Source organism: Arachis stenosperma, chromosome 4, assembly GCF_014773155.1.
Source record: "Arachis stenosperma cultivar V10309 chromosome 4, arast.V10309.gnm1.PFL2, whole genome shotgun sequence".
Classification (NCBI taxonomy): domain Eukaryota; kingdom Viridiplantae; phylum Streptophyta; class Magnoliopsida; order Fabales; family Fabaceae; genus Arachis; species Arachis stenosperma.
The window spans coordinates 127739225-127811313 of NC_080380.1; the positions used below are offsets into that span (position 1 = coordinate 127739225).

At 30.8% G+C, this 72089-nt stretch overlaps 3 protein-coding genes and 1 non-coding gene across 4 annotated transcripts; 3 read left to right on the forward strand and 1 right to left on the reverse strand.

Moving 5' to 3' along the window:
- Nucleotides 1-23987: 23987 nt before the first annotated feature.
- LOC130973547 (CBL-interacting protein kinase 2-like) lies at nt 23988-27363 on the forward strand. Its single transcript, XM_057898129.1, has 2 exons — nt 23988-24204; nt 25321-27363. Exon 2 carries the CDS (start codon nt 25755-25757, stop codon nt 27132-27134), a length of 1380 nt encoding a protein of 459 aa, XP_057754112.1. The 5' UTR covers nt 23988-24204; nt 25321-25754; the 3' UTR covers nt 27135-27363.
- Nucleotides 27364-29150: 1787 nt separating this feature from the next.
- Nucleotides 29151-31129, forward strand: LOC130976136 (40S ribosomal protein S25-3-like). The gene is made up of 4 exons (XM_057900903.1): nt 29151-29263; nt 29337-29411; nt 29632-29766; nt 30712-31129. Exons 1-4 carry the CDS (start codon nt 29261-29263, stop codon nt 30823-30825), a joined length of 327 nt encoding a protein of 108 aa, XP_057756886.1. The 5' UTR covers nt 29151-29260; the 3' UTR covers nt 30826-31129.
- Nucleotides 31130-49901: 18772 nt separating this feature from the next.
- Nucleotides 49902-49989, forward strand: TRNAY-GUA (transfer RNA tyrosine (anticodon GUA)). The gene is given in 2 exon segments: nt 49902-49938; nt 49954-49989. It is a non-coding gene; the product is annotated as a tRNA-Tyr (tRNA).
- A 4973-nt stretch (nt 49990-54962) lies between these two features.
- Nucleotides 54963-59948, reverse strand: LOC130974225 (stress response protein nst1-like). The gene is made up of 4 exons (XM_057899011.1): nt 59729-59948; nt 57817-59479; nt 56498-57585; nt 54963-55221 (listed from the first exon to the last, which is right to left on the reverse strand). The coding sequence occupies exons 2-4, from the start codon at nt 59299-59301 to the stop codon at nt 55113-55115; spliced, it is 2682 nt and encodes an 893-aa protein (XP_057754994.1). The 5' UTR covers nt 59302-59479; nt 59729-59948; the 3' UTR covers nt 54963-55112.
- Nucleotides 59949-72089: the final 12141 nt, after the last annotated feature.

Genomic DNA, 72089 nt, shown 5'->3' on the forward strand with positions numbered 1-72089 from the left:
CTTGTTCGTATTTGTGAATTTCTTGATCTAATGCGTTGTAGACGAACTCCATTCTCTTGTTAATGTATCTGCAATAACATTTTTGTCACCCTTAATATATTCAATTTTTATTGGATATTGTAACAAAAATAATTGCCATCTTACCAATCGTCCATGATTATAATCAACTTTTAAATTATATCGTATAAAACCTGTTAGGTAACTTGAATCTGTCCTTAATGTAAATTCTTTGGGTAGTAAATCAATTTTCCATTTCTTAAGAGATTTAATTGCTGCCAGAGTTTCCTTTTCATGAGTGGTATATCTCTGTTCTGTTGGAGTAAAAGTTCCTGAAATATACCTGCAAAGTATAGATTTAAATAACATGTTTCTAATATAGAAAATATTTTAAATTTTAAGATCTTATCTATAGTAGTAGTTGGTATTTTTATGCGTTTTGATTTTTGATTTATTGAAGAATCGTGTGGAGCTTTTAAAACTATGTATGTTAATTCTTAAATGAATGGATGATATAGCTTTAAAAAGTTATTTCCTATGATAAAATCCATTCCAGAATCTAACATATATATAGATGGAACAATGAACCTATAATTTTGAATAAAAATTTCAACCATCTCTGCTTTTTGGTCAATTTTATGTATTGATTTGTCAGCTATTCTAACTCTTAATGGTTTCTTTAATTTTTTCCAATCAAGTTTTATATTTGAACTAGCAAAGCATTGTGTTGCTCCAGAATCTATGAAAGCATTTATAAACTTTTCTGTTATTTTTATAGTAATAAATGTAGCATTATTACTCAGTCTCTGAGTCTGTTTCTGAGACATATTCAAAAATATAGTCTAAGTTATCATCAGATTCTTCTAATGGTTCCATGAAACAAGACTTAGCAATTTCTATTTGTTTAGTAAGATCCTTTTTATTCTTCTTTTTCGGGCATTCATTTGCGTAGTGTCCTTCTTCTTGGCAATACCAACATTTACAATTTTCTTTTTTATTCGGGCAATAGTTATTTCTTTGTCTTTTGTTTTTATTGTTATTTTCTTTTCTAAAATATCTCTTTTTTCTCCAGTTTGGATAGTATTTTCTTTTTCTAAATTGATATTTTCTTTTTCTTTGAAAATTTTTATTAAGACCATATTTTTTAGGTATCTCTTCATTATCCTGACAGCAAATTCTGATTATATTTGCAAATCTTTTTTGAGTTGCTTCTTGCATACAACGTTCTTTTATTTCCTCTCTTATTGCAGAGGTTGCTCCGCCAAAATTATTTTCAATTATTCCTCTATTTATTTCTCTTATAAATCTTCCCATTATAAATTCATTAGCAGGATATGGAAGTTTTGTTATGTACATACTAAGATAATGATTTTTATCTTCTTCTTTTAATTTGTAATAATGTATTTTATATTCACATATATAAGATTCTACATTACATAAATCATATATCTGAATATTAGCTAAATGGTTTTTTTGCTTCTTGATATTCTTTATTATAGACTTCTTGTCTATGATCTATAATATTTTTTCCAAAAAATTCTTTATATAGAATCATCATTATATATAATATCTTATCATAAGCTGTTGTTTTTGTTTCTAATTCTTCTATTATTTGGTTTTCTATTGATGTCATATAATCTTTTATAGTTCCTTTAGTATGGAATCCTATGTAATTCCAAATGTCTCTTCCAGATAATTCACTAAGTTTTGGATTAGTAAAGGCTTCTAATAAGAAGGAATTTAACCAGTTTTCAAAAATTTCTTTTTCGTTCTTTTTGCAGTCTAAATCGAGCATTCTTTCTCCTTCCATTTCCTAGATTTTAGGAACGTATTTTGATGGTATTTTTGTATATCTTGAATCTTTATTTATAAACCCCTTTTTAAAAGCATAATTATCAAAACATGTTTCCCATTTAAATTGAGATTGATTTTCCTTAGATGTTCCAGCTTCATTTTTTACTTGTATTGGAATTGCTGGTTCTTCGTCACTTGAATAATCTAGAATGTGTTCTTCATTTTCTATATTTTCAGAATTAACTAACTCTTCTTCTATTTGAAAACCATGTTCCATAATATTATTTTCTTGAGCCATTTTTAATTGTTTAAAAAGCATTGTAACTTCTTCTAATTTTTCTTCAATATTCATAATTTCAATGGTGATTTTACTTTTAGATCTGTTATGTTGATTATATTTTGAAGTTTTTCTTCTTTGGGATTCTCTTTTTCCTTATCTCTTTGAAATTTTATACATACTAATATTTCTTCGAGCATATCTACTATAGAATTTAATTGTGGATTGAAGGTATGATAAAGATGTGGAGAATCATTTCCATGGTAATATTTTTTAGAAATTCCGTGTGAAAAATAAGTTTTTTCAGGTTTTTGAAGTCCTTCAATAAAACTTATAGTAAAATAAAGATTTTGAGAAAAATCATTTTGTATTGATTTTAAAAATTCGGTGTCATTACAATTAACATTAGTTAAAATCATTAATTTTTGATCTATTAATTTTGATAACTTAATTATTTCTTCTCTTAAATCTTCTAATTTACTTTTTTCCATTAGGTGACATTTTTCTTTGTGAAGAGTTACAGTTTTGAATGAAAAGTGTGGCTTTAGGATGGGTGGTTTAGATTTTGCCACATAATCAAATCTTTAAATCTGTACAGATTTAAATCTGTACCATATAATTTCCTTTTAACTTATCATATCAACATTTAACTTGTCATGTCAGCCCTCAATAGAACAAATTACAAAAAAAATGAACTAAAACATCGATATTTTGAATTTTATTGGACCCAAAAAAATGTAAAATAACCAAAAAAAATTATAGAGACTAAAAGCTTATTTGAACCTAAAATTATGCATAGTATTTAAATTTATATTAAATTGATTCTAGTAGCTTAATACATATTAGGGTTCAATTATATATATATATATATATATATATATATATATATATATATATATGTGTGTGTGTGTAATAATGATTACTAACATAAATTGAATAATGATTATTATTTAAGTAGTGAATTAGAAAATTAATCAATGTAACTAATCTTGCAAACCTGTGGGACATAATTAATTATACAAAATCTTTAAAAAATATTAGGTGATCAATATTTTTTTTATTTTGTCTTGTATTTGAGTCACACATATATATTATGTTATCATTTAATTAAAATAAATAATCTCTTACGTATTATATTTGCGGTCTCCTAGAGACATTAATAAATTATATTATAATAAATATTTAAATTAAATCGTATATTTTAATTTTTAAATTATTTTTCATTCAAAGACTATTATATAATATGCATGGATTCCACTATTGTAGTCTCTTAGAGATATTTTCGGAGATTAACTATATTTTATTAATTAATCTTCATCAGCATGTGATTGAAATTGCCATTTATAACAAAAGAATAAAAGATTGATGCTCCAAATGATTCATGATAGTGAAAGATACGAGTGTTTTCTTTTCACAATGTGCCAAAGTTAGGTTAATTTAATAATTTAATTTATTAAGAAACGCTCCTAACAACAGCTGCAAAATAAAGATTGATAAGATCAAAATATTTTCTTTTAAAAGATAGCCAACGTTGGACGTGAGGGGATAAGCTCTACTTTAATTTGTTGTGGTTATTTTAAGTAAAATAGAATATTTTATAATATATTTAGATAATCGTCTATCCCACTTTAATTGGTTGAGATAATTACTAACAAATTAAAATAAACCAATTGACACCTAAGTAAACATATCACATGACAATATATTATTAAGTTATGATATCTCTTTAAATCTCAATGATGATTCATTTCCCATTTGATCATCTTATTATACTTAGCCTTAATTACAAGAAAAAGAATCCATCACTATTAAAATTTGATGATAAGATTTCTCTCACTTGTATATAATTGATCTTTCATCTCACTTGACTTTATTTTTCCTTCACACATGTAATAAATAACTATTAAATAAAATAAATTTAAATTATTTAAAAAGATTATTTGTTGTCTTCATAATATTAACGATATAATTTATTAACTTTAAAATTAGATGTAAAAATAGGTTAAACTTCTTAAAGATTGGGGTTCATATTAGCTTAAAATAAAATTAACCTGAGCTTATCTATAAGAAGAGAGACTAATTTTTAATTCAAAATCTAGCTTATCATCAAGCTTGCGTCAAACAAATGTAATAGATCAAGTTATTAGATAGAAATTTAAGTAATTTTTAAAGCTTAATAGGTTAAGCATGTTTAATTAGTCGTATGAACATATGGCTCAAGTTTAATTTGAATGTTTAATATACAAGCTCATCAAACTTTTTTTTCAAACTTTGATTTTGTACCCTACGTCCCTACCTATATAGGATTAAGCATCGGTCAACAACATTCTAAGATCAATCTCTTAAATAAACTTCATTATAATTTTCTTTCTCACAAATAATGCTATGAGACGATTAAAAAATGAATTTAGATATAAATATATGAGACTTGTTATCTATACAAGTTTTTTTTGACATACAAGTCTATATAAATTAGCTCAAACCCAACAAACAACTTTTAATTTAAAGAGCATAATTTCTTCAACTTTGAATAGCGCAAAATAAGAAACAGTTCTTCTTTAACGTTTGTATTCCACATTCTTCCTCTTATTCCTTCTTCTTCTTCTTTTTCTCCTTCTTCTTTGCATTCCTCCTCATTGTTTTTCGCATTTCTCCATCTTCTTCTTCTTCGCATTTTCATCTTCGTCGTGGTTCTTTTTATTGTTGTTATTGTTGCTGCATTTTTTTCCCCCTCCTCTTTCTATTGATTTTGCAACATTATGTATTTTTTTCTTCTTTGTTTGATTTTTTCTCCTAAGAAAAATTGTAAGAAAACAAAATAAGAATATGAAGAAGAAGAAGCAATAGAAGATGAGAAGGAGAAAGAGGAAGAGTTTTAAATTATGCAGAATTTATCAGAATAAAAATACACCCAAATATCTTCGTGTTACACCCAAATATTTTTGTGTTACACCTAAATTGTTGCAAATACAGAAAAATATTTTCTCTAATGCTGCATTTTTTCTTCTTATTTTTTCGCTTATTTCTTTCTCTCTTTTAGTTAAATGAATGTAAGTTCATCATCTTTCAAGTAATTTTACAGCATTATGTAATTCTTCTTATTTTTTGTTTGATTTTTTGTTTTTATTCTTGTTAAGAGAGTAAAATAATAAGAAGAAAATTGAGAAGGTAAAACAAAAAGGAAAAGATGAATAAGAAAAAAAAAGATAGTGATAATGATAAAAAAAAAAGAAGAAGCAGTAGAAGATAAAGAAGAGGAAGAGGAAGAGTTTTGAATTATGCAGAATTTATCATAATAAAAATACACCCAAATATCTATGTATTTTACCCAAATATTTTTGTATTATACCCAAATTTGCTGCAAATATAGAAAAATATTTTCTCTAATGCTACATTTTTTTCTTTTGAATTGAACCATACATCAGCCAGTTGATTGGATTCAAAACAATAAAAAGAGGGAAAAAATTCCAATGAAAAAAGGAGCAGGAAGAGGAAGAAGAGGTGGTGTTGATGACGGCGATAACGAAGAAGAAGAAGAACGTGCAGTAACGGCACAAAACGCGTAAATATAAATGACTTGTAAAGACTTGTATGGAAAAAACTCTTGTTCGTGGAGAATAATTCTAAATATATAACAACAATGTTATATTAGTTATTAAACTACCTTTTTTTAAGTTTAAATTGATAAAATAAGGCACATGAGAGGGGTGAACACAGATCAGATCGGATTGGGTCGGATATGACCAAATTTCAATTCGATCCGTACTAAAATTATCGAATCGAATCCAATATCCGCAAAACATAAAAAGATTTTTAAAAGCTCATTTTTATTAAAAGATATTAATAATTTTTTTTTACTCTTTTAAACAAGTTTACGCTTAAAATATTATTAAATATATCTTTTTTAATTAATAAAAATAAAATAATACAACATATATGATCATTATTAGTTGAAATAAAATATAAAAAATTTACTTATTTATTTATTTTTGCGGATCCGCAATATAATCCTATTAGTGTGCGGGTCGGATTAGATCCGATCTGATAACCTTGTGGATCAGATCAATATTTGTAATTTTTGGATCGAATTCGGATAAATATCATGGATATACAGATTGGATCCGATCCGTTAACACCACTACACATGAATATTATTTCTAATACATCCCTTCATACAACACTACAAAAAATCGTTGAATACCGTCAGATTTATCATAAATTTAACAGCAAAATAAATTCGATAGTATAAACTTTGCCAGTAACTATTTATCGGCAGATTTCTCATCAGTTGCTAATTACCGACGGATATAAAGTTTCATTTGACAAAATTCTTGAGCTTGTTACCATCGATTAATCCCCCGATAAATCCGACGATAAACTTAAATTTAATTTTTTTTTTAAAAAAAATTGAATGGTAGCATTTTTTTAGATGGTAATATTTTTTTTTGCAATCTTAACAACCAAACAACAACATCAAAGAAAGAACTGACATTTTGTTTCTCTCCAACCAAATAAAGCTTCATTTCTCTCATTAGCTCACTCTCTATTAAGTAATAATATGAATTGTATGTAGAAGGGCATCATAAATATTTATATTTTTTATTTAATTTTTTATCCTATATCTAATTTACTAACTTTGTGGTATTATATTATTACTCATAGGCAATTGTTCTGAGAGTCACTAATTAAATAGTATTTTAAGGTTTAATGATGATTAATTGTAAATGTAGAATAAATTCATGCTCAATGTTAATCACTATAACAATAGTCATTTATGTCATTTAAAAAAAAGAAAAAAATAGCAAGCTCATGTTTGTCAATTTATTCAATTTATTTGTTTGAATTAAGTGAATTTTTATTTCTTGAATTTCAAACTAAACTAACCTAAACCTTTCCTCAAACAATATGAATAAAAATAAATTCATATATCTTTTCATATCCAAAAACTTCAATTATACGTCATTAAACTTAAAAAATTAACATATTCAATATTATTACATACTGTTTATCTGAACATATTATAATTCGTCAGTACCCTTATCTTCAACATATGATTCAATATTCAATTCAACATACTTAGACGACATTTAAAAATAGACCAAAAGAATTTAACAAAAAACTAAATTAGAATAAGCTAATAAATAAATAGTTAACAAAAATGACAAAAAATTATCCTGTCTAAGTAACTCAACAGTAATATTAATATTAATATTAGAACAATGAACTATCCAAAAAATCATAGCACACAAACAACTTAATTAGAATAAATTTATGTCAATGAATAAGAACACTGAAATAAAATTTATTATGAAAATAATAAGAAAAAACATAAATACGCATTAAATAAACAGAACTAACTAAAAAAAGTAAAAATGGGGTTAGGGTTCAAAAAGGAGCTAGAATTTTTTTATTTAAAATGAAATAAAAACGAAGATGAAATAGGAAAATAGATGAGGACAACCTACCTAGAGAAGGGAGGAGAGACGTAGCTCTGACAACATAAGGTGCAGTAGTGGCAGCAACACCAACGACAACAAAGACAGATAGAGAAGATCCATTTCAGACAACGAAACAAGATCAAGGCGAGTCCATGAAGTCTTTGAAGAAGGATGTATGTGGTCGGTGCTGGTAGAGGGTAGCTGGAGGGGCTACCGGAGGTAGAGAGGGGAGAGAAAAAGAGAGAAGAAGGTTAGAGAGAGAGTGCGTGTTTCGAAAATGAAGGGAAAAGGTTCACGTTTTGAATTTAGGGCAAGTTTACCGTCGGATTTACCGGTGGATAAATCCGACGGTAACGCATTATGGGTTATCAAAACGCAGCGTTCCACTAATTGAATTTATTGACGAAAAATTTGCCGGTAAATCTAACGCTAGATTTCATGTCTATTTTTCCGTTTTTTTTTCAATTATTACTAACAAATTTACTGTTGAAAATGAAAATCTGTCGGTAATGATTTGACCTGATAAATTTGACATCTAAACTATTGATAAAGTCGACGATCCAACGTTAATGTGCGAGTTAAATTCGACAATATTTGACGTTTTTCTTCTAGTACAAAAACCTTTTTTTAAGTTTGTATAATTTTTTTATAGACTTTTTTTTTCTTTTTGTTGGATTTAAGATGATTTTTTTTCTTTTAAGATCAATAAAAATTAAATTCTAAATCTTAAATTATAGAATTTTTAATGTTATATCATGAAATTATTTTTTTTAAATTTAAATTAATAAAATAAGACACGTAAATAATTATATATTTAACTATATCTATACTAAAAATCTGCCATATCAACTAACTATTTTATAGAAATATGTATTTGGTATTCATAAATAAATTCGATTATGCTACAGTAGAATAATTTATTATTCCACAAAGCCAAGTTTGATTATTTTATTATAGCAAGTTTTATTATACTAATAATTGTATACTTGATTAAAAAAAAGTGCGGAACATGTATAAATATTTATAAATATAGGGTATGATTTTTGGTATATTTATATAAATTTTTAAATATATAATATAAAATTACATACGCTCAAAAAATGATTAATTATCAAATTGATATCCATATAGAATAATCTATATGCTTAAAGTCACCTCAATCCTCATATACTGGGTACATGCAAGTATGCCCGCACCAAATATAAAGCTTATCCCTAATCTTCTTTCCACCAATGAATAATCTTAACAATATTTCTAGACCGCAAGTAGTTCCAATTTGCCAATTTACCTCAATTAAATAGATATAGGACAATATATATAGACAAATTTAATGTATTCTTAATTTAAAAAAAGAAAGGGACAAAGAAAAAACACACACACACACAATATATATATATATATATATATATATATAGCAATGGCGATAAGTGCTTAAGCGCGCTCTACTCTATTAAAATAGGGCAATATGGTGGGAGAATATCAAATCAGAAAAGTGGGTGAGGGTAGCGGAAATAATTTAAAGATTGGGGAAAAAATGAAGAATTTATCCATGTTGAGATTAATAAATTTTATCATAAACATTTCGTACAGCCTAATTACTCCAAATATATGATAATTAGTACATATAAAGTATAGGATAATTTATATGAATAAATTAAATAAAAAAATTATACAGATATTTTAAATTGAATTTGATTACATGTATGTTTTATTTTTTTTACTAAAAATAAAGAGATTCGAACCTGCGAATTTTTAGATGAATATAAAAAAATTATATCATTTAAGTTATAACTCATTAGCATGCATGTCTCATTTAATTTGACTCCTTCTATAAAATCGAATCAAATAAATTCGATTAAATTTCAATATAAATCGAATCAATTGAATTTTGTTTAGCATGAGACATAATAAATCGAAACAATTAGTTCAATTTACTAGTCATAAACTTTTGACAACATACAATACTAATAAATCAAAGCCAATGAATTCGATTTATATAAAAAAAAAAAACATTAAATCGATACAACGAACTTATTTCAGATTACTAGCTAGATTTTTTTAAATTAGTATTTCGATTTTACTTAATTTGATTTAGCTACGAGCATATCCTATATAAATACAACTAGAAATTTTGTTCAAATCGAATTTAACAAAAGAGTTAAAAAATTTAAAAATTTTACTCATAAATCATAAAATAATATCTACAAATTTAACTATAGAATTTTAATATAAATATTTTAATTTAATTACAAACTATATATTAATATTAATAAATAAATTATTATGCTTTAAAATAATTAAAATTATTATTCATTAATTTTATTATTGTTAATATTAAAAATAGTTAAACTTTAAATTTAATAATTTTATAAAACTTTTTATAGCAAAAATAACTATGTGTATTTTTATTTATAAAATTAAAAATAATATTATTATGTATTTTATATATTATCCGTACAAGATAATAATAATAATAATAATAATAATAATAATAATAATAATAATAATAATAAATAATAATAATGAATATTAAAGTCGTATAAAGAATAGTGTATGCGTAATATTTTGGGAAAGTTTTAGATTTTTTTTAAAATAAAAATTTATTATTTTTAAAAGGAAAAATAAAATAAAGAACATTATTTTATTAGGATGTAAATTTTTTTTGAAATTGCATACCGCTTATCAAATAAGTAGGCGAATTATGCTAGTTTGCCTAATAATTAGGCAAATTGCTCCTCAACCCACTGATTAAGCAAATTATGTGTTCTATACTTCTATTGCATAATTTATATTTTTTTTTATTTTGGTGACTTAAAAGAAAACAAACAATAATAAAAAAATAAAAATAAATAAAAAACTGCTTAAAAAGACAGTTTCGTTGAATATTATTCTCAAATTCCTTCTAAGGCAATGGAAGTTCCACTTGAGGGGAAATGGTCCTCATTGCAGTCTTTGCCATAATGTCTGCTACTGTATTTGTATCTCTCAAGATTAATTGAAGATCAGCACGCCATTTTCAAGATATGATATCTCGGATTTTTAACACCAAAGAATCAATCAATTCTGTAAATTATTGACAACAGTAAAGACATCCACACAGTCTGTCTCACATACAATGTCTCTATGCTTCGAGTCCCATGCTAAAAGAAAGCCTTTCTAAATAGCAAACAACTCTCCTTGCAAAATGCTACGACTCTCAATTGTTTCCAGACAACCTCGTTGCTATCTTCCCTTCCAATTTCTGCTAACACAAGTAAAACAACCCGAGCATCATTGCCAGGAGCTAGCATCACAATTAATCTTAAAAGTACCCACTGAGGGAGATCTAAGAGCCACTAATGGTGGAGGGGATACACAGTCATTGCAACTCAAAAATATTTCGGAGCTCGTTTTCTAAGGACAAAACCATACCAGTCACCTTGTCTGTGGTCCAATGCTCGTGAGAATGAAAGATCTCGTTATTCCTCGAATGCCAAATCTACCAGAGACTAGAAAAGAATCTAAAGGGGCGTTGTTTGCTATTATGTACGAACCAACTCATGAAATTCACTGGTTGATCGGAGATCCCCAAAGTTTGCCAAACTAGCTGGGCTTTTGAACAATTCTGAATGCAATGTAAAACTGATTCTTAACTTGAGAAATATCGTGGACAGCTACCCGTGTGCGAAGTGCTCCTCCTAAAACGAAATGCAGCAGTAGGAATATCATCCCAAAGACATAGCCAGGCCAAAAATTTGTACTTTTTTGTAACATGTTGACGCCAAAGTCAAAGCCAATTACCCCTATCCTCCCAATTAAACATCTTCTTATTGAGCCACAAATAACCACTACGAGTATCATAAACCTTTGAAGCCGCACCAGTCCAACACCAACCGACCTCTGAACCAGCTTGAACATCTGAGTTGAGTTAATGTTGCTCTGCAGAGACTGATTCAGAGGAGAATAGATATTCTCAAGGTTCCACTATTCAGATGACAAAAGGTCCAAGATCCTGAGATCCGAATCAGAAATGTGAACATAATCCATCTAATGACACAGTCGCCGCCCTTCTCTTCTCCATTTAGAAAACCAAAAGTTCTGTTCCAAATCCCCAATGCACCAAATAAAACCTTCCTTCAAAATATCCCAAACTCGACATACACTCTTCCAAATATAAGATCCCCTTCCTCGAGATCGACTAAAACAATCATCCTTAGAAGAATGGTATTTCTCCGTTAACAGTTGAACCCATAGCTTGTCAAGATGGTGAAAAAGTTGCCAAACTAGCTTTTCAAGAAGAGTAATATTAGCACAAAAAGAATCTCTAATTCTCAAACCTCCAAACTTCTTAGGGGTGACCAACACCTTCCAGTTAACTAGATTCAAGCCTCTACCATAAGCTTGACCCTTCCATAGAAAATTTTGCATCATGGATTCTATCTTATTAGTTACCCCTTTAGGAAAGAGAGATACTTGCATACGGTAAGTAGGAATCGCAGTCACTACCGAATTGAGCAAACAGAGTCTGCCTGCCTTATTAAGCAATCTCCCTTTCTAACTGGCTAGCCTTCCTCGAATCTTGTCCATAACATCATTGAAATTTGCGCGTGTCACCCGAGAGTGATTAAGGTTCACCCCTAAATACTTGTCCAAGTTTTGGACGAATCTGATGGAAGACACTCCAGTGAAAGTCTCTTTTCTTGTCACTGAAACATTCCTGGAACATAGCGCTTTAGATTTATCCACATTAACTTTCATCCCAGAGGCTCTGCAAAAATTTTCTAAAGCTACCATCATAGTTTGAACTTGCTGTTTTTCGACTTTACAGAAAAGAAGCAAATCATCAACAAATATCAAATGAGAAATTCTTGGACCCCCTCTAGAAATCGCAACCGGCTTCCATAAGCTCCTATCAACTTGTTGATTAATAGAACAGGACAATATCTCCATACACAACACAAATAGATACGGTGATATGGGATCTCCTTGCCTAAGACCTCTGCTCGTAGTGAAGCTATTTAATCTATCCCCATTCCAGAAGATAGACAATGAGGAAGCAGTGACACAACACATAATCAGATTGACTGTCGGAGGAAAAAAGTCAAAACTCACAAGGGTTTGTTTCAGAAACCCCCAATCCACTCTATTGTACGCTTTTTCCATATCAATCTTAAAGGCCAGGATTCCTTTCTTTGACTTTGTCTTCTTCATGAAATGGATAACCTCTTTTGCTACAATGATATTGTCTGAAGTTCCTCTCCTCGGGATAAACCCTCCTTGAAGGGGCCCAACAATCTCTTTGAGATGTGGACGAAGTTTATTGACTAGGACCTTTGTTATAACTTTGTTAACCACATTACAGAGACTAATAGGTCAGAAATCCTTCATGGAAACCGGGTTTTCTACCTTTAGAATAAGAACCACAATAGTTTTCATCATCCTTGGATCCATATTCAAATTAGAGAACGCATGGCGAACTATAGTCCAAACATCAAAACCAACAATCTCCCAGTATTCTTTAAAAAAAAAAGCCAGAAACCGATCAGGGCCCGATGCCTTAAAAGATTGCATACTGAAAACAGCCGACTTAACTTCTTCCAGAGTAACTGGCGCTGTGAGGCTACAACAAGCTTCATCATTCAGGGAAGGTAGCGGCACATCACCAAGACAGCCTAAATCTACATCCTCCGCCTGGCAGAATAAGCGTTTATAAAAGGATTCAGCTTCCCTTCTAAGGACCTCCGAATCCGTTTCCCACACCCAATCTTGAAGAAAGAGACCATGAATCCTATTATGCTTTCTCTGCACAAGAATCTGGACATGAAAGAACTTGGTATTTCTATCCCCGAATTTTATCCACTGCTCTCTGAATTTCTAAAACCATAGAAGTTCCTCCCACACAAGAGTGTTATTCAATCAACTGTTGTTCTTTTTGCCGCATAGACAAATCTTCCATTACGTCTAGTCGCTTTTGAAGGAAATTAATCTGTCTCTCCAATTCGTATTTCCAAACGAAAATATTGCCGAACACTTTAGAGTTTAGAATTAAACTCCAAAGAGTTCTTCTGCACTTCTAAAAGCTTGCCATGCATCTCTCTGTAACCAGCCTGCCATGACTGGTTCACAATATCTCTGTACCTCGGATGAGTTGCCAAAGCTACAATAAATCAAAAAGGTCTATTTTTTTCGTTGGGGACGACCTATACAGTGCACTAGGATAGGACAATGATCAGACTAAAGCCTATTTAAAATTTCTTTGTAAGCCTCTGGAAAGAGAGATAACCATCCACTATTGATACAAATCTGGTCAAGTTTTTTCACCACCTCAACACCATTTTTAACCCTTTTGTACCAAGAAAACCGTCTTCCAATAGTTTTCAACACAATTTTATACAATTTGGTACTATTTGAATTATATTTGTATATTTTTATATTTTAATTAATTTAATTAATAATTTAAAAGTATAAAATTTTTAATTTAATATTTAAAAATTTAAATTAAAATTTTAATTTAATTTATTCAAAATAAATATACTCATATTATTATACTCATATGATTAATTATATTTATTCAATCTAAAAAAATAACGATTTGAAACCATTAATTTTAAATTAAAAATAACTGTCTTTGTATTATTTTTAATTAAAATTTTAAAATTAATACAAGTACATTTGTTTAAAAATTTTAATTTAAAGTTTTTAGTTTCAAAATAATACTAATACATTTATTTTTAAATTTAAAATTAACAATTTTAAATAGTTAATTTTTTTAAAAACCAAATAAACATAATTATTCTACTAAAACAATGATACAAGTACATATATTTTTATAAAATTAAAATAAATTATTAATTAAATTTACATCTATTTAAATTTTTAAATTTTAAATTAAATTAATTAAAAAATAAAAATTTATCAATACAATCTAAATTATATTAAATTGAGTTATAGAACACATAATTTACTTACTTATTAGACAAACTACATATAATATTTATTGGAGATATGAGCAATTGTTAGTAAAACTGTTAGTTAATTATCACTGATTTAGTTAGAGATAAGGTTTTCTAACAAACTCTGCTGCATAAATAAAAGGTTATTATTCTATTATAAAGAACAAAAAGATATTACGATAGTTATCCTATTCCAATTTTCAATTCAAATTTCTTGTCAATTTCTCTTCTATATATTCTTCCATTTCTATCATGGTATCATGAGCTCAAGTCCAAAATCCATGGCAACAATCATTTCACACTCTTCTTCTTCTCTTTCTTCTATAAATTTAACTACTTTTTCTGTATCTATGATAGATAAATTCAATAAAAACTCTTTCAAGACCTGGCAGCACTTGCCTTTTTATGTCATCAATGCTAATGAATTGGTGGATCATCTTAATCCAGAAAAAATTTTAACCAGATTTAATAATGAAGTAACTCGAATCACAGGAATAGAATCAAAATTTTACAAGAAATGGAAGACTAAAGATGACTACCTCACGACCTGACTTTTTTCATCAATTGATGACAGTTTCAAGAACAGAATGTTGAATTGCACTTTTGCACACCAGGTTTGGGCAAAAATCAAGATTATTTCTCTAAAACTTCAAAAATAAAGATTCAACAATTAAAATTTGAACTCAAGTCGATTAAAAAAGGTGGAACTTTTGTTACTGAATATCTTACCAAGATAAAAAAGATTGTAAATTATCTAGCAGCAAGTGGTTATACCCTCTCCCTTGATGATCATATTATCGCCATTACTGAAGGCTTGTCTGAGAATTATGCATTGTATATCTCTGCTATAATGACAAACATTGAGTCAATTTCTTTAATGAAAGTTGAATCCCTCTTTCTGTCTCATAACATATGTTTGATAATTTTCGAAAACCTGATTTTAGATCAGCTTCTGCCAATTACACACAAACAACTCCTCCGTATGCAAGACCACCTTCAAGAACAAATTTCTATGGATATCGTAGAAGGGGCGGTAGATTTTTTCACAGTAATAAATACTCTTCTTTGAACTCTAGGCCTCAATGTCAAGCATATGGGAAGCTTGGACATGTGGCATTTTCTTGCTTCCATCGCTTTGATCACAACTTTCACACTTCTTCTCAAAATTTCACAAATCAGCAAACAAATATACATTTGGCTCTTTCACCTCTATCATCATTTCATGATTCTCGTGGTTATCTTGTAACTTCTTTCGCCTTGTTAGATTCTTCTTGGCTTCCTGATACATGTGCTAGTCATCATGTCACATCTAATCTAAACAATCTGGTTTGCTCATCTGATTACAATGGTTCTGAACAGATTATGCTAGGTAATGGTACAGCTAGTAGTATTATTCAATATGGTCACTTATATCTTGTTAATCTTGATACAAAATAAAATTTTTGCTTGACAAATTATTACATTTCTCTGGAATAATTCAGAACCTTATAAGTGTGCACAAATTTACTATATATAACAAGTGTTTCTTGAATTTTATGTTAACTATTGTTGTGTTAAATCCCATATTAAAAAGGATATTCTTTTTCAAGAAATTTCTAGAAATAGAATTTATCATTTTGATAGAGTGGCTGTTACTTAAACTAAATCTGACAATGCTGATAAAAATTTAGTGCAAATTGACAATTTTTATTCTAAAATTTTTCATGCTAATTTGCACTCATATGAATTGTGGCATGATAGACTTGGCCATTGTGTTATAAATACTGTTCTAAATGTAATGAGACATTTTAATTTGAATGTTTAATCAAATAAAGTCATTTTTCATGTTTGTGAATTCTACTGCACCTTCTTCCTTTCTCTCTTGACAAATTTAATTTTAATACTCCTTTTGAAATGGTGTATTTAGATTTATGGGAACTTATCCCTAGTATTTTATACCGTGAATTCAACTATTATATCTCATTTGTTGATGATTTTACTAGGTATGCATGTGTTTATCTTCTCCAATCTAAATCTTAGGCATTTCATACTTTTTTACAATTCAAAGCTAATCTTAAAACTCACACAGGTCTAAAGGTTAAAGCCTTACAAACTGAGCATGGCTGTGAATACCTATCTACACAATTCACTAAATTTTTTGCTACTCACGGTATCACTCATCGCTTCTCTTGTCTATATACTCATCAACAAAATGGACGGGCCAAAGGAAGCATCGTCACATTGTTAAAATTGGTCTTGCAATGCTTGCACAAGCTTCTCTTCCTTTGTTACATTGGGACGATGCTTTTCTTTGGGCAACCTACATCATCAATAGACTATCCTCTCTAAATACTCAAAATATCACTCCTTATGAACTCATTCACCATCATAAACCAGACTATTATTTTCTTAGAACCTTTGGATGTGCTTGCTATCTTTGTCTTAAACCATATTGTACCAATAAATTTGACTATAAATCTCAATTATCCATCTTCTTAAGTTATACTTCTAATCATAAGGGATATAAGTGTCTCACTAAAACTAGAAAAACCATTATTACTCATCATGTTATATTTGATGAATCTAAGTTTTCATATTCGATTCTTTTTTCATCCTCACCTCCTGCTTTGCCTAAGTAACATTTTTTCATATATCTTTGGTACTGCTTATTATAACTCATACTTCTTCAAATTCATATCTTAACAATTAGTCTAGTTCTACTCTTCATTCCTCCTACCAATCAGTTCCATCTAGTTCTAATTCTGACCATCTTTCTCACTCTTCTTTAGATGTATCATCACTTAAGCAAGTCTCTAAACAAAAATCAAATGAGCCAATTTCTTTCTCTGAAACCAATACATCTCAATTCTCAACACTACTTAGATAGTGTCTCTATTTCAGGTTTAGAAATACAATTTGATAGTTCTCCAAAATAAAAAATATCAACTAATACTCACTCAATGCAAACTAGATCCAAATCTGGTATTGCGAAACCAAAACTCTTCTCAATTACTACTTATTTCAATCTTGATCTTTATAATAATGTTTCTACCATCACTACACAAGTTTTATATAAGAATCAAACATGGAGTTAGAAACTCCTTCCTTTATTGCCAAGGTGATCGGTAGCAGATGGATTTATGCTATTAAAAGAAAATCAAATGGAGATATTACTAAGTATAAAGCTAGATTTATCGTAAAGGATAACTACCAAGTTGAAGGGATTGATCATGAACAAATTTTTGTTCCTATAATCAAACTTTCATCCATAAAAATTGTTCTCACCATTGTTTTAAAGTATTATTAGCAAATTCAACATTTCAATTTTAATAATGCATTCTTGAATGGGATTTGAAAGAAGTGATTTTTATGAAACAACCTCCAAAATTTTTTTAAGGTGATGTTGGACAGATTTATAAATTGAAAAAATTCTTATATAGCTTAAAACAAGTTTCAAGAGCATGGTTTGTTAAACTTTTTTTTCAACTTTAGCTTCATTTGGTTTCATCAAAATCATGTCAAATCACTCTTTATTTGTCAAGCATGATCCCACTATCACTATATATTCTAGTATATGTAGAATGATATACTTATTATAGGGAATAATACAATTGTCATTGAAAATACTATAAACCAGTTTCACAACATTTTTTCCGTAAAAGATCTTGGTGAATTTAGTTATTTTTGTGGAACAGAAGCATGCAAAATTAATTCGGAAATTTATCATCTTAATCAAACAAAATATATCTCTGACCTATTGAAAAAAGTTGGCATGACAGAACTGAAAGGAGTTCCAACTCCTATGATCACAAGTATTAAACTATCTTAAGAAGAAAATGATATCTTTGATGATGCAACATTATATAAATTTGTTATAGGGTTTTTATAGTATGCTACCTTAACAAGGTCAGAAATTTCTTATTGTATTAACAAATTAAGTCAATATATGCAAAGATCCTTGTTTAGTCATTGAAAATGTGTGAAGAAATTGTTACAATATCTTGCAGGAACTATAAAACAAGGTCTTTTGTTTAATTTCAGCATGGATTTAAGAATTTATACTTTTTGTGATTTAGATTGGAGATCAGATGTTGATGATAGAAAATTTACTTATGATTATGAAATTTATCTTGCTGCAAATTTGGTATCTTAGTGCAGGAAACAATTCTCTGTCTATAGATTTTTAAATAGTTTGGCTCCAAAATTTTTTCAAGAAACTTCACATTTAAGTGAATATTGTTTCTACTTTATATTGCGATAACATGAGTGCAGTTTTGTCGGTAGCTAATTCCATTTTACACAGTAAAATTAAACACCTTGAGTTAGATTTATATTTTGTTAAAAAAAGAATAAATTTAAGAAATTGTGTCCTGATAAATAATTTATTTTTATTTTTTTAGAAATAATAATTTTTTAATTTATAAAAAAAAAAACAATCCATTTCAAAGATGTTATTATTAGCAAAAGTAAAAATAGATTTTCTCACGTGGTCTTAGCTCCCATGTGACATGAAGATTAAATTTAACACGCAACACACTGGAGTTTCAACACGAGATTAGGGGTGTGTTTGGCAACCACGTTCAAAGAGAAGAAATACGTTTAGATATCTTGAAAGCTGTAATTTTTTGTTTGGCAAATTTTTGATTCATGAACGCAGAAGTGATTTTGCATTCAAAACCACGTTTTCAAGAAGCAACAATTTTAAGCTTCTGCGTTTCACCAACGGGCTTTTAGCTATCAATACTCAATCTTTATTTATCTTTACCAATTTTATCCTTTATGCATACTATTGTATTATTTATATTATTTTTGTTTATATGAACTATCTTTTTCTATTATTTACTATTTTTTATTAATTATTTATTTGATATTATACACTTTTATAATTATAATTTTTTGTATTATTTTTATTTTTTTTAATATAATATATTGATCCTATTAAAAAAATAAATTAAACAAAAAATTAATTGTAAATAATAATAATAAAAAATTATAACATATCAAAAAAGAGTACTAAGAGTACTAAAAATATACTATATAAAAAATATCATAAAATTTTTTTTGATTTATTTCAATTACTACCAAAATAAATATTTAATTTTTTTATTATTTTTAGTACTCTCTAAAATTTATATTTTGTTAATTTTAATTAAAAGTATATTTTACTAATTTTTATATATTATTTTTATTTTAGTGTATAAATATTAATTTTATTATAGAATTAATTAATAAGATCTATTTAAATATCTAAATTAAAATAATATACAAAAATTATTTAAGTTGATGTCTATTTTAGTAATTTTGTATCTAAAAGTGATTTTGAATCGTGCAATCCAAACAACATTTATTTTACTATAATCCATTTTGATATAAATATTGCCAAACATAAATCACTTAACACAAACTTACTTTTCATCAAAATCAAGTTTACAAAATCAATTTTATTCAAACCCCCGTTTGCAAACTGTAATCCAAACACACACTAGATTCATTCATTCATTCACGTTAATAGTACTATTATTGCTTTGCTACAGAATCTACTGTACTAGTTGATTTGGACATTGTGGGTGGCATGTTTCCACAAGCCACAAAGTGTGTAATTTTCAGAGTACAGTCATTTTACACTTCCAAAAATTATAATTTTGATAAAATAAATTTTAAAAGATGTAAATAATAAAATAATTTTTTTAAAAAATATTTAGAAGTCAAAATGGTTATTTACTTGCAATTCTTATATGAACACTATGTAGAAGAATAGTATTTTTTATAAAATTTTTTATATTAATTTATTATTATAAAATAATTAAGACGAAAGATAATATATAATAAAAAATGAATAAATAATTATTAAGATTTTGTATTTTATAAACTGAGAAGAAGCGCGTGATGTCACACTCACACACCTTACTACGTGTCTACTCCCTTGCGGCGACCTTACAGACTTCCTTTGACACGTGTACGATTAAGACGCCACCGCACGAGAACGCTTCATCCGTCGCCATCAACGTCGTTCATCTACGAAGCTTCACCCGCTACGTGTAAACTCCTCATTCGTCCTTCGTTGCTATTCACGGAAGCTCGAAGTTTCATTTCTTCGATCTTATGTATAATGCTTCCACCAATAAGAAATTAGATAAAATCATTTTTAAGCGTCGATGTCTCGATGATATAAATAAAGTATTTTATATTGCGGGTTTCATTTTTAGGAAAAGGATTTTAATATATAATTAGAATGTGATATTTTTAAGAATTTAATTTTGATGTATTGTTAATGGTGGAAACTCAGGTGCAGTCGATTTCATGTGGAATTGATAGTTGAGAGCCATTAGATGAAAATTTAGTCAAATCAGTCAAACCATTTAACGGCTTTCATCTATCAATTTTACGTGAAGTAGACTGCACTTGAGTTTTCACCATTGTTAATATAAAATATTTTTATATGTATATTTAATTACGTAATATTATATTATTATCAGCAAAAATAACTATCTTTTTTATTAATTATATGAATAATTATCCAATAGAACGTATGTGATTGTACGATTATGTAAAATATTTTATATTATTCATGCATCAAAATTAAATTTTATTTTTAAATATATTATTTTTTTAACCAAAATATGAGAATTATTTGAAAAAAAATAATATCGAAAGATTCCATTTCAATTTAAAAAATATTTTAAATTTTGTAATTTTTCAAAAATAGAAATTAAAAAGTTTAATTTCAATTTAAAAATTATTTTAAAATTTTTTAAACTTTTTAATAAAAAATTGAAAGGTCTGAATTCAAAATTTTTAATTTAATTTAAAAAAATATAAATTAGGGAATTCAAATTCTAATTTTTTTTAAATAAACATTAAAAAATAAAAAAATGTTGGATATGATTTTTGATATATTTTTTTTAAATTAAACAATATAAATGGGCGTGTGAGTTTTTCTCACACAATCATTTAGCTAGCCGAAAAGAAATAGGAGGCATCTATTTTTTTCAAGCTCATAGTAAGAAAAAACTCTATCCAAACACAGGCTTAAAAAAAAAGTAAAATATTATTTTTGTCTCTAACATTTGGGATAAATTTTATTTATGTCTTTAATGTTTAAATTATTCTATTTGTATCCCTAACGTTTGTAAAAGTGATTTAATATTATCTTGCCGTCAATTATACATCATGAACGCTTTAGTTTGAGTTTTAAAAATATTTTCTTGAAGTTAGAATACAAATGTCTGAGATAGAATCGAATCAATCGATGATCTACTCCGAAAAATAGCTCATCAAAAATTAAAATTAATTCCTACAATATTTACATAATTAACTTTTCTAGGGACATAATTGAATCTAAACACAAATAATGGGTATAATATTAAAATCGAATACATCCAAATGAGACCTAATTGAGAATGTTCAAGTGAGAATAATTGAAAACTATAATTTGATTTGTTAGTATAATTGATAGTAGAATAACATTGAATCACTTTTATAAACGTTAGGGATACAAATAGGACGATTTAAACATTAGGAACACAAATAGGATTTACCCCAAATATTAGAGACAAAAACGATACTTTACTCCTTAAAAAAATAAATAATTTCTATGTTTATTATCTAAAAAGTAACCTAATTTTTTTTATGTTAATGCAAATTAAAATCTGAAAAGTACACTTTATTGTAGGATAACTTATTTATTTTTCGTTAATGATAAAATGAAATTAATTTACATTCTTAATACAAGAAAGGGTTAAGTACGATTTTGGTTTCTAATGTAGAAGTCGAAAATTTATTTCATTCTCGACCTTTTTTTCGCTATAAAATAGTCTAAAATGTTTCAGTTTATTTTAAAATTGTCCTTCGAATGAAAATACCATTCACCCTTCTCCCCTCAAAATCAATCAAATGTAAAAACAGAAGTAGGCAGAAGCAAAATGTTGAAACAAAAGCAGACAGAAGTAGAATGCAGAAGTAAAAAGCAGAAGCTGTGAAACAACAACAACAATGAACAACACCAACAATAACAATGGATAATGAAACAACAACAAAAGCAAAACTATAAACAGAAGCAAAAACAGAAACAGAAGCAAAAACAGCGAGCGGTGCGTGAGTGGCAGTGGCGACACTGAATGTGGTTTCTCCTTTTCCATCATAGGCCGCGGCAGGCGCAACGACGCGGGGCGCAGGGCGCAGGGGCGAGGAGCGGCGGTGCTACCTTCCCTTCCCGATTCTCTTTCTTCCCTCCCCTCGTTCTTTTTCTCCCTGGTTGTTTCCTTTCTTTCTTTTTTTGTTTTTTTATTTTATTTTATAATTTATTTAGGGAAGAGTAATTTGGTAATAAAAATAAAAAATTTGGTAAAAAAGACGATTTTAAAATAAACTAAAACTTTTGGAACTATTGTGTAGCGAAAAAAAGACCGAAAACAAAATAAATTTTCGACCTCTACGTTAGAGACCAAAATCATATTTAACTCTACAAAAAATGTTATTAAAAATTCAATTATTTCCCCCCTTAACCCTTATACATATATAGGTAATTTTTAAGTATGAATGAGACAAGTTGTCAAGTTTAACTTGCTTTGCATGTTAATTAATAACTAATAGTGAATGATTCAGTGGACTAAACACTCAACTCTAGTTGGCAAATTAGGTGATTAGTATGTCGTTTAGATGGAACTTTGCTTCTAAGAAACAGAATATACCTTATACCTTATATATTTGATGGGTTGTTGAAAGCCTTCCACTAGCAACAATTTTTTTACAATTTTTAAGCAAAATATCTTTGCCCATTAATAATAATAGCCCAATATATTTTAAAATAGAGGAGCTACAAGACAAACATAAATGATTGGCCAGCCTCAACATAAAACTATTTATTTGATTATTTCTTAAACTATTCTGGCCCCTGCATCTAATTCACATAATAATGGCCCCTCTCTGTTCAAACTCACCTTTAAAATTTCAGAGGTTTTTTTTTTTTTTTTTTTTTTGGGTTCTTGTATTGCATAATATAACAAGTCAAATTTGGCTTTTCGATTAAGGAAATTTGTTATAATATTTCTTAAAATAATTCAATTTGTTACTCATAAATTGTGATGTCATGGAACATGCGAACTTAAATAGAATTTGCAAAAATAATTTTTCTTTCAAATAAGATTTTATATTTTTATTTTCAAATAATACTAGATTCCAATTAGAAAAATAGTGATATTTTTTGTAGTTTATTTTAGAATATTGACATTGATTTTTTTTATCATATAACATTTCATTTGTTTAATCAGTAAGTTAAAATTTATATACTTTAAAATAATATATTTATTTAAAAAAGAAGTATAAATTTATTTATATTTTCCAATATAACCGATTATTTTCTTTTATAAAAACTTATTAAGTTAAAGTTGAAGCTTGCATTCAGATTCATCGGATCAGAAAATCTTCAATTTTATTTTGTTCATATACCTATTTTGGCCTATAGCATGGCACCCTAATAATTAAAAATAAAAATAATAATAATAATTAGCAAATGAAATATATAATAAAAAATGTTGGGAATAATAATTAGGTCACCATCAAAGTGAATAACCCAAGTTTATAAAAGAAGCATCTCACAACGCATTTTGGGATTTCTCAAATTTCTCTCAATCAAACGTTAAAAACCACATCACTCTCTTTCTCTCTGATTTTCTCTCTTAATGGTTTTTCTGTTCCTTGTTCTTGTTCAGTTGTTCCAAATTTCCATTTTCATTGCAGCCACAGAAACAGAAAACCAAACAATCATCAATCTCCAACCCTTTCGCAGGTAAATTCAGTTACCCTTTATCGTTTCTGAGGTTTTTTCTCGTTTTATTTTTGTTTTTATTTTTTTTATATATTTTACATGATTATTACCATCATGATGTTGTATCAAAGTTTGAAACTATTCGTTTTTGAGCTCAATTTGATTTGATTTGGTTTGCAACACGGGACGGCATTCTCTAATTGTTCCTCACTGTTTTGTTTCTTGAGAATATCGCTCACCATGGCTTCTGAGCTTCCTAATTACTGTGCAATTTCTGGGTTTTGTTGGAAAATTATTCATGTTGAGTCATAATTTGAGTAAGTTTTTTTTCCCGGCTCATAGATTTAAGAAATTTGATGCTTAATGGGATGAGGGAAGAGTTGTGTTTTGGGTTATAAAATTTATTCTTTCCTTAATTCTTTGATGAATCTTAGTTGGTTTTAATGTAATCCTCTCGAATGGCAATTGCTAAATTTCACTATTTTTATATTTATTATATTTGCTGCTACTTTGCTTGTTTTCATTTATTAAATACTTCTGATATTGCACACAATTTTGCTAACATTCTTACTAATCAAATAACCATAAATCAAGGATTAAAAAGAATTAATTGAAAACAGATAGAGTGTGTCAGTGTTCTTATGTAAACCAGCTGTTTGATTATTTGATTCACTCAGTTTCATTGCTTCTGCATGGCTCACTGCTACCTTTGGTTTGGATCTATTCATTATTTGAAGTCACATGCTTGTGTCAAAATTCAAGTTTTCACACACTTGTTTTCTGTTTCATGGTCTTGAATTATTTACTTCTAATATCTCTAGAGCCAGCATTTGATTATAATATTTGTACTAGAGGACGCTGCAAGTCAGCGGCTGTTAATTTCCCTTCAAATTATATCCTATAAAATTATCCCGAAAAGCCACCTTGGTGTTGAAGTTATGAGAAAATAAGATTACGATGGCATATATGTCATTATTTGATTCATGTACTTGATCTCACCTAGTAGTTGAAGGCTTAGCTATTTCTATTGTTTGTTCCAATCAACCGTAATGTTTTGTGTAGCTTAAATATCCACAAATTATATCTAATATATTTATGTTACTAAGCCTTTTCTTTATTTATTTTTCTTTCTTTCAGGTGTGCCTACTAAATTTTGCTGCTGTGTAGTTGAAAGTTAACAAGTTTCTGCTTTGTTCTTTGGTAGTTCTTCAAAGCTTTTTAAGAAGTTCATCATCTTCAGTATTCTCTAGTGTCACTACAAAACCAGGGAATGCTGAATGATGTGCTTGCAAGTAAATAGTTCCTTCTCGGTGTTTAATGAGGCTTTGGCTCCATCTGGGCTAGCCTTGTTTATCCTTGATGAGATTGGGTGTTCAAACCTCTGCCGACGTCTATTTTTCGCTCATGTGCCGGTCACCGGAAATCTCAATAGTTGTTCAATGCCAGAACATGAACTTTGTGAAGATGGTTGATCTTGGAGAATCTTCTTAATCCCCATTTTGGTCACTTAACTACATCTACTTAGTGTATTATAGCACTGATTTCAGCATCCCGTGTAGGTCTTACTAGAAATGGAACAAAAAGGAAGTGTGCTTATGCAGCGATACGAACTAGGGAAGTTATTAGGCCAAGGGACCTTTGCAAAGGTCTACCATGCTAGGAACCTTGCAACTGGCATGAGTGTGGCCATTAAGGTAATTGATAAAGAGAAGATATTGAAAGTTGGGATGATTGAACAGATTAAGCGTGAAATTTCTGTGATGAGACTAATTCAGCATCCACATGTGGTTGAGCTTTATGAGGTAATGGCCAGTAAAACCAAAATCTACTTCGTCATGGAGTATGCAAAAGGGGGTGAGCTCTTCAACAAGATAGTTAAAGGAAAACTCAAAGAGGATGCTGCCAGGAGATACTTTCAGCAACTGATTAGTGCAGTAGACTATTGTCACAGCCGGGGTGTGTGCCATCGAGATTTGAAACCAGAAAATCTACTATTGGATGAAAATGAGAATTTGAAGGTTTCAGACTTTGGATTGAGTGCTCTTGCTGAATCGAAGCACCAAGATGGATTACTCCATACAACATGTGGTACGCCCGCCTATGTTGCGCCAGAAGTGATAAACAGAAGGGGTTATGATGGGGTGAAAGCCGATATATGGTCCTGCGGGGTAGTCTTGTTTGCTCTGCTGGCTGGTTATCTTCCATTCCAGGATAAAAATCTGATGGAGATGTATAGGAAAATCGGTAAGGCGGAATTCAAATTTCCTAAGTGGTTTGCACCTGATGTTCGCCGATTGTTGTCCAAAATCTTGGATCCAAACCCAAGGACAAGGATATCAATGGCCAAAATCATGGAAAGTTCTTGGTTTAAAAAGGGGTTAGACAAGTCTGTGATTACTGCAACTGAAAACAAAGAGCTAGCCCCTCTGGATGCTGAAGGTGTTTTCGACACATGCGAGAACTGTCCAATTGCAAAGCCCAAGAAAGAGCAGGGAAAACCTTTCAATTTAAATGCCTTTGACATAATCTCTTTCTCCTCCGGCTTTGACTTATCCGGTTTGTTTGAGGATGCCGAGCAAAAGAAAGAGGTCCGGTTCACATCCAACAAGTCCGCCTCGACCATATTCTCTAAGTTGGAAGACATTTGCAAGCGCTTTCAGTTAAAAGTGAATAAGAAAGACGGAGGTTTGTTGAAGTTGGAAGGTTCCAAGGAAGGCAGAAAAGGGATCTTGGGCATTGATGCTGAGATTTTCGAGATAACCCCACAGTTCCATCTGGTAGAGTTGAGAAAGGCCAATGGTGACACAGTGGAGTACAAGAAGCTTCTGAAACACGACATTCGGCCGGCACTCAAGGACATTGTTTGGTCATGGCAGGGAGAACAACCAACACAACATGAAGTGGTGCCGCAAGAGCAACAACAGCAGTCTCATGTTGTGCCTGGTTATTAGGTGCTTGATGGTGTGTACTATGCAAACTACTTGAATGTTGTTTTTACTACCTAGGGTGTTATTATGTTATAAGCTTAACTCTGTTATGATCTTGGTCAAGTCCCCTTGTTAATTTGACATATAGTCAGAAATAAGGTGGCTAGTTCAATCTCTTGTACAGATTGTATAACTGAATTGCAAATTTGACCATTTGGATCTTAAATTCTATTCCCATTATCAGATTTTAGTATTTTGTTTTTACTGAATATTGTGTTCTTTCAAATGGCATTTTCTGCATTTTGAAGCTGCAATGATCTCATGGCTTCTACTGAAAGCACCATCCTCACAACCTCCATGGTGAAGGGAGGGAATGAATCCTTTCACGTTAGAATTTTATATGATCTTATCATATAACTACACCCAAGGATGCAATTATCAAGTTAGACTATATAATTTTGTCATCATGGTTCTTCATGCTACAGCAAGATATTTGGATGTTAGACAAAAAAAAAAAAGAACTATTTTCCCTTTTTTAACTTGAAGTGGAAGTTTATGTAGCAAGAGTGAATACCACCAGGTCAACAAGCAATTGAGACCATTCATGATGGGTTTAATTATTATTAATCATGTTGACATGCTGGATTCAACTTTAACCTATCTACATTATTTTCTTCGAATGAGGCAACAGTCATCAAATGATAAGAAGACAACTAAATAAATCAGTGTCAAGATTATAGTCATAAATTACATTATTATTGAAAATATAAACTTTTATTTAAGCAATTTATAAAACTGCTGTTCAACAATCTTTTACAAAAAGATTCTCTCATAAACAGCTTGAAAATCAGTACCCCACAAAGCATGAGTTCAACAACAATGCACAAGAATTCATAACAGTGACGTCTTTTCCTGGTTCAGCCCACAAATTGTTAGAAACAATGGATGCAATGTCGATTAGTCATTGTCAAGCTGGACCAAGGTGCTAATCAACTACCGCATTTAGTTTTGGTTAGAACTTAGAACATGCTCAACGTTCAAGGCCATGGCTTTTCAAGTAACAAAACTCCTTTTATTTATTGAATTTAAGGGTAAATTATAAAAAATGCACCCGAATTATTTTATATTTGATAAAAAAATATTTTTGAATTTTGTTATGGATAAATTTTTTTAAATTATTTAAAATGCGACAAAAATGTCAAAAAAAATTATTTTTATACGAGTGACAAACGACTTTTGTATTTAACAAATCGTATACGCATTTAATCTAAAAGTTGATAGGAATAGTTAGATAACTATTTAGAAAATACACACAAAAAATCGAATAAAAATTTAACTTTTAGATTTTTTTATTTTTTAAAAGTATTATTGGTTGTTGACAAATAAATTACAAAAAAATATATATACTTAACGAAATATCACAACTTTAAGAATAAATATATCTCATTTTTTTAATAATACTTACAAAAAAATTGTATCAAAATTCAATTTCTAAAATATTTTTTGATAATATATATTTAATGTTGAACATTTTGTCACATTTTTAAATAATTTGAGAATATTTTTATCGATAATAAAATTCAAAAATATTTTTGTCAGCACTAAATACTTCAATGTATTTTTGATGGTTTACCCTTGAATTTAATTAACCCACTATCAATAATGATAGAAAATGGAAATAGAAAATGTTTTCAGTAATTATACACTATAATTATTAAATTTTTTTCATTTTCCATTTTGACTATTAGAAATAAAAACAGAATATTGTTCACGAAACAAAATATTTTGTTTTTTCGGCATACCACGAAACAAAATATGCTCACATATCATTACCGGCTTTTTGTTTTCCTAAAAATTTCTTGTATAAAATTGGACTCTTTTATAGTTTTATCCGCATTTATTCTTTATTTTTGGCCAAATATGTGATTTCAGTGGGTGTTTTTTTTTTCTATTTTCTTTTCAACTTTATTTTAATAGCGGGCCTGAAAATAAATGGGACTTCCAAAAATCTCATTGTGGGCCCATCCATGAATTTAACATCCAAACATATAATGAACACAAAAAAATTCAAGCAAAGAACCCTAGCTATATAGTTTCTGAGCTTCACTTCCTAATTCTCAGTTGCCAATTTCACATTCCTGCTATTTTCCATGGTGCGAATCTCTTCATTCATCTCTTTCTTCTCTCATATGTAATTGCCTAACTGTGTTCTATTCTCGATTGCAGGCTCCAAAGAAAGATAAGGCTCCTCCACCATCTTCCAAGCCCGCCAAATCTGGCGGTGGCAAGCAGAAGAAGAAGGTCCCTTTTCCTTTTTCAATTTTCATCTTTTTTTCTATATTTTATATGATTGTTATTATGATTTGGTGTTGGTGCTAATATGATTTTGTATCAACTATGATGTGATAATTAGGGGTAAATCATATTTAGTTATATTGTATATCTGGATTTGATGATATATTTTGTTTTGATTACGTAATTAATAATTTCTAAGGTTGAGAATTTGATGTGGAATTAACAGAAGTGGAGCAAGGGAAAGCAGAAGGAGAAGGTGAACAATCAGGTGCTGTTTGATCAGGCTTCATATGACAAGCTCCTCTCTGAAGCACCCAAATTCAAGCTCATCACTCCTTCCATTCTCTCTGATCGTCTGAGGGTACCTCTCTCTTTCTTTTCTCTTACTTGTTTGAATAGATTGAAAAGTGATAACATAGGTGTGGATGTGTTGTTGTTTTGATGTGTGTTCTGTAGTAGGATCATGGTTGTAGGTTAGGTTGTGATTTGGATTGTGGCCACTTCTTTATACAATATATTCTTGAACGTGTGTTTTATTCTGTTGATCTATTCACATTCTAAGTTCGTAAGTCTAGCACTAATTCACAGTTTCAAACTCAGCAATCCTGTTTGTGTTGGTGTTAGATTGCATTTTTTGGTGCTAATCCTAAGAAGCTTGTTATTTGCAAGACTGATTGGCGTTATAAATGGTTAGTGTTTTTTTTAATAGTAAGTTGTAGTATGTTGAAGAGGAGCTTTGGAGCAACGGTTGAGTTGTCTCCGTGTGATCTCAAGGTCACGGGTTTCGGCTGTGGAATTACATGACACCCTTTTGCACCGAGCTTCGTTTTTTTTTTTTTAGAAGTTGTAGTATCATAAGTTCAGTTGGTAGCCTCTTATGAGAAAATCAAGACAATGACTTCTCTGTTAGATATCCGTGCTTGCTATCTTGTTGCTTCTACTTCATATTTTTTTATATGTGATTGTCAACTTTACACTTCTATCCAACTCAATCCTTTTATTTTCTAGATTTGGTTTCCCTCTTAATTTTCAATAAGATTGTTGGTTTATGTGGATATAATTCATTAAACTAAACTGTAATGACCTTGGCATTGATATTTTTGGTTAACCATTTCCATATATAATGCTTGAGAATATTTTTCTTGATGGCATACTGACAATTTTGATTGCAACTTTTGTTATGGTTTCATATCCAATGCATTCTCTAAGCATAAAACAATTTGATATTGATTCTCATAAGCGCTACAGAAACAAGGTTCTATCCTTTCCAAACCAAAGAAGTCATTATTTTCCTTTCACTGTACAGATTAATGGGTCACTTGCAAGGAAGGCGATAAGAGAGTTGATGGCTAGAGGTTCAATCCGGCTGGTGTCCGCTCACGCGAGTCAGCAGATTTACACTAGGGCAACAAACACCTAGATGTAGTACCTCGCAAGATCAATGAAGAAATTTTTGTTTCAGTTTGAGATGTACTTCAGACTAGACTAATGTTGAATGCATCTGAGGTTTTTTTTTTTCTGTCCTTGATAATATATATTGCTTTTGTTTGTTTATCATTTTGATAATCTCGCCATGTTTGCAAATCTATTTAGTTGAATTGCTAATTTGGTGGAGACTCAATTTTGCAACCAACTTGTTACTGTTGCGCCGCGCTTAGTATTTTGTTAATTTCTAATTCGACCTGGAAATTCATTTGGGTATGGTTATCATGACTTGAAATTTAGTATGAGTAGTGTATGACCATCAAATCGCAACTAGTAGAACAATGTTGTATCTTCGAAATAAATGTCTAATATAATATGCTTAATGTAATTTAATGGAAAAAATTGTTTTTTCAATTTTATTTTATATAAGTAATAAATTGGGTTGACTAAAGAGGTCACATTTTCTTGTTTGAGGATTTTTTTTATGTTAGATAATGCAAAGATATAGGACAACGATGGTTTTTCACTTTTGGTAAATTATTATCTTGGTCCCGGATGGTTTTTCACTTTTGGGTAAATTATTATCTTGGTTCCTAATGTTTGGGGAGTTTGATTTTGATGCACTAATAGTGTAAAATAATTTACATAGTTGTGCAATTGTATACATTCTTGATATTGTAAAATAATTTATATAGTAGTGTAAAATAATTTACATAGTTGTGCAATTGTATACATTTTTGACAGTGTAAAATAATTTATATAGTTGCGTAATTGTATACATTCTTGTGCAATTGCATCCATTCTTCTTGATGACAAAAACTATTTTACGTAATTGAATGCATGTGTAAAATTATGTTTGCATCAAAATTAAATTCAATATTTGGATTGAATTTTAATTTGGTCCCAAACGTTTCAAAAGTTCTATTTTAATCCCAAAAACTTTCAAATATTCTATTTTAATCCAAAAAAAGTTTTAAGCAGGTTTAATGTTGTCTTTATTAAATTTGATACAAACAATTTACATATTGAAGAGTTAATAATAGCATTGAATTTCAATATGTAAGTAAAATTGATCCACCAACAATTACTAATATAAAAGTTTTTTATTTTATTTTGAAGCGTTGATAATTGATTGTTAGGATTTAGAGTTTTGTACCAAAAGAAAATTAAAAAGTGTTACAAGAAGGTTTTTGTAATTTTTTTTAACACAGAAAAAATATGAATTAACTAATAAAGTTGGTAACGTCCACGTCTTTTATTCCGTTAATTATTAGTGTCAAGTTTAAGACACTATTAAACATATTTAAAACCTTTTAAGATAAAAATAAAACCTTAAGATAGAAATAAGATATTTAAAATGTTAAGGCCAAATTAAGATATAACCTAAATATTAGTGATAAATATAATATTTTACTCTTAACTTTTAAAGCACAAGGGCTAAGGAAGAAGTGGTCAGTTTCCGTATTTTGTTATTAATGTGCCGATGGGAACAAGGAATTTGGCAAGTAAGCATTATTTCTTGGAATTCAATCTCAGACACAATAGTGTTTAGTTATGTATGCTATACCAGTCAAAATGATTACATTGATCACTTCTTAAGATTATAGTGTCGCTATTATGTGAACTTTTCCTTTGGTTAAGTAATAGGATAGATAGCTAGTCTGAAAAATTTTTGTAATTGATTTATAGTTTTTTTAAATCAAATAATATATGAAAATTTTGTAATAGATTTATAATTTTTTGAGAAAAAAATAATAAATAATTTCTTGAAAAATTGAAATGTTAGTCTTGTAGTTCCTAAATCATGCAAGGTTGCAATATTAGACACAATTCATTATTTTCAATATTTTATCCTATTCGGTCAGAAATTTATAAGTATAATTATAATTTGGTTTAATTATTCTGTTAGTTCTATAATTTCGTAAAATTTTTAATTAGGTTTTTATACTTTTTTTTTTCTTTTAATTGAGTTCTTGCACTAATTTTTTTTTTAATTGAGTCCTTACATTTTTTTTCTTTTATTTTAATTTCTGTATCAATTTTTTTTTAGTTGGGTCCTTATACAATTAAGCCAATCACTACCAAAATGGATGTAATTGAAAAAAAAAATTGTTGCAAAGACCCAATTAAAAGAAAAAAAAAGTATAAGGACTTAATTGAAAATTTTGCAAAACTATAAGAATCAATAGAATAATTAAATTTATAATTTTTTAAAGATTTATTTCTTTTAGAAACTTATAAGTTTTTTTTTTTTTTTTGGTATCGAGACACTTATTAAGTTTATAATAAAGTTTTCTGAAAGAGACTTATTTGATATATATATATATATATATATTTGGAAGCATTTCAAGTGCACCAGCAGTATCGGTGCACCAATTATTTTAACTGTTGATCTGAATTATAAAAAATATATATAATATATATTAATTGAAATCAACGGTTAAAACAACTGGTGCACCGGTGTTTCCTGAAGCACTTGAAATGTTTCCTATATTTTTTTTCCTTTAGGACATAGAAGTCCATCATAAACTTTTTTAAGGACCTAATGTTTCTATTACTCTCTTTTTTGGTACACCTTATACTGACAGAGAAAAGTAAACATCTATGATGGAGGAAAATGAATTTGTATGATTTATAAAAAAGAATATTTTCTTATTAGTCTGACATTTATTTATCTAACTAGCGGATATTTATTTTTCATTTATACTTAAGTTTTGTTTATTTTTATAAAGTCATATATATTATTCATCTATGATAGATATTTATTTTTCTTTGTAAAATATATTTACTAACAAGGAGGGTAGAAGGTAAACACAAAAAGTTGTGTACACCAATATTTTGTTTAATTTCTCTTAAAATTAAAGCCATAGAAATAAAATTATAACTTATTTTAATCCAAAAGTGCCAACATTAAATTATATCAATTAATCTCAAATGGTATTTCTTTGTTTAAAATAAAATTTCGTGTAAATTTTATGCAGAGCCACTGTTAACCTATTCTAAAAATCAAGTGCTAAATAAAATTAATCAATTTTTTTCAACTATTTTATCTACTGATTAAAAGAATTTAAACTATAGGATCTTATCAATATTTGATAAACTACAGAAACTTGCAATATAACTAGACCAGCTGAGCAATTAGGGTGCAGTGTAACTAATTTGTTCATATCATGTTTTCTTTTTCAATGTTGCTGGAAGTAACTACGAACTTAAAGTATGGAACATATATTTTTATTTTCGCTCATACTGTCTGCAAAATTAAAATATAACACGCAAGAACGTAATTCTTTCTACTATGATTTTAATTGGAAAATATGAAATTTTTTGTTTAAATAAAAAGATGAATCATAAGGTAGAGATACAAATTTAAAAATATCCCGAGTGTTTGGTGCAAGTATGCAAGATAAGGTCAGAAAGAGAAAGTGGGATTATAAATAATACACTATAATTACGTTTGTTGTTTTTATTAAGAAAAAGAAAAAAAAAAAGAATATAAAGCAACATGGTGTTATAAAATAACTAAATAAATAAATAAGGAAGATGTAACAAATATAAAATAAAGAGATATAAAGAGAGAGAAGTATTGCAACGTAAGGGAGAGAGAGAATTGTTTATTGCTTGTTGTGTGTATCTTTCTTTTGCCTCAGTACATGTATTTATAGGCACACAAGAGGTAACATTTTCAACTCTCATTAAACTCATCTCTCTTGAGAATGTGAGCCGCCCATATTAAATGATGGTCATCCACCTCATTTGGTCTTATCACAACACTCCCCCTTGGATGACCATTTAGGATTATTGCCTCGTTAAAACCTTACTAAAGAAAAACCCAATGGGAAAAAAATCTTAGTGAAGGAAAAAGAGTACAATATCCTTTAGTGACGGGGACTGCCTCATTAAAAACCTTGTCAAAAAAAATCCAATGGGAAAAAAATCTGACCAAGGGAAAAAGAGTACAGTCTCCCCCTCTTGCCGACATCATTTAATGTCTCGAAATCGGCGCATCCCAATCTCATATACCAATCTTTCAAAGGAGGATTTTAGGAGTGAATTTGTGAATAAATCTGCCAGATTGTCACTTGAGCGGATCTGTTGGACATCAATTGTCCCTTGATTTTGAAGATCATGAGTGAAGAAGAATTTAGGAGAAATATGCTTTGTTCTATCACCTTTGATATATCCGCCTTTAAGTTGAGCAATACATGTTGTATTATCTTCAAACAGGACAGTTGGAGCTATCTTCTGATTAATCAGTCCACATGATGACAGAATATATTGGATCACACTTCTGAGCCAAAAACACTCGTGACTTGCTTCATGTATTGCTAGTATTTCAGCAAGATAAGAGGATGTTGCTACAATTGTCTGTTTCGTGGACCTCCATGATATAGCTGTTTCACCATATGTGAACATGTATCTTGTTTGAGATATCCTTTTATGTGGATCAGACAAGTATCCAGCATTTGCATAGCCAACTAATAGTGACTTAGATCCATAGGGATAAAATAATCTCATATCAACCGTTCCATGAAGATATCGAAAGATTTGCTTGATTCCACTCCAATGTCTTCTGGTTGGAGAGGAACTATACCTTGCTAGTAAATTCACTGCGAATGATATGTCAGGTCGCGTATTATTAGTAAGATACATTAGTGCTCCAATGGCACTAAGATATGGTACTTCAGGACCAAGGATATCTTCATTCTCTTCTTTATGACGGAATTGATCCTTTTTCACATCCAAAGATCTTACAATCATTGGGGTACTCAAAGGATGTGACTTATCTATATAAAATTTTTTCAAGATCTTCTTTGTGTATGTCGCTTGACGAAAAAGATCACATTTTTTGTATGCTCGATCTGCAGGCCGAGACAAAATTTAGTCCTTTCAAGATCTTTAATCTCAAACTCTTCTTTCAGAGTTTTTATAATTGTTGGAATCTCTTCAGGAGTCCCAATGATATTTAAATCATCAACATACACATCAATTATAATGAATCTAGATGCGGTTTTCTTTATGAAAACACATGGACATATATCATCATTCTTGAATCTGTTTTTGGCCAGATACTCAGTAAGACGATTATACCACATTCGTCCAGATTGCTTTAGACCATATAAAGATCTTTGCAATTTAACTGAGTATAATCCTTGTGAAGATTCATTGGATGGTTTAGATATCTTTAGTCCTTCAGGGACTTTCATATAGATATCCCGATCTAATGAGCCATACAAATAGGCTGTTACCACATCCATTAAATGCATATGTAGTTTATGATATGCAGATAAACTGACCAAATAACGCAATGTTATCGCATCCACTATAGGGAAATACGTTTCTTCATAATCTATACCGGGCCTTTGTGAAAAATCTTGTGCCACAAGTCAGGCTTTATAGCGCACAACTTTATTTTTCTCATTTCGTTTTTTCACAAATACCCACCAGTATCCAATAGGTTTTACATCTTCTGGTGTACGGACTACAGGTCCAAAGACTTCACGTTTTGCAAGTGAGTCTAATTCAGCCTTCATGACTTCTTTCCATTTTGGCCAATCATTCCTTTGTCGACATTCTTCGACTGATCTTGGCTCAAGATCTTTACTTTCATGCATGATATTCAATGCCACATTATATGCAAATATTTCATTGACAATTGTCTTATTTCGGTTCCATTTCTCTCTTGTAAAGACATAATTTATTGAGATCTCATCATTTTCATAATTTTCAGGTACCTGAACGTCTTCTGGCGTTAAAATTATATCAGAATTTTGGACAATTACAAGTGTTTTTACTATATCTTTTTCAACAGGAATAGTATTTACCTCTTTTCTCTTTCGACAATTTTTATCTTTGGAACCGACAGGCCTGCCACGCTTCTGGCGTGTATTTGCTTTAGTGGCTATTTGTCCTACCGGGACATCAATTCGAATTGGGGCATTTTTCGCCCTGCCACGCTTCTGGCGTGAATTTGCTTCAGTGGCTACTTGTCCTACTGAGACATCAATTCGAATTGGGGCATTTTCTGCTGGTATATAAGATTTGGTTATCCTCTTTGTATAGGAAAATGCATCAGGCAATTCATTTGCTATTCTTTGCAAATGTATAATCTTTTAAACTTCTAGTTCACATTGCCCTGATCGAGAATCTAAATGCATCAACGATGATGCATTCCAATTAAGTTCCTTTTCAAGAAGCTTATTCTCTCCCCCTAATATTGAAAATTTTGATTCATCAAAATGACAATCCGCAAACTGGACTTTAAATACATCTCTCGTTTGTATCTCAAGATACCTCACTATAGAGGGAGAATCATATCCAACATATATCCTCAATTTTCTTTGGAGTCCCATTTTGGTACGATTAGATGGTGAAATGGAAACATATATCGCACACCCAAATATTCTTAAATGAGAAATATTTGACTGCTGGCCAAAAGCTAATTGCATAGGAGAGAACTGATGATAACTCGTTGGCCTCAAACGAATAAATGCTGCGACATGTAAAATAGCATTCCCCCAAACCGAGGTTTGGAGATTTGTTCTCATAAGTAAGGGCCTAGCAATCAATTGAAAGTGTTTAATAAGTGATTCTGCTAACCCATTTTGTGTGTGAACATAAGCTACTGGATGTTCAACACTTATTCCATTAGCCATACAATAAGCATCAAAAGCTTGGGAAGTAAATTCACCAGCATTATCAAGGCGAATTGCTTTGATTGGATTTTCTGAAAATTGTGCTTTTAATCGAATAATTTGAGCCAGTAATCTCGCAAACGCCAGGTTGCGAGAAGACAATAAGCACACATGTGACCATCTCGAAGATGCGTCTATTAGGACCATAAAATATCTAAAAGATCCACATGGTGGATGAATAGGTCCACATATATCACCTTGAATCCTTTTTAGGAATTCAAAGGACTCAAATCCAATCTTTAATGGTGATGACTTTAAAATTAATTTTCCTTAAGAACATGCAGCATAACAAAATTCACTAGATTTAAGAATCTTCTAGTTCTTTAGTGAATGTCCATGAGAGTTTTTAATAATTTTTCTCATCATGGTTGTTCCCGGATGACCCAATCTATCATGCCAAGTTATGAATTTATTTGGGCTGGTAAACTTCTGGTTTACAATGGCATGTGATTCAATTGCACTAATCTTAGTATAATATAACCCAGATGAAAGTGAGGAAAACTTTTCTAATATAACTTTCTTATTTGAATCATGAATTGTGATACATAAGTACTCATGATTTTCCTCATTCATAGTCTCAATATGATATCCATTTCAGCAAATATCTTTAAAGCTCAACATTTCTTTGAGACTTGGTAGACAATAGTGCATTATTTATTATGAATTTTGTTCCTCCAGGAAACAAAATTATAGCTCTTCTGGAGTCTTCTATCACATTGTCCGAGCCAATAATAGTATTAATATATTCTTCTTTTGGCACAAGATGGGTAAAATATATAGTACTTTTAAGAATAGTGTGCGAACTTGCACTATTCGCAAGGCAAATATCTTCAGAATATGTCCTTACCATTTTTCTTCAAAAAATAAATGATAATAATAATAAAATGAGTAGAAGTACATGCACAGTAAAATTATTCACATGAATACTTAACAAACACATACATATATCAAACTATTCCAACATTGATCAAATAGCCAATATTACCTTCAGAATCCTTAAAGAAATTGGATACATCATAACGAGTGGTGGAATTTTCATCATTTGAAACAAAATTTGTTTCTTTTTCTTTGTCATCTATTTTCAAGGATGCTTGATAAAGATCAACTAGGTGCCTTGGGGTACGACAGGTACGTGACCAATGGCCCTTTCCACCACAACATAAATATTTATCATCAATTGATATAATTTGCCTATTATTTCTTTTTTTTATCCCACTTCTGGTGAGATCTTTCTTGTGAACATAATTTCTTTTCCTTCCATAATTTTTTTTGTTATCAAAATCTTGTCATTTACCTCTTCTGGGGTTATAATTTGCCGCATTTGCTTCAGGAAATAGGGCGGCGCCATCTGGGCGCGCTTCATGATTTCTCAAAAGTAACTCATTGTTGCGTTCAACAACAAGAAAGCAAGAAATTAACTCAGAATATTTTTAAATTCTTTTTCTCGATACTGCAAGCTGCAGGAGCACATTCGAGACATGGAAGGTCGAAAAAATTTTCTCTAACATATCGAGCTTTAGGAAGTATCACCGTCTTTTGATGATTGTACCTTTCTTCAAGGTCTTTCCACAGATCTGCAGGATCTTTTAATGTGGGATATTCATTTTTCAATCATACTTCAAGATGATGACAAAGAAAAATCATGGATTTGACTTTATCCTTTTGAGATGTATTATTTTCAGCCTTAATGGTATCTTCAAGATCCATTAAATCAAGATGGATTTTAGTATATAGTATCCAGATTTATCAAAAGCATTATATTCAAGATGAAACAGTTTCGAGATAATAAAAATTTGTTACCTGGAGTCTAATTTGTTACAACGTAAGGGAGAGAGAGAATTATTTATTACTCGTTGTGTGTATCTTCCTTTTGCTTCAGTACATGTATTTATAGGCACACAAGAGGTAACATTTTCAACTCTCATTAAACTCTCATTAAACTCATTTCTTTTGAGAATGTGAGCGTCCATATTAAATGATGGTCATCCACCTCATTTGGTCTTATCACAACACATAAAACTCATTCTTGAAGATGAGTATGTACGTAGAAGGAAAAGAATGAGACACTGTGTCTCCAGATATTAAATACACTTTTCATATTTTTTAATTCTTTTAATATTGAAATTCCTTTTTTATTGTAATTAAAAAATAAAATTTATTATTAGAATATTATTTATTACATTTTTAGAATAAAGTAATTGCACACATAAAATTAATATATCTTTCTAAAAAATAATTAAGACATTGTTAAATTGGTTTGAACAACTTAAAAAAATAATTGACAAAAATAATATTAATTTAATATTAACTGAATTTATTTTATTTTAACTAACGCATGGATATGCAATAATAATAATACTCTAAATTTATTTTTAATAATTTGTTTCAAATAAATTAGTACTTAATAAATAAATATTAATGTAACAGCTCATGCTATTTTATAAAATTAGATAAATCAATTTCAAATAATATAAGAGGACAAATTAATTTCTTCTATCTTCAAATTTTAGATAATTTAATTTATTTATCATATTATTTTTATAAAAAGTGAATAAAATTAGCACTTTTTAAATAGAATTATAAACTGATTTAGATTATTCTGTTATTTTATTAGATACAAAATTACTAATATATCTAATGTTCTATTTGTCTTTGAATCTTTATCATTATGTCTATCCAAATTTTGAATATTAATTCTTTCTTCCAGGTTTTAAATTTTAAATTTTTGCAATTTAAATTACATCTTATCTAAATGTTAAATTTTAAAATTATTGTAATTAAAAATTTTTAAATTATTAAGTTTTTTTCTCAAACCAAAATAAATTGATCCAATCTAAATAATAATTGTTAGAATAAAAATAAATAAAAAATAAATTCAAATTAATATAATATAAATTCTTATCATTTGAATCAAAATTTATTAGATTGAAACATAAATTATATTGATTTTATTTTTTAAAATTAATCTATATATATCATTTCAAAAATGATATATAGTGTATACGGAAAAAATATAAATATTTTAAATCTTTAAATAATTTAAAACATATATAAACAAATATAAAATATGAAATTTAACCTTTTTAAAAGTTCCATCCAGTACATGCATATTTAAATTTTTATCATAGTCTTTTAACAAATTCTAATGTTAAGGGTTTAAGGGTGTCTGCAAAACTTTGATGTGCACATCGATTACACCCTCCCCTTTTAAGTTTTTTTTTTTTTAAAAAAATAATAGGTTATATTTTATTAATTATTAAAAAATAAAATACAAAGATGTCCAAAAGTAGGACAGCATAATAAAAGGTGGAGATTTTTCAAAAACACTACACTGAAAGTATTCATCCAACGGTGCGTGGTCGAAAAACGAAGAAAAATCTTAAAGAAGAAATAATAATAAATCAAATTGAATGCATCTAAGAGCTTGTCTCATGGAGATGACAACTTAAACTGGGAGTTCTTTGGATTTCACGGAGCAACTTGACAGAACTTGCTAGAATGGCAGACGGCATAGAAGTAGAACCTTCAAAAATCAACTGGTTGCGAGCTTTCCAGCAGTTCCAGCAAATGATGGCAAGCAATTGAGGATTACGGTCAGCATTCTTCAACGGGTTAAGTATCTCTGTTGATGCAGTCCACCATGTCCAAAAGTCGTTAGAACTCTGAGGGGGAAGACAGTCACGAAGATAACTCTGAGACCATACGTCTTTAATTCTAGAGCAATCGATCAAACAATGAGTGACTGTTTCCGTTGCTTCATGACAGCAAGGGCATATTGGTGATATAGATGGGATGCGGTGATGAATCTGAGCAAGCACCGGAAGTCGGCCATGGAGAGCTTTCCAGATAAATAGCTTAATTTTGTGAGGCAAGTTCAACTTCCATAGATCAATCCACGGCTTTTTCTGTTGCATATAATTAGGACAAAGCTCCAAAGGCGGATGGTAAAATAAATAGCCAATTCTGTAACCTGAAGCTGTATCATATTGCTTGGATTTGTTCAAATCCCATTGCAATTTGTCCCTACTCTGCTGAATTTTAACTGACAAAATCTTATTTGCAACGTCTTAGGGAAATAGTTCTTGAATGAGATTCTGATTCCAATTTCTATCTTCAGTAATTAGATCTTTAACTCTTGGAAACAACTCAGAAATAGCCTGTCTATTTGGTATGTCAGAAATCATTAAAGGATACGGAGGAGGCAGCCAAGGATCCTCAAAGGTTCGGATATCCTCACCAGTACCCACAGCCCAATTAAGACCTTTTTCAACAATCTTTCGGCCTTCCAATATGCTCCTCCATCCCCAAGAAGGTAAGACTCCAATTTCTGCCGTTATAGCATTACCATTGCTAAAGTATTTACCTCTTAAGATTTTGGATAATAAGGAAGTAGGATGTGTTACAAGTCGCCAAAACTGTTTGCCTAAAAGCGCCAGATTTTGGATTCTGAGATCTTTAAATCCAAGGCCTCCTTCTTTTCGTGAGCGAGTCATAGTGTCCCAGCTAATCCAAGCCATCCTCCTTTCAGAACCTTTTTGTCCCCACCAGAACTGAGAAAGTAGAGAGTGAATTTCCGAAATTAAACCATCAGGCAACTTGAAGCAAGACAATGTATAAATAGGAATAGCTTCTCCCACTGCCTTAAGCAATACGTGTCTACCACCTGACGAAAGAAGATTGCGCTTCCACCCTTGGATTCTTTTCCGAACATTTTCTTTGATCATACTAAAAGAAGCCTTTTTCGATTTAGAGACTGTAGAAGGCAAATCAAGGTATTTATCCTGAGCCCCAATATGATTAATATTCATAGAGTTAGCCAGTAGTGTACGAGTAGTGGACGGAGTGTTGTGGCTAAAGAATACAACAGATTTATTAAGATTTACCCTCTGGCCACTGATGCTTTCATAAGAATTCAATAAATGCAGGATATTTGAACATGCTTCAGGATTAGCCTTACAGAATAAAATGGAATCATCAGCAAACAGGAGGTGGTTGACCTTGGGACATCGCCTATGTATCTGAAGACCCTGAATTAGTCTGTTTTGTTCTGCCTTGTGTAGCAAGAAGGAGAGACCTTCTGCACAAAAAAGAAAAAGATAGGGGGATAGAGGATCTCCTTGTCGAATACCTCTATTTGGTTTGAAGAAACCATAAGGTTGTCCTTCCACAATAACAGAATAAGAAACAGTTGTCACTAATTCTCGAATCCACATGATCCATCGAGAGTCAAAACCAAACTTCTCCAATATAAACCAAAGAAAGTGCCATTCCACCCTATCATATGCCTTACTCATATCTAATTTTAGCGCCATTTCATTTTCGAGACCCCTTTTTTGTTCTTCAAGTAATGCATACACTCGTGAGCAATTAGGATATTATCAGAGATTAATCTGCCTTTAATAAAAGCACTTTGCATAGGGCTAATTAGTCTATTCATCATACTCTGAAGCCTATGTACAAATACTTTGGAGATAATCTTGTAAAAGACTGAAGATAGGCTTATTGGTCTTACCTGAGTCATATCTTTAGCATCAGAAATCTTGGGAATAAGACAGATCTGAGTGTGATTAAAACCCTTCAAGATTCTGCCCCCAGAAAAGAAGCTCTTAACTGCTCGAAACACATCACCACTAAGTATGTTCCAGAAGCTTTGAAAAAATTTTGCTGTCATACCATCATCTCCTGGGGCACTTTGAGGATGAATGCTAAATGTTGCGCATTTCACTTCCTCCATAGTCACTGGTCTTTGAAGCCTACGGTTCATGTGAGCTGTAACCTTAGGTTCAAAATCAGTAAACAGAGGTTCAGGGTTCTCATGACAAGTGGAGGAAAAGATGTCCTTGAAATAAGATTCAGCCACAGAAGCAATACCAGCATTTGAAGTAGCCACTTCACCATCATTGCCAGTTAGTTGCCAAATTCTATTCCTTCGGGTTCGATTTCTAAATTTCTGATGGAAGAAAGCTGTATTCTGATCACCAAATTTGAGCCATTTGACTCTAGACTTATCTTTCCAATAAGATTCCTCATTTTGCAATGCTTTTTCAAGTTTGTCCTCTATTTCTGAAATGATGTCGCCTCCATGAATTCCTGCTAAACGAAGTTCCTCTAATTCCGACTGTAGTAAATCAATCTCCACCTTCGAATTAGATATGTGTTCTTGCTGCCATTTGACAATCTTATGCCGACAACGCTTTATTTTTTGAGCTAGGATATACATTGCTGAACCATCAATCTGTTCATGCCAAACCTCTCTAACAATCTGCCGTATTTCATCATTGGAACACCATCTTTCTTGGAATTTGAATCGGCGTTTAGATCTCTCAGTTCTCGGATTAGAGTCTAGGATAAGAGGGGCATGATCCGAGCCTGATTCTGACAATCTAAGAACCGTTGCATTGGGATAGAGTTGCTGCCAATCAACTCCTACCAGGAATCGGTCCAGTCTTTCCTGTATCAACTCATCACCCCTCCGTCTATTTGACCAAGTGAATGGTCTTCTGACCATACCAATATCAATCAGGGAATTATCATCAATAAAACTATTAAAGGTTTCAATAGAAGAAGGAGATTTAGCACCCCCACCTTCTTTCTCCAATTGATTAGAAATGGCATTAAAATCCCCCATTAACACAATCTTATCATCGAACTGTTGGGTGACTGAAGTTAATTCAGCAAATTGAGCCATTCTATGTTGATCATTTAAACTGAGATAAACACCTAGAACACCATAGGGATCATTAGAACCAGTTGTCAGAACTGATGCCGCAATAAAAAATCTACCATGCTGTAAAATCTGAACAGTGCAACCATCCCTCCATGCCATTGCCAAATCCCCTGATAATCCATCCGGATCTACAATAAACCATTCCTTGAAACCACAAGATCTTAGTTTTTCTTCAACTTGTCGAGATTAATTTTTTGTTTCACAGATAAAACCAACCTCGGGGGAGTAGGATTTGCAAATCCCTTTAAGATTGTGGATTGTCAGGGGTCTCCCCAAACCCCGACAATTCCACGAGAGCAGTTTCATATTTCTTTGGGTGCCACTTGAAGGCTGGCACCCTCCACCGTCATAGCAATTATATGAGGGTTCTGAGTCTCTGATTTGTTGTTCATGGTGTAGAGAAAATCAGAATTGGTATTCAATGATTCCAAAGAGACATAAGATATATGGAATGAGTGAATTAGAAAATGGAATGAATTAAAAGAGCAATGAATTGGGAGAGAAAACGAAAATGAGGGAGCTAAGTGAAAAAGAAATTAAGAAAAAATAAAAAATAGAAGAAGATGGAAAAGAGTTTGACGAAGAAAAGACAAAGAAAGGTGTAACCATGGAGGTGGCGCAGTGAAACCCTAGCAGAGCGTCGGGCGCTAGATGAGGAGTACGTACTCCCACTAAAATGCATTTGATTAAATTTGAAAAGATAGGAGACTCGAACCCACAACCTCTTAAATGAGTATGGGGAGTCTATGCCATTTGAGCTATTACTCATTGGCACCCTCCCCTTTTAAGTTGCGATCAGTTTTCAACGGAGTAACATTTCATGCGTCACTTACTTTAACCACAAAAAATAAAAAATAAAAAAATTTGGACAAAATCTATACAAATAGATCTATACACTAAAGTGATCCAAATAAAAAATCCAAAGATAGCATTTGGGATACAAATACATATGCAAATGGTGATATGAGTTCAAATTATTCCAATTAGAGGCAAAGTGGACATGAAGGAACGTATGGAGGTTATTCCTAAAGAGTCACCGAAAAATGAATAGGAAGCTAACACAAGAATTCTCGGATGAAGAAATAAGATCTACGACATTCAACATGGGTAGTTTGAAAGCCCCATAATCTGATGGACTGAATGGGTTATTCTACCAGAAACACTGAAAAACTATAGGAAAGGACATATGCACGATTTTGAGATTGTTCTTCAAAGAGGGGGGTGCTTTCTAGAGGAGGTTAACGAAAAGCATGTGGTCCTGGTCCCAAAAATTAAGCAAGTAAAAAATTTGAATCACCTAAAGCTTATTAGTTGTTACAATCACATATTCAAAATCATATCTAAAGTAATGGTTAATCGACTGAAAAGTATCATAGATCACATTATTTTGCCGGAACAAAGTACTTTTGTAGGAGAGAGAATGATCCAAGACAACATATTATTGTTCAAGAAGCCTTCTATGCCTTGAATCAGAAAGGAAAAAAGGAAAATCACAACTCAACTATCAAGCTAGACATGAACAAGGCGTATAATAGGGTGGAATGGGATTACCTAGAGGAGGTCCTTTTGACTTTTGGCATTTGATTTTGATCAAAGATGGGTTACTAGAATCATTCAGTGTGTGAAGACAGTCAAATATAGATTTAAAATTAATGATTTTTTGTCAAAGATTGTGTCTCTGCAAAGAGAACTGAGACAGAAAAACTCTCTATCATCCTATCCTACTTATTCATTTTAACCTCTGAAGTGCTGTCTATTTTAATGGATAAAGCACAAAGAGAAAATGTCATTTCAGGAGTCAAACTAGCTTCCATTGTACTTAGTTTAACTCATCCTTTGTTTGCTGATGACTGCATTATTTTCTCAGGTGTAAAAGAGGAGGAAGTATACCAGCTAATTCAAATTCTTAATACCTCTACCACTGTGTCAAGACAAGTCATAAACGTGAAGAAGTAGGGAATCTCTTTTGGATCACAAGTTCCTATTCAGGCAAAGGTAAACATAGAGAAAATTTTGAAAATTCCTTCATAGTATAGCCCGAAAAAATACCTAAGACTACCAGCTAGATGGGAAAGATCAAAGTGTAAAGTATTTGAATGAATAGAAGAAAAGATTGCCAACAAGATCAAAGGCTGAAAACAGAAACTGCTCAATCAAGCAGGCAAAGAGGTCCTAATAGAAGTAGTAATCCAAGCCATCCCAACCTATGCCATGGGAGTGCTCATATTTTCGAAAAGCTTCTGTAGGAAATTATGCACCAAGATAGCCCAATTTTGGTGGAGGTCGACTGACAAGAAAATGGGTATTCATTGGAAGAGTTTGAATAAATTATGTGCTAGCAAAAAAGAAAGAAGGATGGGATTTAAAGAATTTTATCACCAAAACACGGCACCAGCTAGCAAAACAAGCTTGGATGATACACCAGAATCCAAATGCACTATGGGTTAAGGTATTAAAAGGTATATATTTTTCTAAGCAAGTGTTCCAAAAAATAAGTAGATATAAACAAGGAACCTGGATATAGAAAAGCTTATTAGAAGGAAGGAATTTTCTAAGAAGAAATGGCAAGTGGAGTTTAGGTAGGGGTACCAAAGTTGATGTGCAGAGATACTAGATCCATGGTCTAGCCAAGCCCGTGATGTCGGTCAAAAAGTTTTCGATTTGGTCGCAGTAGAGGAAGAATGGGACAAAGCTAAAGTAATAAAAAATTTTTTTTCACTGATTAGCAAACGCATCCTCCAAACACCTATTAGCAGGATGCCTAGAGAAGATAAACTAACTTGGCCTTTCCAAAAGGACGAGGATTACATTGTGAAAACAGGCTACCATATTACGAAAGGTGAAGGAGATGAACATAATTCAGCCAACCAACCCTCTACCAATAACAACCTAAAAGAACTATGGAATGTGATCTGGAACATGCAAACGCCACAAAAAATAAAAATCTTTTTATGAAAATTAGTCCACAACATCATTCCTGTAAGGACAAATTTATACAAGAAAATAATATCTGACAATTCTATGTGTCCTATCTGTATATAGAAACGAAACAGTGAAGCATGCTATTCTCTTCCAAGATAGCTTAAATGCACCCCAACCTCAAGAACAGTGAAATCTATTGGAGATTAGCTACTACAAAGACTTTAGAGACTAAAAAAGGAATCTAAAGAAGGATTCCAAGAAAATTGGAGTAGAACAGAGCAACTCATTTAGGCTATTTGAAAAATAAAAAATTCACCAATTCACAATCAAGCTCAGCAACCTCAATAACAGCAATCACAAATGCAGCAATTTTAACAACAAAATACAGTAGCACTGAAGAAACAAAAGATATAACTCAACATGTAGGAGCTAGGGGAAGAAAATTACTAGTGATTTAGAGAGCTCCACCTAATAATAATTGGGTGAAGATTAATACTGATGTTACATTTTCTAAAAAGTCTAGAATAGGGACGTTTGCAGTATTCATCAGAGATGCAAATGGTAGAATCAAAGGAGGTATTGCTGTGGAGATTGTAGCAAGCTCAGCAATTATGGCAGAGGCATGGGCAATTAGAGAAGCTCTAATTATGGTGAAAAATCTGGACACAGGCAACACAATTGTGGAGTCTGATTACCTGCAGTTGATCGAAATACTAAAAAAAATCAATGCTAAAAAATAGACGCTATTCTTGAAGATATTAGAGCTATGAAGAACGATTTACCTTGATGCAGATTTGCATGGATGCCACGACAAGAAAATCAGCTTGCTCACATCATAGCTTCGATGAGGCTAAGGGGAACTCTGTCAAGAAACTGGAGCACGACCTTGCCGCGGGAGGTAGCAGCGATTGCAGAAAAGAAAGTGTGTACCAGAGATTTCAATCAATCATAGCACAGAGAGCTAGAGTTAGTGAACGCAGGGGGAGATTCATGATCACCGTAGCTGAAAGTAAAGAATGCAGTCGTTTCTTATCCAATTCTAAGTCGCCGAGAGTGGAAAGAAGAGAAGGATTGATGCCAAAGTTAAATTCAAGTAGTTTCTTTATTAGTTGAATGATTCAGGTTGTTTCTATGGCTCTCCAAGTAGGCTAGCTTTTGGTCTTTCTAATTGTTGCGTCCAGGGCGGGGGGCTGTCCACCCCAATAAAAAAAATTCTAGAGTTAAGTTTCAAAGTAGTCCTTGAAGTTGCACTCATCTCTCAAAGTAATTTCTAAAGTTAATAATTACCCAAATTTATCCTCGAAGTTGCACTCCGAAACTCATAGTAGTCCTGAGGCATTTTCCGTTCATCAAAACCTTGAAACGACATCGTTTTGAACAAAAAAAAAAAAGCGTAGCATAAAACCCTCAATTCGAAAAAAAAAATAATGATAAAAAAAAGAGGAAGCTTAGCATAGAACCCACCCCATCCCCCCACATTCCCAATTTGTTTCCTTCTCCTTCCCCATCCTCATCCCCTTTCCCTTCCCCTTCTCCATCCCCAACCCGTCTCCTTTCCCTCCCCCAACCCTTCTTCTTCCCCTTCTGCTTCCCCAACCTGATGCCCTCATCCTTCTCCTTCCTCCTCTGCTTCTTCAACCTGAGGTTCTTCCCCTTTCCCTTCTCCTTTCTAATCTGATAACCTCCCCTTCCCCAACCATACTTTCATACTCACAAAAGCTCTCCTCAATCTTCACTGTCGTTGTCTCTTGACGGCCTTCGTTTCAGTGTCGCGCCGCTCATCTCCCACCCCAACCTAGTCTCTCACACTCAAACACAGTAGAGATAGAGGCACAAAACCTCAACCGTCTCTGTCATCGTTGCGCCGTTCACCAGCCTTCGTCTTGTTGCCGTGCCGCTCGCCAGCCTCCATCTCTGTTTGGTCTCCCTCTTCTCTCCTCTGGCACGGTTCTCTCTCTCAGCCATAGTGATTTTTTTAAATTTTTTAGTTATTCAATCATTATTTTTTAATGTTCTGGGTGATTGTTGCTGCTGATCCTATTTTAATATAACAATAATGGTTAATTTTAGTTGTTTTCTATTATGTAATTATCACTAATTTTTTTATTGTTACTATTTTTGTGCTTGTTGCTATTTAGGTTGATTGATGCTTGCTATTTAAGTTGATTGATCTTTTTTTATTAATGCTGATTTTTTTTGTGATATTTTGTATTGTTGATTTTTTTTTTTGTGATTTGTTGAAGAAGAAGAACAGAGTTGAAAAAGAAGAAGAGCAGAGTATTGAAGACGAAGAAAGAGATTTTTTTTAAAATATAAAACGATGACGTTTTTCTACGCATCTTTTTTCTTTTGCTTTTTTCTTTTTTTTTCCTTTTTTTAAAAACGATGTCGTTTTAAAGTTCTGATGAACAAAAAATGCTTCAGAGATTACTATGAGTCTCGGAGTGCAACTTCGAGAATAAATTTGAGTAATTATTAATTTCAGGTATTATTTTAAGATTCGAATGCAATTTCAGGAATTACTTTAAAACTTAACTCAAAAATCTATTCAATAAAAAGTTTAAGCCACCTATTTTTGTAAATTTGAAGTTTTTAAATTAATATATATTTTTTTAAAAAGTCTCGATGAAATGTGTAACTTTGCATTAAAAAAAATCAATTCTACATAAATATTCAACACAGCATTAGAAATGAATCTAATAAACACAATAAGCAAGCAAATAATCAAAACCGACCTTAGCTCAGTTGGTAGAGCGGAGGACTGTAGTTTGGGTTGACAGATATCCTTAGGTCGCTGGTTCGAATCCGGCAGGTCGGAATTTTTGTTTTATTCTTTTCCATTATTTTGATAAGATTTAAGCATTGCATAAAATACATTTAATAACACATTCGTGCATGTGTGAATTCAAATACAATCCTATTCAACTTAATTACCAATCAAAACTAAAAAATTTTAACTTGGATTATTTCCCATTGGTTACAAATTACATGAATTGGATCAAAACTATAATCTTAAGGCAACGCACCCGTTATAGGAAACAAACAAGAAAAATAAATAAGATTTTAATATGCACAACTATATCAACTAGTGAATTAATAAACACTAACGTCTTTACTCTTTTTATTTATTAAATGTATAAAATAATAACAAATGCATGAATAACCAAAATGCTTAACATTTTATATTCTATCTAAGGGTCTGAGTTTAAATTAGACAAAAATCAATCCTAATACTTTACCGAGTTTATTTCAAAAATTCGAAATCAGCTATAAACTAATCTCTGAAAAAATCAAGTGAAACTATGTTAATATATGAGAAGTACTACATATACAAGTCATTTTAATTTACAAGTCATATAAATTGGGCTAAATTCAACAAAAAGAACGCTCACCCATACGAGCATGTGCGCTACTCAATAGTTTTTATAGCGCGCTTCGCGTTCCTCCTCCTCATTCTCTTCCTTCTTCTTCTCCTTCTTCTTTACGTTTCTTCTCTTTTTTTTTTTGCATGTTTCATCTTCATCGTCATTTTTTTATTACTGTTGTTGTTGCTGCATTTTTTTCCCTCCTTCTCTTTTTATTGATTTTGCAACATTATGTATTTTTTTCTTTATTTGATTTTTTTCTCTCTCAAAAGAATTATGAGAATATAAAATAAGAAGATGAAGAAAAAGACGCAGCAGAAGATGAGGAGAAGGAAAAGGAAGAGTTTTGAATTATACAGAACTTATTAGCATACATACACCGAAAATTTTTAAACAATACACCCAAATATCTTCGTATTACACCCAAATTTACTACAAATACAGAAAAATATTTTCTCTAATATTGCATTTTTTTTCTTTTTTTCTTTATTTCTTTCTTTGTTTTAGTTAAACGAATGTAAGTTCATCCTCTTACAAGTAATTTTATACCATTATGTGTTTCTTCTTCTTCTTTGCTTGATTTTTTTGTTTTTATTCTTGTTAAAAAAGTAAAACAAGAAGAAATTTGAGAAGATAAAACAAGAAAGAAAAGATGAATAAGAAAAAAAAAAGAAGAAGAAGATGATGATGATGATGAAAAAGAAGAAGAAGAAGCAACAGAAGAATTGAGGAGGAGGGAGAAGAAGAGTTTTGAATTATGTAGAATTTATCAACATACATACACCGAAAATTCTTAAAGAATACACCCAAATATCTTCGTGTTACACTCAAATATCTTGTAAATACAGAAAATATTTTTTTCAATGCAAAACTTTTACATTACATTTAATTCAAACCATCAACGATGAAACATTATTCACCTACAGAATCATAAACTACTAATAAAAAAATTCACTAGAATTGAATCACACTTCAACTAATTGATTGGATTTAAAACAATAATCAATTTTATTTTGATTCAATTGATAATCTGAACTTGAATTATTCATTATCTTCAACAACGAGATAAGGAGAAGAATGAGGAAAAGGAAAGATGAGAAGAAATTCCAATGAAAAAAGAAGGAGGAAGAGGAAGAGGAGGTGATGGTGTTGGTGACGACGATAACGAAGAAGAACGTGCGCACGTTGAATGGAAAATCTGTTAAATTAGGAGGTGCGTGAAATCGACGTGCTAGAAAAGGCGCGTCTAACGTGAAATAGAATATATGAACTTGTACAACTTGTATGAGTAGCACATTTGTATGTGAAGAATAATTGTTAATATATATAATTTTACAAGTTTTTTATATAACAAATTAATGAAATATGACTTTTAAAAACTAAATTTAATAAATATTATATAAAATATTAAATTTAATACTACGTGTACACCAAAATCAATTATTAAAATCAGTCATCAGTATAAAATACATGTTGAAATATAAATACACATTGAAAATAAATTAAATTATACATGTATTTATACACAAATACATTAATGACTAATTGTAGTAACTAATTTTAGTGTACAAATAATATAGTATTTTGATAATTTATATAAAATAAATTATTTTAAAAGTAAAACGATAATATATATATATATATAATATAAAAAAATAATCACTAATTTAATTTTTGAGATTTTCAATCTTCATCAAAACAGTACATAACTTTTGAAAATGACTAAAATTATTGGTAAATTTACAAATTATAAATTTACGTTTGTTCCTAATTCAATTACCATTAATACAGTGGTGATATGTAGCGTTAAAATTCCAATGTGAAAGATGTAGCTATGAGTTTAATGTGATCAAATATAGGTCTTAATTGATTAATTGGACTCATTTTTGTTAATTAGTTTTATCTTGATGTAGAGACTAAAATGAGTTCTATTAACGAATTTGAAACACCTATTTAATTATTGTGAAGTCTTAATCAGGTCAGCCAATGATGTAAGAATTTGCCTTTTTAAAAAAAATTAATTCATAAATAATAATTAATTAAATGATTTTCATGTCAGAGATTATTTTATCTGTTATTTTTTTATAATATTTTAACGATATTCTAGAAGTGGGAATATAATTAATATCAGTGAAAATTAAAAGTCAAACCGAGTTAATTATTATCTTTTGATAAAAAAAAAACCATAAAAATTAGTTAATGAATTTTTATTATTCTTTCTTCTTTTTCAAGAAAGGATTTAAGCCACATATCTATGCACTGTTTTCTAAAGTAATTATTTACCATTTATATTTTTATCATATAGTAAAAAGATTGCCTAATTCTAGTAGAATATATCTAAGCCATGACTATTCATAGTAAATTTTAGACTCTCTCTCTCCATTAATTAATTTTCACCTTAGATGACTATAAGACCAACAACAGAGAGAGAGAGAAAATAGTGTATAAATATGTGGCTTAATTATTATTTTTGGATTAAATTTTTTTATTTTAAAAAAAAACGAGTTCTTACATCCTATTCTTACATCGCTCTCATGATAGACTCTAACTCTCAAGTATGTTCCTCTATTCCGTCTCTTTCCCAAACAACTTTTACTAGAGAACTTTTTTTTTTCCGTCAGTTTCTTAACATTCTGATCAACTATCCTCACTGGTGGTACTCGAAAGGTTAAATCGTCTCATAACTTAATCGACTCAGACTCTAAGACATGACTTTCATCAGAATATACTTTCTAAGTTGAGAGACGTGAAAGATGTCGTGAAAGTTGGACAAATACTAGAAAAGTGCTACTTGATAAACTATGGGACCTACCCTCAGAATTTGGAAGGGGCCTATGTATAGGGTTCAACTTTCTAGTCCTAATACTACGACCTACTCCAATAGTTGGGGTAACCTTAAAGAATACGTGATCACTCTCACTAAATTCTAAAGGATTTTTCCTTCTATCAGCATAATTTTTTTGTCGGTTTTGGACTATTAAAATTCTATCACGAATCTGCTTGACTTGTTGATGGCCTCTTGAACTAATTTCGGTCCTAGCATACTGAATTTCTTTCCCTCGTGCTATCATAAAGTTGATTGGCATTTGCGCCCATAAAACGCTTCGTATGACGTCATTTCGATCCTCGCATGGTGATTATTGTTATATGTAAACTCTACTAGTGGCAGATATCTATCTCAACTCCCTTTTTGGCCTAATGTGCAAGTTCTTAACATGTCCTCTAGGGTTTGAATAGTTTACTATGATTGTCCATCAATTTGATATTACCTTTATAAAAAAATATTAATTAAAATATAAAAACAAAAAAATTATTACTAATTTTATAAAATATATATTTTAAGTCTATAATATAACAATGAGTTGGATTGAGTCGACCCAAACCATAACTCAAATCTAACTCGAAAATAACAAACTCAAATTCGGAAAAAAATATAGAGTCTGAGGTAAGTTTCAGGTCAGATCGAATCTGATCTTGCATTCCCTAGTTTTACATTTTATTCGTATTTTAATTATAAATATAAGTAATATTTGATTATATCATTTATAACGTTCGACTATATTCCGTATAAATATATTCTGTTTTGGGTATTGTATTCCATATAAATCTTATTACAAATGTGACTAGCGGGCTGATTTTTATACCCGTGTAGCATGTGGTTGGGTATATACCCTAAATTGATTTCTTCTTAACCTCGATCCGAACTCCAAAGACATCCAAACTGAAACAACGAACACCCTAACAGAACCACGATAGCTTGAGCATCTATCTCGAAACTGGCTCAACATTGAAGTATGCTTATCAAGTCTATACTCCACTAATCCTTTCATTCCTAAATATTCATTCATAATTCAGTTCAATGTAATTAGATATAATTGTACCTAAATAATTGAATGATGGACGGTATGAGACACTTGAATTGCTCTACGTTCTACTATTTTTCAACCCATTACGATCAAATTCAGGTAGCATTTGGTATTGGACTCGTTTCTTAATAGAAATTTTGGAGGTGTATGACTATGAATAACTTAGTTTGACCCCATTGTAGAATCCTTTTCAATTAATTTGTTAGCACAGTTGACAGCATGAGGATCAAAGGATTCAAATCTCTTACCAATAGCAAAAGGTTACTAAGATCAAGTGACATAAACACATTGTATTACACAAGAACATACCCACCATTTCTTCATTAACAGCTGGTCCATGTTAGTAACAGTTCATATTCTATTTCTTTTCTTTTTAATAAGAAATTAGTTGCTGCCAATTTGAAGATGACTGAGACGAACGAGTGGAAATGTGAAGGCACCATTCTGCAAAAGGACTAAATTGACCTCAAAAAATGGGGCCAGCTCTGTTGTTAGATGATGTAACCTGGATGACTCAGGCATGCACATTCCAACATGTATTTTCCTATGGATGCTAACGGTTATGTAAACATCAATCTCCCTTCATAAAGAAGAAAGGAAGATACAATACGTTCGGTAATTTGCCTCTAAGAACAGTTATGTTTATCAAGTCCCTCATAACCCTGTCACTATCCTCTTTCTTTCTATTTTCTTTTTCTTTTTCAATCAAATCACCAAAATGACTGTACATCTGAAGATGGATGTAAACTGCCATTATGGGGCCTTGCAACAGGTGACTTCCCTACACTTTCCACAGAACCTTGTACAGCCCATTCCTTTCTGCAAGTTAAACAAATACCATAACCTGTTAATAATAATAATAATAATAAATCTCAACAAGTTAAAAATGTCTGATTAAAAGGACACTACAAGTTACATAATCTAGGAGTAAAGATCCAACACACTGGATTCCACTCGCTTCAATTTCTATTGTGATTATTTTTCTTCTTCATCAAGTCAAAGACTACTCAACAGTTAACAACAATTTGCTACTCCAGATTATCCTCTGAAGAAAGACAGGCTGTTGATGATAACATGGATAGTTTTATAGCCAGACAATCAGCTTTGTTCACTTAGTGATGCCTATATCTAGTTGCACTTGAAATATGCCTTTTTGTTTTCCACAACTCAAACTACAAAAAATCAGCTCCAAAAGCGCTTCATGCTTATTTAAAATGTGATGAATAATAAATAAATTTAGAGTAATATCCCAAATCAGTCTCCAAAAAATTCTAGTTGGATAATTTAATCCTCAACAAATTTTAATCACCAAATGAGTTCCTAATCTTTAATTTTGTTAGACATATCAATCTTCACGTCAAATTTTGGTAGAGTTAGACAAATCAGTACTTGCCATTATTTAATAAAGGCATAACAGTGCCTAAGAATTTTTTAAAATTCTCATATTAGTCCCTCCATATAGTCGATCTGATATGGGAACTGATTTGTCCAATGAAATAAAAATTTGTGGACTGATCTGATGATTAAAATTTGTTGAGAACTAAAGTGTCTAAATAAAAATTAGTTAGGGGTGATTTGGAATATTACTCATAAATTTATGAATCCAGTGCTGCATTTCAAATCCTGTATGTAGCAATGAAGGATTAAGATTTGAACAAGTCATTTTGTGTATTCATAAATAGTTCAGGAACATTTTATGTTAATATACTCAGGGATTAGCAAGAGTTTAGCAAATTATGTTCTGTTGACTAAGTCTAGTTATCAATTAGCGATCTGTAACTCCAAAACAGCCAACTGACATGTCAGATGTTATGCAAATATTACATATACAGTAACATTTTAGAAACCACTTAAACCAGAATTTTCCCTGCAAAGTATCATCACCTTCATAAGATGAATCTCAATACAGAAAGACACAACATACAAGCATGTCATCAATCAATCTTTGGAGGTCAGCATGAGTAAAACCAAATGAGGGGATTATCTAGCAACATCAGTTTAAACTATGCTACAAAAACAATACACATCATCTACAGGCATTCCAAATTACCTAAATAGAAGGCAATAAAAAACAAGTTAGCAGCTATTTACTCACTTGGACCAACTGTTAGCTGGAGAATCCTCAAGCACACGGCTGCTAGCAGAACCACTTGGACTCCCATATATTATTTCATTCTGGGTAGCACCCTCCTGAGCTTTAAGCCCACCGGACAATGGTGGAAAGAAAGCAGTCTGTGACCAAGGATCATAACCACTTGAACCAGGAACAGGGCTGAATGCGCCGCTACTCTGACCATTGGGAATAAAAACACTTTGGGGAGAATGGGATATGTTATCATCTTTGTTAAAAAGAGAAGCCATAGTCTTCTGAGATGACGGAAGCACAAAATCATCCTTGTTTGGTACATTTCTTTGTGAGGATAAAAGCCAGCTACCAGGGCCACCAACCAAACCTAAACCTAAACTTTCCTGACCTAGTGGAGGGGTACTCCACATCTGCCATGTTCCCTTCTCACTTGTAGCTGCATTGTCCAAAGGAAGTGCATTATCTTGGGTGCTGGGGGTACTTGGAAACCGATTAGAACAGCTATGCTTCTCTCGGGATAACGGCGACTCAATTGGAGACGGCTTACTGACTTCAGAACTAGCAGTTATGTTTTTCAAAGAGTGAGGCTTTGCTACTTCCGTGTCTGCTACAAAGGCACTTCCCTTGTCTAACTGAAAATCATTGAGTGACTGGGAAACAGGCCCAAGCAAGGATACTGGATCAAATTCATTAAGTGACTTCGAAACAGGCCCAAGCAAAGATACTGGATCAGGAATATAGCAGGGATCTTCAAAAAGCTCTTGTTCTTCATGCCTATAGTCATGTGCTTTATTCCCAGCAGGTGAGAATATGGGTTCAATTGCAGGAGAAAAACCAAGACTACTACTACTAGTTGTTCCATTTGGAAATGTGGAAATATTAAATGGTGATGGAAGACCAAAGTGGATTGGATTATTAAAAGATTGTGTAACCGGTGGTGGAGCAGATAACTGAGGGCTTTTGATTTCTCCTTGAGTCTTGGAATTCGGTCTACATATTACATTCGAATTTGAGGGTTGAGGAGCAGATGAACCGCGAGTAAATAATTGCTGCCATGACATTTTAGGTGCTGACCATGGTTTTGGTTCTGGAATAACCTGCAGGGAACAGCCACAATGGTAATGCATTTTTCTTTATGGGCCAAAAAAGGGCTACATAAGATCACGGTAAATAACGAGCAATTAAGTATTAATATTAGCTACATTATCTTCCAGAATTTGTTCATAAACCACATGATGATAATTAAGAATATGAACAGACAAATTGTAGTTAGTTGTGGAGGCAATATTAAAGGCAGAGAAAAAGGGATAGAAAGCAAAACAACTTACAGAGTGAGTGATATTCCTATCATCTCCATTCAAATTGGATTTTGCAGCTGGACGATCAGGAAGACCAACATCTCTCCTGCTGGCAGCAGTATGAACATGATCTACAGAACTGTTAAACTTGTTTTCTTTCAAAACAGTGGTAGGAACATTAGTACCCCTTCCAAAACCAAGTGCCTTTGAAGAGGACAAAATTGTACCTCGCATACGATCAAGATATCTTGTTCCAGTACTTCCTCGATTATAATTGTTCACAACATTTTTACTATGTGCATTGTCTGTACTCTGTCCCTTGCCAATCTCTAACCCAGATTTCTGATGCTCTCTCCGATCAGTTTCACTCTTTTTATCAAAGTCCCGCTTCCGCTCGCTTTCCTTTCCAGCTTTCTTTTCTAATTCTTCTACATCAGAGTTGCTCTTACTAGACCCCTTATCTTTCTCCCTTCTTTTTTCCTGACGCTTCTTCTCAGTTTCCTTCCTACTTTCTTTCTCCTTACTGGATTGTGACGATTTACTGCGATCTTTTTCAGCTTCAACTTTCTCATCCCTCAGTCTTCTACGCTCCTCGACTAACCTTGCAACCTCCTCCCTCTGTTTCCTCTCCTCCTCCTCGAGAAGTTCTTTCTCTAGCCTAGCCTGTCTTTTCTCCTCTGCCTTCCTCCGTGCTCTTTCACCTCTACTTTCATTGAGGCTTCCCCCGTTCTCACCCCGCTTTGCTAAAAGCGCCCTATGTTCAGCATCAGATGAACATTCTTCTCTTGAACTAATTCTAAAAGCCTTTCTCCAGAGCCATCTAATGCTCAAGAAAAAAGATGTCAAAAGCTTGCAAACAAAAAACAAAATACCAGAATATGACCTCTCTGTCAAACAATGCTCATCTGCAAAAACACCAGCATTCCCATTTGTCCTCCAGTTGCTTGGATTACTCGGCATAGATCCGCCAACCCAATTGCCATTCTCCAGCCAGTCCTGACTGCACATCCACCCATTTTCAGACCAAACCTTGCTATTTAATATCTTGCCACTTTTTCCAACCAAATCCTTAACTAAACCAGAATTTGAAATCCCCAACCCAGGCGGCACAGGCAAGTCTAAAACTGGTCGCTTCGAAATATGCCCACAATATGAACACATAAACCGACCCCCACCAGGGTTCTGGTCCCTATATGGATTCAAGCAGTTACGACACCGCCTAGTAGCTGTCTTCCTTAGCTTTTGCATTTCTATGGCCTCAAACCTCTTCCTCTCCCTAAGCCGTGCATTCCTCCGCACCCTCCAAGCAGACAGCTGAGGCATCAAAATCTCATACCAAAAGAGTGTAATCAGCAACACAAATACACAAGCCAGACGAGGCGAGGTAATCTCGAACCTAAAAGCTGGTGGAAGGAGCTGAGAAAGCGCCCATAGACCAATTAACGGAATAACCAACCAAGGTAGCATTGTAGCAACCCGGCGAGACCACTTCTGAATCACACAAAGTATACACATTATACTCTAACCCACGCCAATCTTCCCCGTCTCGATTCAAACCCTAAGAACAACCGAAATTCAACCTCCCAACAAAAATAAAAATCAATGCTTTCGAGAAAACCCTAACCCTACTTATCCTTTTCTTCCTTCTTCCAAATCAATATCCAACAGAGTTCAACGCAGAAACTTCAGAACCCTAAAATTCCAAACCCAAAAACACACACAAAAAACAATAAAATTTAATTTCAGAATCACTCGTGATAGAAAAGAAACCAAAAAGTTTACCCTATTGCTATTGCATCGATAGTTCGAAACGCGAAAACTGAAATTGAACGAAGAATTAACAATAGAAAAAAATAGAAAAGGGGAAATGATTCAGGGCTTCAGCTACGGCGATTGTGGCACCAATCGAAAGGGAAATGGAATAGGGGAACCGAGCACTTACGAATTCGGCGCCCATGGCGGAAACTCATTAAGAGAGAGAGAGAAAATCAATGGAAGCGAAATGCGATTGAAGAAGAAGCACCAGAGAACGGGTTCGGGGCTGAGTCGACTCGTCCGATTCGGGTCGGAGCCTCCGTTCGGTGTGTTTCCTTTTTTTTAGAGAGAGAAACTGTGCGCGAGAAGAGAGAGAAAAGATAGATAAGAATAGAGAGAGCGAAAAGAGAAATGTGAAGAAGAAGATGAAGAAAATATAACACAATAACCAAAACTAAAATAATAAAAATTAAATTAAAAAAAAAAAACAAATCCAAATACAATAAGCTAAGGTATATGTGCTAGTGAACCCGGTTCGACCAGTGACGGTGAACCGGACTTGTCTTAATCTGCTCGATGCTCGAGTTTGTCCTAAAATGGCAAGAATGTAACTGAAGAGGTAGTTAAATATTTAGAAAAAAAAAAAAAAAAGTGAAGAGGGAGTGTGCTCATTCTCCAAATAAAGACTAAAATGGATTATCAATTTTTTTTTAACTATCTTCTTCCTTTTGTTAAGTTTGCTTTGCTGTAGAGTAAATGGGTAATAAAAGGTATTATTTTATCATTAATTTTTTTCCCCTTAGGAAATAATAGGAAAAAAAGAAAATTAAAAGAAAGAGGTAAAAAAAATTTTGTATTTAGTTAGGAGTCTTTTGGTGTCATTTTAGATATTTGATTGTAGTGATTAAACTTAATGAAAAAAGAAAATTTCCATAATTACTATTACTTAAATTATTTTTTATTAATTTAATATTAATAATAGTTAATTATATTAGAAATATATAAAATTAAATATCATATATTTTTTAATTTTCTGTTTTTATTTATTTTATATTGATTTATTTTAAAGACTAATTTATTATACAATTCTACTATGCGAAAATATGTTACTTAGATTATTTTTTTATTAGTTTAATGTTAATGGTAATTAATTATAATAGGAATACATGCATAAAGAATATATAAAGTTAATCACCAAACATTAAATAATTAACTATCACTAACATTAAACTAATAAGAAAATAATTAGATAACATTTTCTAGGATAATCTCAAGCTTCACAATGTGCAAAAAAAACAAAAAAAATAATTAAAAAAAATATTTAGTAGTTAATTTTATATATTTTTAATGTACTCCTATTATAATTAATTATTATTAATATTAAACTAACAAAAATATAATTTAAGTAACAATTACTGATTATAAAAAAAATTATAGTCAATCAATTACATAAAATATAGACCATTTTAAAAAATTATATAATACTACATGATCATTTAATTTTAGTAAACAAATTCAATCAATTTTTTTTAATTGGAGAGTTATTTTTATTTTTATTTTTTCCTTCTTCTTTCTCTTATCTATTTTTTTTATATGTTTTATTTTTTTACTTATTCTTTCTTTTCTACTATTCTTTTCTCTTCTTAAGTAAATCGTTTTTTATTTTTTTTCACTTTTTTCCTTAATTTTTTATCGTCTATTTTTTTATTTTTGAGGGAATGTATATTTCAGATAATTTATTTAAAGGATTATAAAATCCCAAATTTAAAAAAAATACATATTTTAATTATTGATATTTAATTTTGTAAGATTGATTATCAATAATCTCTCTTTAAAATACTTATATGATATATTAATTACTAATATATCTTTTATTTATTTTTTATAAGTAAAAATAATTTAAAAATTACGAATATTTCCTAGTTTTATATAATAAATTTAGCCAATACATTTAAAAAAATAACAAAAATATTAAAAAATAACTAAATAATCTTAACAATTACTCCTAAAAAACAATGAGACTCCTACAAAAAGAATTTTGTCAATCTTAATTAATACTTAACGGATAAGCCAATAATTTAATATGCTATATAAGTTAATTATATTAAAACTAACACAAAATATTGACAAAAGAGCCTAACAATCTCAAAAAAATAAAGATCAATGGTAAAAAAATTATTAAAGGTCTCATTATTTTTTAAAGTAATTGTTAGAGACCGTTTAAAATTTTTTCTCTTAATTTTTTTTGGTGTTTGTTACGGTACGATAATAAATTTATACGTATAGGTACAATAAAAATGTGGATAAATTAAAACACGACACGTGGATTATATTTTCCACGTTAATCAATTTTTCTTTTTTTTTTTAAATATATATCATATCAATACTTTTACTAAACTATTCTTATATTTTAATAAAAATAAAAAAATATTTTTTATTTAATTTTACAAAAAGATTTAAATACTTTTTTTTAATATTAGACAAAAGCTACACTAATCCTTATAATTTAGTCAAAATTAAATTAACTTTAGTTTTACATTTTTAAATCTAAAACAATTTAAAAATCAAAAAGATAAAAAAACGATGTTGATCTTGTTTAGGGTTATGGGAAAAAAAGAAGAAAAAGGAGGTGTTGATTTTATTTAGGTGTCTCCATTAGTTCGTCTTCTCTCTGCTCTTCTTTTTTTCGAAGTTTTCTTTGCCTCGTCTCCACTCTGGTTTTCTTTCTCCCAAACTCTATTCGTCTCGGTTTTGGTCAGGAAGAAGCCGAAACTCTGTTCTCATTGGCTCCCGTCCATGACTTCCTTGTCGATTTTCTATTCCTCCACGCCCTCCCCGTGTATGCACTCAGCAACCCATGGAAGGAGTTCTTGCTGGTTGCTGGAATCTCCACCGAAATTCATTACCCACATTCATTCATAATGAAGCTCATCCACATACACATACATAGCCATTCTAGATATAGCTCAAATATTATGACCAGAAACAATAATTAATAATAGGTTCAATCATCTCTGATATCCATGAATCCAAGTACATAAACGTCCATATAATCATAACCATACTTGAACATTGCCAAACGTCACATCAATTCAAAGAAGCAATAAAAATCATTATCAAGTAATTCAATAAAGTGGATCAGTAAAACATCATAAGGTGAATAAAATTATTGAGAGAGAGAGAGAAAGAGAGAGAGAGTGTGTGTAATAGCCCAAACCACCCGCTAACACGATATTGTCCGCTTTGGCACACAAGGCCTCACGGTTTTGCCTTTGACGATAGGGATGATAGCCAAAGCCCTCCACACTCACTCGTCAAAATGCGTCATGCTAGGGAGAGGTATCCACACCCTTATAAGGCATGCTTCGTTCCCCTCCCCAACCGATGTGGGACCTTACAATCCACCCCCTTAAGGGAGCCCAGCGCCCTCGCTGGCACATCGATCCGGGCTCCGACTCTAATACCATCTGTAACAGCCCAAACTATCCGCTAGCACGATATTGTCCGCTTTGTCACACAAGGTCTCACGGTTTTGCCTTTGACGACAGGGATGATAGCCGAAGCCCCCCACACTTACTCGTCAAAATGCGACATGCTAGGGAGTGGTATCCACACCCTTATAAGGCATGCTTCGTTCTCCTCCCCAACCGATGTGGGACCTTACAGAGAAAGAAAGGGAGAAAGAAGAGAGGAGCAACTTAAGGAACTTGTTGAGTGCAATGGGAATAGCTTTGGAGCCGTCACACAGGCGAGGGTCGACCGTGGAAACCTGGCGGAGCAGGGCTTACCGGTGGAGGCTCCGGCAACCAACAAGAACTCCTCCTATGGGTTGCTGAGTGCATATACGGGGAGGTCGTGGAAGAACAGAAAATCGACAGGGAGGTCATGGACGGGAGGCAATTCGAACAGAGCTTCGGCTTCTTTCTGGCCAAAGTCGAGACGAACAGAGCTTGGGAGAAAGAAGACCAGAGTGGAGACGAGACGAAGAAAGTTTCAGAAAAAAAAGAACAGAGAGAAGACGGACTAATGGAGACACCTAAACAAGATCAACACCTCCTTTTTCTTCTTCTTTGCCCATAACCCTAAACAAGATCAACACCTCCGCCTAGAACCCTAAACAAGATCAACATCGTTTATGATCTTTTTGATTTTTCATATATGTTTTTTTGTTTTAAACTTTGATTTTTAAATTATTTCAAATTTAAAAATGTAAAACTAAAGTTAATTTAATTTTGACTAAATTATAAAAATTAGAGTAGTTTTTGTTCAATATTAAAAAAAAGTATTTAAGTCTTTTTTTAAAATTAAATAAAAAATATTTTTTTATTTTTATTAAAATATAATGGTAGTTAAGTAAAAGTATTAATATGCTATTAAAAAAAGAAAAATTGATTATTGACGTAAAAAATATAATCTATGTCTCGTGTTTTAATTTGTCCACGTTTTTATTGTATCGATACGTATAAATTTATCATCGTACCGAAGTAAACACCTTTTTTTTTATCTCTTATGGCCAAATTCTCTTCTTCCCTTCAAATATTCATCTATATCAATTTTTTCATTCAAATAAGCTATTAGAAAAGGATTTCATTTCAACAGATTAATTTTTAGTTTAAATTATACATATAAATAACATAAAAATAATACAAAAAAAGCACAAATTTTAGTTGAAAATATAAAAATTTAAGTTAAAAAATATACATTATTTTAAATTATACAATTTTTTACATGAAATGACACAGAAGAACAACACAAAAATTATAATTAAATAATTTTTTTACATAAAAATTTAAGTTAAAAAATTGTATAATTAGTTTAAATTATACATATAAATAACATAAAAATAATACAAAAAAGCACAAATTTTAGTTGAAAATATAAAAATTTAAGTTAAAAAATATACATTATTTTAAATTATACAATTTTTTACATGAAATGACACAGAAGAACAACACAAAAATTATAATTAAATAATTTTTTTACATAAAAATTTAAGTTAAAAAATATACATTATTTTAAACTATACAATTTTTTACATGAAATGACATAGAAGAACAACACAAAAATTATAATTAAATAACACAAAAATTATTTTAAATCGTTAACAAAAAATTTAATTCAAAAATATAAAAAATAATTGAACAACACACACACAATAACATAGAAGTTATTTTGAATATTTGTGTTACTCAATATCTATCATAAAAAATTGTGTTTCTTTTTTTATGTTTCTTTTAAAAAACTTGTGTTTGTTTAAAGAAATTATGTGTTTGCTTCGTATGTTTTATCTTCAACATGTGTGTTTACTTTTTTTTTTTTTTAAATTGTGTTTGTCATTACAAAATTTCTATGTTTAACCTTAAAAATTCTTTTGTTGTTTTGTTTCTTAGCATTCTTCTTCTTCATTTTTTTTGTTTTCATTTCTCTTCTTTATTTTTTTTCTTCTTCATAAATAAATAAAATAAATAAAAAAATACAAGAACTAACAAACAAACAAAAAAAATACAAAGAAAAAGAGAAGGACATATAAATTCGGTAAAAAAAAAAAAGTAAAAAACACAAGTATAACAAGATTTGGTTACTAAAAAGATTTTGTCACACAATATTTATATTAAAATTGATTATATATTGAATCTCTCGCTATATCAATAATATCATATAAAGATAATAAATTAACAAATATATTATCATAAATACCCTTTAAAAATTTAATAACTAACCAAATCCATAAAAATATAAATAATAAACATGTCTTTAAACTATTTAAAAATTTGACCCAAAAAAAATTTAATATAAAGTAAATAGGGTTAACTACTTTTTTTCGTTCTTAAGATCTTAGATCAAAATCTAAATCGTTTTTGATATTTTTTTTATTAAAATCATCTTTAACATTATAAAATATTATAAAATTATCTTTTTATTCATGGGCGATATTTTTCGAACAATTTTATCCTTAAACAAAAATTAAAAAAGCTTCTCCATCCTTACCACTAACTCCTACATAATCATCACCATCGTCATCCCTCTCTCTCTCTCCAAGATAATTATATAATATTTATAATTATATAATATTTATAATATTAAGGATAATTTTAATTAAAAAAAGACGTCGAAAACGATTATGATTTTGACAAAAAAATTTTAGTCACGAAAGTGTTTAATCTAAGTAATAAATACTAAGATAATTATGTAATATTTATAATATTGAAGATAATTTTAATTAAAAAAAATACGCCGAAAACGATTATGATTTTGACAAAAAAATTTTAGTCACAAAAGTACTTAATCTAAGTAATAAATACTAAGATAGGCTTAGTTCATATTGGAATATTTTTGTCATATTTTATTTTAAACTTTTTTTAAGGTTCAGTTCCAATAATAATAATAATAATAAAACTTTTGAAGGTTTTTTTGTCGTTTACGTTTTTTAACATATTTTTATCAATGATTAAATTTTTGGAGAATATTTTTTGTAATCTACACTAAATTAATAAATATAAAACATATTATAATATGGTTACCAAAAGAAAAATATATAACGGATAGTCATAGCTTTATATATAATAATCAATATTTTGAAAATCAGACCAAATTAACCCATCGGATCGAGAACTATTTGACCACATTGACCAACTTGAAGTTTATAGCTGTGATCAGCTTTCTCAAAGCAATCTTTAGTTAGCTATGTTTATAGCTAGTTTAGCACTTTAGCTACCGAAAAGACCGTTTAAATAGATTTATAAGTTATTTTTTATTTTTAATTCATAAAAAATATAGTATTAATATTTAGTATAATTTTTAAAATTAAATTATAATTTTTAAAAAATTTATTTTAATATTTATAAAAAAATTTAAAAAATATTTTTTGTAATAAATTTTATTATTATTATTTTTTTAAAATAAATACTTTTAAAATAAGAAAATTAAATATAAAATAATTATTTATAAATTATTTTTAATATAAATATTTATTATTTAAACTATTTTTTTTAATTAATTAAGTTATTTATTCGAATTGGACCCGAGTCTACTACTGTATTGCACATTCAATGGGATCAAGTTACAAGGGAAGGAATTGAAGTTTAGGGTCAAAAGAAGAATGTGACCGACAAGATTTGCCAAGTATATCAAATACCCTGGACCTCCTCTCTAATAAATACCATTCTATGCATGCAAACTGTCTAGATCCTTGGCCAGTTGAATATAAATTACTTCTGCAAACAAAAGAATACGAATTAATGCTAATTAATTTAAGCCCCTTGTATTTGGTAACCAACCATATCTCATACATGCCAATCATCAAATACATCATTTGAAACCCAAGATAATTCTTGCTTTAACACACCAAGTAAAATATTCATTTTAATTTGTCAATAAAAATTAAGAGATATTAATTAAGGGTATTATTGTCTAACTAAAAAGTTTTTGTTGCTTCTCCTTAAACTTTATTTTTATATATAAGTCATTAATCATTTTAATGTAATTATATCCTTTTTATTAATTAGCCCTTGTGAACAGTCTTATTGTTAATTTTCCCTTAAACATATCATACAATTTTAAGCATGTTTTATAAATTTATTTAAAGGAAGAAATTAATTTAGAGTAATTTTTTGTTAAAGAATAAATAAAATATTTTTAAAAATAAGGAAGAAAAAGATTTTTTTTAGACAGTATATTTTTTATCCTTAATATTTATGATTTTTTTTCAAATTACTCTTAATATTTAATTTCATTCAAAAATATTAAGGACAAAATAAAAAATATACAAAAATAATTTTGATACAAATAAAAATATTAAAAATAAAATTAAATAAAATTAAAAATAAAAAATATTCTTAAAAAAATCATAAATTTTAAAGACAAAAAGCATATTTTATTATATATATATATTTTTTGAGTGATAGTAAGAGAGCGCACTTGAAATTGAAGAAATGGCTTGTGATTTTTCCTAGCCATTATCCCATTTCCTTACATTTCTTGAAAATTTTGTTTTTTAACTCTTAATGAAAAAGCAGGGACCGGTTGGCAGCTATCTTGTCTTCTTCCATTCCACTCTCAATGAGACTTGTATCATTATTTGAGTACATAAATTAATGAGCAAAGGGAAACTGGTGGCTCTAAATGAATTTGTCTTCTTGATAATATTACATTTGAAGCATGTCTCTTTCTATGCATTATTATGGGAGTGAGAAAAGGGGAGAGAAAACAAAATAAAACCTACAACAACGTTGCTCCAAAATTTTAGGAAATCTACTTATATCCTAACATGATGGCTCATGCAACTTTCTTTTCGTTTCATCTCTGATGTTTATATTCAAAATTAGAAGATAAAATGCTCTAAAAAAAGAGAGAAATTAAAAAAGATTTTCCATACTATATGAAAAAACAACATAATTTGAACCTAAATTGAGATAAAATTTTCCGCCCATCCACCTCTAAATTAAAATTTGTAAGAAAAAAAAATTAGCCAACAATGATATATGTATGTTGTAAAGATTTTGTGGATTAATACTTTTATTTTAAAAAAATAATATTGTTCATCATTTTTGGGCACTTTTGATGATGAGAGAAAAAGAAGATACATATGATATTTTTGATTAATTAATTTTGTTTTTCTTTTTATTTTTTGAAATGATTTGATGATTTAATTTTAATTTAAATTATTATTAAAGATGTGTATTCTTGTCACATAAATAAAAAGGATTGTTTAATTATTTAACAAAATTAATTATAAAGATATATTTATTTTTTTTATAATTATATATGAAGATATTTTTGTAAATATAATAATTTAATATTTTTTAAAAATTAAATAAAAAATAAATGCTGACGAAGATAAATAAAATTCACATGACAAATTTTTATTTGTTTATTTTTTATATAGTATCAATTTGTATAAATGAGTAATCGTACGAAGCAATCATCCTTAAATATACACATTTTTTTAAAACGGTACATATTTATTGTTTTTATTTTTTATTATTTTTTATATTTAAAATAGAATAAAAATTAAAAGAATGCTGCAAATAACACAACATGAAAAGAAAATCACAATATTCTTTAGACTAGAGCAAAGAATGTCCACGACCATGTGCATTTTGTAAACCTCGTAAAATTAGTAAATAATTAGTTAATAAATTAAATTTTAATAAAAGAAATTAGGAATGCTAATTTTATAGTTTAATACGATAGAGCTAATTAAAATAAAAATTTTGACACTAATTTTAAAGAATTTGGCCCAAAATTAAGCCAAACAGACCAAACCGGACAAACTGGACTCGTATTGGGTCCAAGGCCCAATCCACACTCCCCTAACACTATGAACTCAGCCCATTCCTCCCCACACTCATGAGAAACACGCTGCTGAGGAAGGACACAAGAGCAGAGAAGGGAAAGGTTCCAAAACCCTTAGTTCCACTTCAAATCCACATAACTTTTCGCTCCGAGTTTCGATCGCCGCACTGTTTCCGGCCACGCGTCCGCAGTGATGAGCTCAACAAAGGTCAGTACATTGTAAGGTAAGAAAACCGCTTTTTCAATTTCAATTTCCTTTTCTAAAATACGAAAATGGTATGGTCTTGGGTTTTAGATTTGTGATTAATTGATGTTTTAGAACCAAATTGACTTGAGGAATTAGTGGTCTTGGCTTAATTGAGGCACATACAAGGTAAGGATCCTCAACCCTAGTATATTCCTTAGTTAATTGTAGCTTTGGTATTAAAGTTTGGTATACATATGTGATATTATGTGTTAGGTGTGTATATATGTGATATTAAGCAAAATTGAAAACTTTAGAAGCTTGGTTGGGAGCTTGGGAGGCAGAATTATGGCGTTGAAGGCTTGTGAGCTTGCCTTGTGGGATTGTCTTGGTTATACGTGGAAATCGGCCAAGGTATGGTTTAGACTTCTCGTATTTAATATATAATGTCTTGTAAAAACTTAGGCTAGGGGACCATAGGAGGTTAGATTTGAGTTTGTGTTTTAATGAAAATTGAGGTTTGAGACTTTTGTGTAAAATGGATTTTTGGCTGAACTTCAGCGAGCTATAACTCGGCTTCCGGATCTCTAAATTGTTTCAAACCTATTTCATATTAAAATAAGTCCGTGAAGTTTACTCAGTTTGAAAAATGGATGAAAAATATTTTAGAACGAGAAAGTTATGCGCATCGGAAGTTCGGTATGTAAAATTGAAATTTTGCAGACTTAGCCAATTTTGACTAATCTGCAATGTATGCGTACGAAGACCCCTCCATATGCGGATGGGCATTTCTATTTGGCATGCATGTGTACGCGGACAAGGTAATACGTACGCGTGATTGGAAAATTGTACTCCCATGCATACGCATAGCCTACGCGTACGAGTGACCCCCCCTTTTCAGAAAAAAATGCATGCCCACGCGTATGCGTGGCCCCTGTTTTCAGCAAATGGGATTTTAGTATTTTAAACATGATTTAAAACCTCTAAACCTCTAATTTTATTCTTTTAACCTAGATCTTAGTAGTATGCCTAGTAGTGAGATGAAGCCAGGAATAGATGGTAACTTAGACATGAAGAAAGTTTGAGAAGTGATGAGTTAGGTATGAGAAGATAGGTTGTTAATAAACCTGAATTTTGTGGTTTATCTTGTGCTTAATTTGGGGGTTTCTGTCAATATTTTTCACACTTACCCACAAGAATTGCATGGTTTTGTGTTCCCTTCCTAATATTGCTCCATGATGAAAAACATGCTTATTTTGCCTTAGAATTGCTATATTTTGATCCTCTTTTATTGCCATTTGATGCCGTGATGTATTTGTTGGGTGATTTCAGGATTTATAGGGCAAGAATGACCTAAAAGAGAGAAACAAAGCATGCACAAGAGGAAGGAACATGAAGATTTGGATCTTGGGAATTCCAGCATGGGCGCGCACGCGCACCTCGTGCGCACGCGTGGATGTGGACAGCTGGAAGCGGCGCGCAAGGATGGACGCATCCGTGCAGATTAGAAAAATTCTACCGACGCACACGCGTACAAGGCGCGCACGCATGGATCACAAAAGCAATCGGCGCGCACGCACGCATGGCGCGCACGCGGGCAAAGCTGCACGTGACCTCATTAAAGGAAATCGTGCCTGGTGATTTCTGAGGCTCAAGAGGCCCAAATTCAAGCTGGTTCTGCATGGAAAAGACCCAAGGATGCTAGGGGGAAAGGGGGGGATCAATCATTTTGACACTAAGACATAATTTTTAGCTAGTTTTTGGTTCTTGTTCTTCTAGAGAGAGAAACCCTTGTTCCTCTCTAGATCTAGCTTTAATTTGATCTTCCCTTGTTGAATTCTGAATTGGATCTTGTTAATTACTAGTTTTAATTGTTTAATTTGAATTCTCTAGTATAGTTTTGTTTAGATCTTGTGTTAGTTTTATGTTTCCTTGTTGTTTTTCATTTTATACCCATTTCATGAATCTTGTAGATCTTGATTTGTTATTGTTGCATTGATGATTTCCATGATTAATTGTGTTGTTTGAGTGATTGTATGTTGATGATTGTTAGTGGGTATTTGTTAGTTCCAATTTAATTGCAATTTGAATAGGTCTTTTATTAATGCTCACCATGTGTTTGATGAAATGTTTCCTTTGATTATGGAGTAGTTCTCTTTACTCTTGGCCTAGGCTAAGGGAATTGGGTAAACTTGAGTCATTGGGTCTAATGAATTTGATGATTTGGGAACCCTTAGTGGTCAATTTGATAGCCATTGACACTAGCCTACTACTAAGTTAATTAGTAGTTAGGTTGGACCTTATGGGTTGATGTTGGCCAAGCCATTTAACATACTTCAAGTATAGAAGTAGACTTAATGAGTTTGGTTCCTCATAATTGTCAAGATATGGTTATTAGACAAGGATAGTGACCCCAATTCCCATGTCTAGCCAAGAGTTACTTTTATCATTCTTATTTGAAAACCCAAAAATCTTGATTGCTTTGTCTTAGTTATAGTTACTTGTTTAGTTTAGAATAGAATTACATTGGATGTTATTTTACTAGTTTGGAATTATTTACATCTTGCTTTAGTCAATTGAATTAGTTTCTTGCATTCCAAGATTACTTGCTTGTTAAGATTCATAGTTTAATTTCTTGCTCATGACTTGCAACCCCGGAATTCTAACCAATGTTGAAGCACATGTTTGCCTATTCCTTGTGAGACGACCCGAGGTTTGAATACTTCGGTTACTTTTATTGGGGTTGAACTTGTGACAACCAATTCCTTCTAAATTTGATTCGCGGACTATTTATCGGTTGAGGACTATACTTGCAACGTGAAAAACATCTTGTGAAATTCCTTATCTACAGTATCCGTGCTCAATCAAATTTTTGGCGTCGTTGCCAGGGAATGGTTGTAACATATGCCTTGATATTGGTTATGTGAATATGTGAATATTGTAGATAGTTTACCTTCTTTCAATACTTAGCTGTAGTTTAGATTTCTTTTGTATGTGTGCTATGACTTCCAAGTTTGATGACTCGGTCTCAACCGAATTCTAGTTTAGCCAAGTTTGACCCTGAGATTGA

Excerpts from the sequence above, each read along its gene's own strand:
- LOC130973547 (XM_057898129.1), top strand. The coding sequence starts at position 25,755 with ATGGAACAAAAAGGAAGTGTGCTTATGCAGCGATACGAACTAGGGAAG.
- LOC130976136 (XM_057900903.1), top strand. Across the intron at positions 29,412-29,631 it reads GTGGCAAGCAGAAGAAGAAG|AAGTGGAGCAAGGGAAAGCA; the intron begins GTCCCTTTTCCT and ends TGGAATTAACAG. Across the intron at positions 29,767-30,711 it reads TTCTCTCTGATCGTCTGAGG|ATTAATGGGTCACTTGCAAG; the intron begins GTACCTCTCTCT and ends TTCACTGTACAG.
- LOC130974225 (XM_057899011.1), bottom strand. The coding sequence starts at position 59,301 with ATGTGTATACTTTGTGTGATTCAGAAGTGGTCTCGCCGGGTTGCTACA. Across the intron at positions 57,586-57,816 it reads ATAGGAATATCACTCACTCT|GTTATTCCAGAACCAAAACC; the intron begins GTAAGTTGTTTT and ends TGTTCCCTGCAG. Across the intron at positions 55,222-56,497 it reads CCAGCTAACAGTTGGTCCAA|AAAGGAATGGGCTGTACAAG; the intron begins GTGAGTAAATAG and ends TTTAACTTGCAG.